The sequence below is a fragment of the Hordeum vulgare genome, chromosome 1H (genome assembly GCF_904849725.1).
Source record: "Hordeum vulgare subsp. vulgare chromosome 1H, MorexV3_pseudomolecules_assembly, whole genome shotgun sequence".
Taxonomy (NCBI): domain Eukaryota; kingdom Viridiplantae; phylum Streptophyta; class Magnoliopsida; order Poales; family Poaceae; genus Hordeum; species Hordeum vulgare.
The window spans coordinates 446,576,395-446,648,483 of NC_058518.1; the positions used below are offsets into that span (position 1 = coordinate 446,576,395).

The 72,089-nt window shown below is 43.3% G+C and overlaps 1 protein-coding gene and 1 long non-coding RNA gene across 3 annotated transcripts; one reads left to right on the forward strand and one right to left on the reverse strand.

The window, feature by feature from the left end:
• The first annotated feature begins 13,889 nt into the window (after window positions 1-13,889).
• On the forward strand, window positions 13,890-15,072 carry LOC123413530 (EID1-like F-box protein 3). The gene has a single exon (XM_045106469.1). The coding sequence runs from the start codon at window positions 13,992-13,994 to the stop codon at window positions 14,877-14,879; it is 888 nt and encodes a 295-aa protein (XP_044962404.1). The 5' UTR covers window positions 13,890-13,991; the 3' UTR covers window positions 14,880-15,072.
• A 7,259-nt stretch (window positions 15,073-22,331) lies between these two features.
• LOC123443957 lies at window positions 22,332-24,364 on the reverse strand. 2 transcript variants are annotated; one of them, XR_006630899.1, is made up of 4 exons: window positions 24,267-24,364; window positions 23,194-24,187; window positions 22,914-23,091; window positions 22,332-22,773 (listed from the first exon to the last, which is right to left on the reverse strand). It is a non-coding gene; the product is annotated as an uncharacterized LOC123443957 (long non-coding RNA). The 2 variants fall into 2 exon arrangements; XR_006630897.1 differs by having other exon boundaries at window positions 22,914-23,094.
• Between the last annotated feature and the right edge of the window lie 47,725 nt (window positions 24,365-72,089).

Here is a 72,089-nt window from a genome sequence, read left to right on the forward strand (position 1 = left end):
AGAGATTCAGTCTCTCTTTTACTCCAAGGTTTATCCTCTTCATGAAGTCCATGTGGATCATGGTAAAAATGCTTTATAGGATACTTATATTGTTGAGTTTATTCATGATCCCATTGAAAAATATTATGAGAAGGGAACATATGCTTATAGATATTTCAATAATATAAAGTTCCCTCTCTTTATGTTGAAGGTTTTGAAGCTGCACTTGTTTTGCCTTCCTATGCTTATTGCTTTCTGCTTCAATAAATTATTCTATTGCAATATTCCTATGCATAGGAAGAATGTTAGACTTAAATATGTTTGGTATTTGCTTCTTGATGCTCTCTTTTGTTCTACAACTCTTATTCTTTCGAGAGCATCATTAAAATCTTAAGCCGATCTTTATGGCTATAAAGAAAGAGCTCTAGGGAGACAACCCTTGTTATCTTTACTTTGAGTTTTTTACTTTCAGTTTTAGTGGTCTTGATGCTTGTTACTACTGTAGGAACATCACTCTATCTTTATTTTTAAGCTTTGTGCCAAGTTATAGCCTCCGATTGCAATAAAGTTCAAAAATTGTGACATGTTGTCCAGAAACAGATTTTGTCTGCCTGACGGACAAATTCGCCAAACATCACCAGATCATTGTTTTGATATGATTTTTTGACAGCATGCTCTATATAATTTCCTTTCTGGAATCTGTTCTGAGTTTTTTTTATTTTAGTTCCAGAAGTGCCCCGAATAAATTATTTACTACCTGTTGTTCTGTTTTTCACAGATTCTGCCATGTTTTGCGTTTTCATTGTTTTGCAAATCCTCTGCTTACTTTTTATTTGCAAAAAACTTTTGGCAATCATGAGAAACAGTAGCTTTTCATGAAAATCTTTATTTCCAGTAGGTAATAAATTATTTTATTAAGGGTACTAACCACTCTAACCAGCTTATGACGAGTTTCGTATGAAGGGAGTTTTCAAGTATGTGATGGGAGATGATGAAAGAAGATACGGGAGTGTCAAGCGCTCAAGCTTGGGGATGCCCCCACGCACCCCCAAAAATATTCAAGGAGACTCAAGCGTCTAAGCTTGGGGTTGCCCCCATGCATCCCTTTCTCTATCAACAATCATCAGTTCGTCCTTCTCCATGCTATATTTTTATCACTTCATATGTTATGCGATATGCTTGGAGCGTCCCGCTATTTACTTTTTAGTTTGTTTTAGTTTTGCTTCCTGTTCATAACAAGTCGGAACCTAGCCTACCTTGTTTGGGATAGAAACACGCTCCATTCCACTCTAGAACACAACATAGGTTTCCATGCTTATCTTTTTTGTGTGTTCTTTATCTTTCCATAGCTACTGTCATGCTTAGCTCTTAGTTTTCATGGTTATATTTTTAAGAACTTTTATTTAGGTTGCTTTTGGAACTCTCTTGAGTTATCATGCTTATCTTGTTTAGAGAGTTGGCTTGTTGCATTGAGTTGTGTGTCTTGCATGAGTAGGTAATTAAGATTGCTATTTAAGTACTGTAGTAACCTACAATAGTTTTGAGGTATTGATTTGAGTAATGTTTGGACTATTGGTGCCAAGAGCTTGAGCCTGTTAGTGATAGGTTTCGTATTTTGGGAAGTCCGTGTGTTTTTCAAAAATTAAAAACTGGTTGAGAACTCTAGCTACTAAATTGATCGCTAACCTTTAGAGGGGTTGGAATATATAGAGTACCCTCACGTTACCATGAGTCGAGGATGCGCAAGGATAACCAACCCCCCAAACACTCCTCATCGGGTACTTGTCTCTTTGTGAATTTCCTAACTAGATAGAGAGTTACCAATAAATAAGTGTATGATTTCTTTGGACTAATGTGAGTATTCAGTTGTTGGCACTTCCACCGTCCATATTTTGCAAGCCTCTTCGGGACCGTGCATTGCCCTTTTCTCACATTGAGAGTTGGTGCAAACTCCGCCGGTGCATCCAAACCCATGATATGATATGCTTTGTCATACATAAGCCTCATTATATGTTTCCTCAAAACAGCCACCATACCTACCTATTAAGGCATTTCCATAGCCTTTCCGAGATACATTGCCATGTAACATCCATAATCTCATGACTTCATTTCATACATAGTTTTGCTTGATCGTAGAGCCGCATAATAGTTGGGCCTTACCCCAATTATTGTTACATGACGCGCTAGTATCATTGCATATCCTGCTACACTGTCAGAGGCATACATTTGCATACATCATGATAGTTTTCACTCGTCTTCACGTTGAGTACTTCCTATAAAGTGTGATGATCTTCTCTTTATTCATGTAAAACATAGAGTGTTGCCCTTAAGTGAGGAAAAGATCCCAAAGAGGACAATCAAAAGATCCCAAAGTGGACAAATGAGAGATAAAAAGAAAGAGCCAAAGAGGCCATAAAAATAAAAATAAAAAAGATAAAAATAAAATAAAAGAAAGAAAGAGAGAAGGGGGCAACACTACTATTTCCTTTGAAGATCCACACTCATACTCCATTGCTATATTTGTACTACATAGAGATTATCATTCATGCATAACTATGTGGAGACCCTTACACTATAGAACTTGGTTTTCTTATTCCAATGATGAGCCTCCTCAAATGAGCTCTAGGTATTCATGGGCAAACAAGTTGGATTCACCCCCACTAGTTCCATTGGATAGCTTACCTTAGCTCATATGTGCTTCCGTTACATGGCAATCCCTACTCCTCACATCATATCTATCATTTGGCTTTCACTCGCCTATGGTTGTCCTCATTGATGTGAGCCTTTCACACCTTTTTGTCTTCCTTCCCCATCATTATTATATTTTCCATCCTAAGTGTCAACATATCTTGCTTACGCTCATCCATTGCATGAGTGCTCAAATTTGAAAGGGAGATGATCATTTTGACTTGTGCGTGACTTGTGGTCTGGGGATGAGTCAAAATAAGATTTGGAAGGAGACCAAGTGTGAAATTTAAGTAGATTGAGTTCTCAATTAAAAATAATTTTATGATCTCAACCCATCTCCTACTTCTTGCACGCAAACACCATTTGGAGACATTCGAGTCACGGACAGCGAGAGCTCTTGCACCTTTATGTTCTTACTTTGCTAAACTCAATACTAGATATAGACTCTTGCTTGTTATTGTCTTGAGTTGAATTGTATATCTCACTTGCTTGACTTTGAAGTTCTTATATGTGTGTTAGCATGTCACCACAGAAATTATCGTGTTATCATTTATCTACTCGAGGACGAACATAAATTAAGCTTGGGGATGTTGATACGTCCCAAACGTATCTATAATTTATGCTTGTTCCATGATCTTTTGGGTGACATTGTTATATGTTTTGCTACACTTTTATATTATTTACACATATTTTGACTAACCTACTAACTCAGTGCACCCAGTGCCAGTTTCTGTTTGCTCATGTATATTTTGCAGGGCTTTCCCCATTTTTCTGAAGCCCGAAAAATTCCAGAAAAAATATAAAAAAAATCAGCGAAAGAGAAGCTTCTGGATCACCGAAGACGGGCCAGAGGGGGCCAGGGGCCTCCCAGGTGACCTGCTCGCGCGGCCAGGCCCTAGGCCGCGCCAGGAGGCCGCCTGGGTGGGTCCCACCTCCTCCGGTGCCCTCCTTTAGCCTATATTTAGAGTCCCGAGAGGAAACCCTTCCACAACTTATGGAATCGCGAATTTCTCCATCGTTCCGCCACTGCAGCGCTTCCGAGATCGGGAGTGTTAGGAGACCTCTTCCCGGCACCCTGCCGGAGGGAGGATTGACCTAACGGGGCTTCTTCACCGTCATGGACGCTTCCCGGACATGTCGTGAGTAGTCCTCCTTGGACCATGATTCCATGACCAGTAGCTATGTGATGTCTTCTCTCCAATCTTGTGCTTCAATGGTTAGTCCTTGTGAGCTGCCCTACATGATCAAGGCATCTATGTAATTCTCTTGCTATTGCTATGCTCGGTTTGTTGGGATCCAATGGATTATGAGATTAGGTTCAGATTGTTACGATTTATATATTTGATTATCCTTTTATATTATGTTCCTTAGTGATTCATGCATGTTCTCCGTTGCTATTTATTGCTTTGGCCGAGTAGTAGATTGTAACTCCAAGAGGGAGCGTTATGCATGATTGTGGGTTCATGCCCCTCGATGTCTAGCTTGAGTGACAGAAACATGAGACTAGGGGATGTGCTTGTTGCCACCAGGAAGAAAACAACGGTGCTTGTGACCACTGTTGCAAGGATTGTTTACCTTACGCATAGTTCGTGAATGCATTTGTCCGTTGCTTTGAGTTTACACTTTGGGTGGGGCTCGCAACTTAATACCGGAGAGATGTTCTGGATAGATATCTCAAGGAGGATGATTAGTAAGTAGATGCTGATGAATAAACGGTCTACTTGTCTTGGCGTACTGCTCATTACTATTGAACCTCTAACTATCAAGTAGCATAATTAGCATTGCGGTGCGATCATAATTCTGTCAATTGTTCAAATGTGATTTTTTTACCCACGCATAGTTGTTTATCGTCTTTTGGGAGAGAGACATCACTAGTGAACATCATGTGACTCCGGTCCATATCACCATCATTGTTTACACCTCCATCATTTATCGCTTTCATTTACTTTTCCGTTGCAATCACTATTACTTTCCCGCTTGTGTTTTGATCCTTTGCAAACTACAAGGCCGGAGAGATTGACAACCTCTCTGTACTAGTTGGGAGCAAAGTTATTTGTTGTGTGTGCAGGTCCACGTCTTCTGCTAGCGTCAGGGTGGAAGACACCTACTTGTTGAGTCTAGTCTCCGTGTAAGGGAAATCTGCTGCTCACTACATCTCCACATTCCACTTGGGGTAACCAACGAGGAGAGAGAAGTATATCCAGCAACTCGTCATCAATAACCAACATGAGATCAAAACCATTCTCGGCATAATTTCATAATACTTTCCACTTGGCCAGTCATTGGTGCATACTCTCTATGTTCACCTTGTGCACTTCTCACCACGGCGTTGTACTAATCTTCTAAGTCAATGTTTACGTGAGGTTCAAGATCGGCGTTGGTCCACCTTGGTCTCAAACACAACCAAAATCTCCTTCGATTGTCATACCACCTTAGGTGTGTGTCTTTGAATCCCCTCATATCCGACAGTGCCATATCAGTCTCTACGGAACGGAGTCTCTCCATCCACATCTAGACATAACTAGAATGGTATTGTCCCCACTCGGATTATTCTGTCTTCTCAGACTACGTATAATAAAAAACAAAGCATAAAAGACAAACGAAGACCGTATAACATTGGTTAAAAGAGCTTCAGTTATGTAATTCACTCGTGGAGCTCGATTCCACTCATGCTTGCATTCACCGGTGGGGTGAGTTGCTGCCTACCAAATTGCAACGCCACTCAATGCGGTAGATGCCACTCGACAAAAAAAATGCATATCACGTGGCACCTGATCCGCCAAAGATGGTTGTCCCTCGTACACATATGGATCAACGGAAAACCCCTCTATGCCTGGTAAGGCCTCCAGCTAACCTGTAAAAGAGTTAGTTAGTTGATTAAATGTATTCCATGAAGGCTGATAGAAAATTAAATGATGGTTTTTTATACCTGACGATATGTGAGGTTGTCCATCTCATTGATGAAGCTCTTGTACAAGGACTTCTTCTTGCTCACAAACATTTTAACTTTGTCCCAAGAGAATGCAACGGTGGGGAGTCAAAAAATATCTTCTTCATCATCAAGGCCTACCCACGGTATCAATGAATCAGGGTCCCTTTCAGGACGCCCAACCGGCAGACGCTCCCACATCCAAATAGATAGGGACCAAATACATTTGCCCATGCATGGTTTCTGGTTAGTTTTCCTACAAGCATCGTCGAGCTACAAACCAACATTTAATTATTGGTTAGCTTAGCAAAGTTTATGATGTACTACCATGCTTAGTTAATGAGTATTGCACTTACATGACGGTACAAGTAGGCGAGCCCAGCAGATCCCCAGCTGTAGTGCTCGTCCTAGTCGGCGAAGAAGTCAAGATACATCCAAGGAGCAACGTCTTCAGAGCAATCTCCAAAAACAACCCATGTTAGGAGATGCCACACATATGCTCGCGCATACTACTCCACTGTATCCTCGTTGGCACCTTGCGGGCATCCCGACTTATGGGTCTCGAGCCAGGGTAATGGGACGCCATTTGTCCTTTTGTCAGTCCTTCCTGAGAGAAAGAGAGGTAGAGGAGTCACTGATGAGAGTGGTTATCCTATGACACGAGTTCTTCTTGTCCATTCGTTCGATGAGAGCCTGGTCGTCGATGGGAAGCCCTGTGATCATGGCGAAGTCCTCGAGCGTCACAGTCATCTCGCCATAGTTGTGTCTCTCCGGCCGCCAGCGATCAAGCAATGATGTGAGAGGTGCATGGTTCATTGTCGACGGAACACGTTTGAACTGAAGGACAAACAGTAGGAGCCCGACATTCTCGAAGGAGGGCTCATAGCGCACATCATATGCCATCTTGCTAGCCGACGTGTGACTCCTCATTCGCACGATTGTAAGTGTGTGTCAAAATTGAACAACTATGTTAGAACATTACTTTCTATAAGAAACAAAGACATGAAAATTATTATGGCTTCACTTGTTACCTGTCCACGCTCGATAGGACGGGCACGATGGTTCTTGTCGAAAGCCATGTCAAGTCATGTATACACGCGCCCATTGTCCTCATCATCGGCCATCCTAACATAATATAAATTAAAACATATTAATGAAAACTACATGAATACATATTATACCTGAAAGAAAACTATATCAATAAATATAATATCGAAATAGAAAACGATGGATTTCCATATATCCCAATAACAAAGATTTTGCACTCTACATCCATATGCATTCAACATCCACTTTTCATACACTTATCATTTGAGTACACATAAAACAATAGTGAAACATAGGCTATAGAAACTATTCATCCACAAAGATTAATAATAATCCCATCATATTCATAGAATACTCTCATGTATTCATCAAGACAACGAAAATACTCCATCATATCATACTAAACATCTTCAAACTTGAGAAAATTTGAAAAAATAGGAAGACCTAAGTTGCACCTGGTGCCAACCAATATGTGAAAAATAGAGTGATATTGCAAAAATAGTTGAAGGGATTGGATGAGCATACCGTTCTCTTCGTTTTGTCCTAAAAATCTCCTAAAATGGTGGACGGACAAAGAAGATCGAAGAGGGGGCTTGGGAGGAGGAGAGAGGCGCCCCCGACCTTTGTTCATGCGCGAGAGGTAGAAGGAAATGATTTTAAGTGGACGAGGCGCGCCTAAAATGCCACAGTCTGAGATAACTTTTACATACCCTACCGCCATACATTATGACGATAGGCTAGCACACCCTATCGTCATTCCTTAGGGCGGTAGGCTAGTATCCACATCAGCGAAATAGATAGCGTCGTCAGCGTTAATCGGCTCCCTAGCCTATATTAGTCTACCGTCGCAACGGGTGACGGTAGGAAAAGTGTCAGGATTTTATCCGATTGCTACGTGACATCGGCCCCGACACCACAAATGATAGACTAGGAACCCGTTTCGTGGACATCACATCGCACCAAAGCAAGAGCCATTCGGACGTTGTTTGTCCATAAAACTGTAAGGCCCTATTTGGAATGTCTATGAAATTTTACAAATGTAAATGATTACATTTGGATATTACTATTCCTCAGTAAAATACAACCGAATAAAATTCTGATTGTAATCCGTTGATGCCCCGATGTGTCTTGCCACTGTATCATCCAATGAGGATTGAAGAAATGCAGCAAGCATGGATGGGGAGGAGGCAGAGGAGACTAGGAGCATGGTGTGGATCTAACCGCTTGAAGCAGGAGGAGGGCATGAGTGGCCGCCGCTCGCCGCCGTCGCCTGCCATATCGCGGTCGCCGGGGATGGCGGAGGGAACGAGTGGCCGCCGCTCGCCTGCCATATCGTGGTCGTCGAGGACGGAGGAGAGAATGAGTGGCCGCGCTCGCCGCTGTCGCCTGCCATATCGCGGTCGCCGGGGATGACGAACGGAACGAGTGGCCGCCGCTCGCCACCGTCGCCTGCCATATCGCGGTCGCCGGGGACGGAGGAGAGAATGAGTGGCCGCCGCTCGCCGCCGTCGTCTGCCATATCGCGGTCGCGGGGGAACTCGCTGGTTTTGGAGCGCAAGGTGTCTCTCGTCCCTATACCCCTGCCGTGTCATGGACGCCGATGACGTCTCCATCGTTACGGCGACGCAGCAGTCAACCTGGTCTTGAGCAACGAGGTGAGGAAATACAACGCTCAGATATCTGTATTGTTTACTCCAAGAACCTACTCGAAGCCCAGCGGTTTTCGTTTACGGAGGGGATGTTTTACAAGGTGTAATGGGATGAAAAACGACATTCCAAGCGGAGCCTAGGTTAACGTACATTTCCATCCTATCTCCCGCAAGAGGACAAAACAAATGCGATCCCACCGTTGTGCGTGCAGCAGGATTGATGATTTGGTGGATCTTTCTACTACTAGTAGAGCACGTAGCGGCAAAGAAACGGAACGCACGCAGCGAGCGAGCTACCGAGCCAACTGCCCGACGCGTGTGCCGCTCGGCCAACCAAGGCGCGCCGCGTAGCCCCAGATATTTCCTTTTGTGGGCTTCCCAGCAGCTACACGCGTCGACACCGCCGCCAGCCCGGGCGAGGAGCCAACGGAGTGCCGGCAGCCGTGATGCCCGCCACGCGTCCGCGCCAAGCTAGGCCCTGCCAGCGCGTGTCGTCCCAGAGCACGGGCGACGCGTCCCGCCCGCCAGTGTGTCCGCCGTAGATATACGTCCGCTAAATAAACTAAAGTTTTTTTCACTGTTTTCATCCTAAAGGTGCAAGTTAATCACACAACGGACTCGTTTCGAAAAAATTTCACGTTTTGATCCTTTTAAAACGCCATAGTCCGTGGCGTTGCAGCCCTAAGTACAAACACGTGTCTATTGTGGCGTTCCTGGACATGCACGAAACGCCTGTCTATTGTGGCGTTTCTGGCCGCGTGCGAAACGCCAACCTCTGTGGCGTTGCAGGCCCGACATGAAACGTCAGGCACCATGGCGTTTCTTAGCTTTATAATTTGTCAGCCCGACCCCGTCGGCCACCAACCTCCTTTCTCCTCTCTCTGGTTCGTTTCTTTGGCGAAAAAGGAGAGTCTCGGCCTCCAGATCCTCCCCTTCGATCTCCCTCCTCCCTCAACCGTTTTGTTGGTTCTTTGGGGCAAATCGAAGAGGCCGGTAAGCTCCTCCAATCCCTCCAATTAGTTTTTGCAATGATTTTGTATTTGTGTAGATTTTTTTTTGCTAGGTGTAACATATGTTTTGAAGTAAAAACTATTTTTTGATGGTTAATAGGTGTAGTTTAGGGTGGTTCTAGCTCTAGTTTATGGTGGATGTAGGTATAACCTAGTTGTACTTCATATTATTGATATTAGATGAATTTTCCTAGGTTTAGTTCATATTAGTGGCATTCGGTGAATGTGTAGATTTAGTTCATATTAGTGGCACTAGGTGAATGCCTAGATTTAGTTCATACTAGTGGTAGTAGGTGATTGCGTAGCTTTTTTGGCACAATAGTTTAATCCCTAGATTTAGTTCACACTAGTTTAATGCCTAAAAGAATTTTGTTCATATTATGTAGGATGTTTCAGCCGGATAAATATCCGGGACTTGATGAGTTCTATGAGCAGAAGCATCGTGCGATGCTGGTTGAAAGAGGAGAGGTAATTATGATGGTCTTGATGATTATTTTTCTATATTCCATGATTTTCATATTGTGACGAATTATGCGTTTGTTGATTTAGGTTCCTCCAGTACTTCGTTTGAGGGGGCACAACCCGAATGAATCTCTGCTATACGACCCTCGGTACGAGCCTTATTTTAGAAGAATGGATCTTCTTTAGTTTGTGCTCAACTTCAAAGGCACACCACCATGGTTGAACGCCACGACCCTTACCACCCTTACGGACCGTTGGAGGTCGGAGACGCACTCTTTTCACCTTCCTCTTGATGAGATGACAATAACTCTGGAGGATATTGGTATGATCACCGGGCTTCCTATCGAGGGCAGGGCTCTTACATGGAAGGTTAGGTTCGATGGATGGCGACAACGGGTTGCAGCATTGGTTGGTGTTGAACCCGAGCCATGGACTAATGAAGCCCGGAAGGATCCTAGGCCATCCCGTGTGTTTTTCTCTTGGATACAGAGATATTTTCGCAAGTGCCCAAGGGATGCTAGTCCGCTTGTTGTGGAGAGGTTCACCAGGGCTTACCTCTGGAATCTTTTGACCCAAGTGGTGTTTCCTGATGGCACGGGGGACACAGCCTCGTGGATGTTTTTGGATCCCCTTTGTGACTGGGATGTCAAGTGAAGTTGGGGTTCGACGGCACTAGCCTTCTTGTACCGTCAGGTACGGTTTAATATCATGCATTTTTGTTTGATTCAATTGGTATATGATGCATTTTCATTATATTAAATGGGTATATGATGCATTTTCATCTTATTAAATTTGTAGTTGGATGGAGCATGTATGAGGAGCAAGCCAACGTCCACTCTTGGAGGTTTTGTTTGGGCCCTACAGGTTTGGATGTGGGAGCGTATGCCTGTTGGTCGTAACCTCAGCCTTCCTCCGGAAGAACCATGGATGTACCCGTTTGACGGAGATGAGGAGCGGTACCCCACTATCGCACACACATGGGCTAATGTCCAATGGACGAGTATCGCAGCTATGGGGCGGTATAAGGCATACATAAGCGAGCTAGACATGCTGACTTATGAACAGGTAAATGCTTTCGTAAATTTGTCTGGAAATTTTTCATGGATGGTCGAGTGACTTGTCGTTATGTAGGTGAATTGGAGGCCGTACACGGTACTTAGGCAGTTTCCTCTGAGCAACATGTGCCTTCGTGACCAGCATCTTTGGCGTGTATGGTGCCCCATGATATGCTTCTTTGCGGTGGAGTGGCATCTTCCTCATCGTGTTTCAAAGCAGTTCGGGGTACAACAACGCACCCCGCCGGATTACGTCGAGACAAGTGTGCAGCTACATAAGTGAGTATTTTGTATCACGTGTTTATCCTGTTGATCAATGTCTAACACATAAGTTGTCTTGGTTCTCCGCTGACACCAAAGCAAATGCCGTAGGCAACACCTGATCATTAGCATCATGTGCCATTGCTATCATTATTGTGCCCTTGTATTTGCCAGTCAGGAATGTTTCATCTATAGACAAAATCGGACGACAATGCTCAAAAGCTGCAATGCATGGGCCAAATGTCCAAAAGGCACGACGGAACACTCCTTCAATATCTTGGACATAGTGGTACATTCCGGGGTTTCTATAGGCCATCGCGCCCAGCAACCGAGGTAGCATGTTGTACGCCTCTTCCCATCCACCGTACAACATTCTAAAAGCGACTTGTTTGGCCTTCCATATCTTCCCGTACTTATATCCAAATCTCTCGAAAACCCAACTCATCAACAACTTCACTTTAATGGTTGGATCCTCAGCTATATGTTTCTGGTATTTATAACCGATGAATTCCGAGGTTAACTGACGGTGTGTCTCTAGTGCTTCATCTGTCGGCGGTGTGCATTGGTGAGTTGCAATGCAACTACTTATCTTCCACAAACTATCTTTCATGAGTCTTGAATTGACTTTCCATTTGCATTTTTCCACCTCACATTTCACGGTGTATCGCTTGTGGCAGTCCGAGTAAGCAACTCTGAAAGGCCTGTAGTGTTTGACGGCATACTCACACAACCACATCTTCAATTCTAGAATGTCCTCGAACATCAAACCTTTCTTTAGGTAAGACGTACAAATCGCGTTGGGTGTGCTACTTGGGAACATTCTAGCCTCAATTGTCTTGCTCATGCCACCGTCGACTAGAGCCATATCTGCAAGGCTAACATCACAAAACAAGGGAACTTTGTCATCCCTACCGGTGATTTTTGTATACCACTCCGCTTCTTTCTCAGTGAAGCCATCCTCATCCAACTCATTCACCGGGCCTTCATCATCCGACTCATCCACACAAGCACGCTGATAAACAATGTCAGGATCCATGTCATCATGCCTTACTTGAGCATCTACGTCACCAACAATGTTGTGTTGCCTCTCATACTCTTCGTCGGACTCATGACCATCATCTTTGATCGGTGCACTACCTCCAAACTCATATTGGGGATACTCATTGACTTGCACTTCTACTTTATGCTCAACAATAGGTGCCACACCAATATACGGGCTCAAATCATCTACTATGGGTTGGTTCAAGTCAACATGAAGAGGAGCATTGAGCACCGTACTAGCAAACACTTCGAGTGACTTGTCTATCGAGGATGCAACAGCCTCCTTGTATGCAACCCAATGCAAATTAGACTTGATAGGCATTGTCTTCATTCGACACTTGTGTGTCGACCCAACATCATATCTTCCTAATAATTCTACTTGGTCACTTGGATCAACCCACTTCAATCTTATCCGAGTTTCTGCCACAACCTCTTCATAAGTAGGACTATCAAGAAATGTCAACACTTTCTCATATTTGTCAACAATAGCAACATTCATGAATGCCTCTTTGTCAACATAATGAATATTTACAATCTTGTCCATCTAAAAAAGGGGACAAAATTACCAATTCTAAGTATAACAAAACATTACCCTAACCATTTGCATCCAAATTAGGCATTAACACAAACCCTAATCCTAAACCTTGTTCATCCAAATTAGGCATAACACAAAACCTAACACTAACCCTAACCCTTGTCCAACCAAACTAGGCATAACCCTAACCATAACACTAAATCTTCTCAATAATAAAAAACCAACCAATACAATGCAACATAAATAGAACACCTAGTGCAAAAAAAACTACACAAATACAAAATCATTGTAAAAAATAATTGAAGGGATTGGAGGAGCTTAGCGGCCTCTTCGATTTGCCCCAAAGAACCAACTAAAAGGTTGAGGGAGGAGGGAGATCGAAGGGGTGGATCTTGAGGACAAGGGAGAGCTTTTTCGTGCAAGGAAAAACAAGGGGAGAGGAGAAATGGTGGTTGGTGGACGAGGGGGTCGGGGTGACAGAATATAAAGGCAAGAAACGCCATAGCAACTCACGTTTCACCTCAGGTCTGCAACGCTACATTAGACAGACGTTTCAACGAAGGTCTGCAACGCCACAATAGAGTGGCGTTTCATAAGAGGGATGCAACTCCACGGCCTATGGCATTTCAAGAAAAAGGTCAAAACGTGAAATTCTTTCGAAACGAGTTCGTTGCGTGATTAACTTGCACCCCTAGGATTAAAACAGTGAAAAATCCTAAACTAAGCTCGCATGATGCTACATACATGATGATAGTACGTCTGGATATATGCATGCTAATACGATATTTTGGGGATGGCGAGCAGCACTGTGTGCCTGCACCCGCATGCGCAGCACCGGCGCGCTCTGTCCGGGCAGGATGGAAGTCTTTGGGTTGGATCGGATCGGCCATGACAGGCACTGCTCCCGTCCGTCCAAGAATGGCACTGTTTGACGGCACGCACGCAAGGGCAAGACGGGAGGGATTTAGCGTGCGCGGCTGATGGGGATATTTTGCTTGCGGGGAAGTGCGACAAAGATGGCTTTTCTGACCGCGACCGTCTCGCGAGCGGTCATCGCGGCCGAGCCGTACAATTGTCACGCGCGGCGCGGCGACACGAGGAGGCGGGGTGGCCGGCCGGGTCGTGGTCGCGCATGCACCAGGCCTCCAGGGAGCACGGACGGGACGGGCGTGCGTGCACGTATATAACTGCCTACCGCCCGGCGCCGCCCCGCTCCGCGCTCGGACACGCGAATTACAGTCACTCCCACACCACCAGGTCGCCGAGGTCGGTCATTGGGTTGGGTCCGGCGGCCTCCGTTGGCTCGCCGCGCGGCTTGGGCGATTTCCGGTTAGTATGAGCGAGGGAACGCGGAAGATGCGGCGGCTGCGCGTCGCCAGCGGCGGCGGCGGGGGGAGCAGCAAGGCGAACGCGAGCGGCGCCATCGCCGACGAGTGGAGCAGCGGGGGGCGCGGCATTGGGGCGCGGATCCGCGGGGTGAACGTGGGGATACTGGACGAGCAGGTGCTGGTTCTGGTGTTCCGGGCGCTCAACTGGGACCCGCAGGCGCTGTGCTCCGTGGCGCGGGTCAGCCGGCGTCTGCGGGCGGTCGCGGAGCGCGTGCTGTGGCGGGAGCTCTGCGCCTCGCGGGCGCCGCGGATGGTGTCCGCGCTCACCACGGGGCCGTCGGCCTCGTCGGGCTCGGGCCGCGTGGGCGGCGGGTGGCCGGCGCTGGCGAAGCTGCTCCTCTTCTGCTGCGGCGCGGCGGGCGCGGGCGTGCGGGGCCACTTCGCGCCCGTGTCGCGCTTCTCCAAGACGTCCGGGCGGAGCTTCCTGTCGCGGCGGTGCGGCGGGGACCTGCTGTACGTGTCGGACCCGTGCGAGCACGCGGCGGCCGCCGACGACGAGGACGTGGGCGCCTACCGCGGCGTGTTCCGCGGCTTCATGCGCTCCCGCACGCGCGCCTGCCTGGTGGGCGGCCGCGCCCCGCTAGACCCCTGCGTGCGCTGCCCCTACTGCGGCGCGCGCGTCTGGAGCGTCACGGCGGCCGGCCTGGCGCCGCGCAGCGCGTGCCGCCGCCTCGGGGCGCACGAGGGACGCCTCGAGTACTTCGTCTGCGTCAGCGGCCACCTCCACGGCAGCTGCTGGCTGGCGCGCCTCTCCTCCAGCGACGGCGAGGACTCGGAGTCCGACGACGGCCGGTTCACTGCCGCCGACAGCGACGACGGGCACATGGAGCTGTGACGCGAAGAGCTGGTCTTAGCCACATGAAAATGTAGTGCCGTTGAAGCATATTCCTTCCCGTTTGTTTTGTTGGCTTTATATAATCCCGTGTCTCCTGTGGTCTGTCTTGTTGCAAACTTGCAATCCATTGTGCACAGCTGTTTCTTTTAACGGTTCAGAAGCGACGTGCGTGCATTCGAAATTCAGAGTTTCAGATTAAATCAAAGTGCTGCATATCATCCGCTGCCGCACAGGAGGTGCCGCCGAGAAATATCATTATCGCCACGTGCACGCCGACGATTTTGGGGGTCACGAAAAATCATCCGCTGCTCGTTGGATCCCCGCCAAGCAGGTGGGTAAACGAAACTGAATGTCTGATGTCGTTGGATCATGCAGTGCAGATTTGCTTGTACAGCGTTCCTGGGCGGAAGTACATGAAACCATTGCCTGTGGTGGACTTCGGACGGAGTGCTCGCTAATGCTGTTAAGCACTTGCGGGTGATGGCAAGGTACAGTTTATATGATGGCCCATTGATCCCTCAACATGTGTGATGGCGCATTGCCTGTAATCAAGGTGGTGAATCAAACACTGATGCTCATTATCTTACAGATTCTCATGTAATCGCAATGTTGGAACGCCATACTTACTCGTGTCCTCCATTTGACAGTTAATGAATATCCACCACCCATCTTCCGTTGAGAAGGAAAGATAATATGCTGCGCTGCTTACCCCGGATTCGTATGTGCCATTCGGATTTGCTTACGAGTTTACAACACCAAGCTGCCATTCGGATTTGCTTACAAGTTCACAACACCAAGCTGCAGGTAATCGAGCAAGGGTTTTCTTATCCTCTCCAGATTTCTGACTGCGGTTCAGTAGGTTATCTCTGAATCCTGAAATGTCGTTGCTCCTCAGCAAGATATCTCTCAATTCAGTAACGTCGTTGGGTAGGCCAGCAGCAGCAAGCAGACTTAGCCGCTGGACCCATACCGTTTTACGGTGCACCTCGGCGTATAGACACACTTCCACCTTTCCAGTTTATTAGGCTCATCATATAATTTTGCAACTACTGCAGAGAGAGACCTCACCTAGACACCCATGTACGGACGTACCTGTAAAAGGTTTACACTGGAAACAGTATAGCATAGGTACCAGAGAGTCTTTATAGCCACTGAATTTATAATACTGAGTACTGTTAGAATAAACCTTGCAGTTCGAACTAGTGTGACCTGCAGTTCAGGTTCAGGCTAGTGCAGGTGTTAGGAGTTTCAGTTAGCAGTTTTACTTCGCCAGCAGTGTCTGTTAGATACGCCGCGAGAATAGCTCGTCAGGGCGTCGATTTAGTCCGAGTCCCGCGCTCTGACCTGCTCGTGGGATGGCACGAGCGTTGTGGGAAGAGTGGCGTCTAGTTCGGTGGCTTAGTGCCCCGTTTTTAGTTGATGTAATCAGGCATAAAAGGTGGATCAGAAATACCAGAAAACTGCGGCAGTCGAGCGCAGGCAAAAACCTCTCTCTTCGCCTACCTCTCCTCATCAATCCACAACTCGTTTAGTTTGTCGTTTGAATCCAACAATTGGCATTAGAGCCCTATTCCGATCCCCATCATGACTGGAACCGATGATTCCAGCAGCAAGTCGCCATTGACGCCGCGAGCAAGGATCTCCGACGGGACAGACGTCGCCGTGGCGGAGAGATCCATGGCGCGGGTGGTGCGCGACACGGGCGGAGCGGTCTGGCCGCTGCTGACCAAGACGAACTACACCGACTGGGCGGTACTGATGCAAGTGATGATAGAGGGTCGTCATCTGTGGGACGCCGTGCAGACAGGAACCGCCGAACGGAGCGATGATCGCCTCGCGCTGGAGGCGATCCTGCGTGGCGTGCCACCGGAGATGGCACCCACCCTCACGTCCAAGGCTACGGCTAAGGACGCATGGGACACTCTCAAGACCATGCGCCTCGGCGTGGCACGTGTCCGCGAGGCCAAGTTCGTGACGATCTCCAGACAGTACAACGACATCCGCTTCGCTGACGGCGAGACCATCGATGACTTCGCCATGCGCCTCACCAACATGGTGGTACAGATGGCGCAGCTCGGGGAGACCATGCCAGACAAGCGGGTGGTTCGCAAATTCCTCTCCGTGGTCCCAAAGAGGTATTCTCATATCGCTCTGTCAATCGAAACCCTAGTTGATCTGGATACGCTCTCTGTGGAAGAGCTCACCGGCAGGCTGAAAGCCGCAGAAGAGAGATATGATCTCGACCAGACAGAGTCTGGGGTGGGACGTCTTCTTCTCACGGAGGAGGAGTGGAACGCGCGGTCGAAAGGCCGCGGTGGCTCGTCGAGCGGTGCGCCCTGCGGCGGGCGTCGTGGCAGAGGCCGCGGGCGCGGCCGTGGCGGAGGCCGCGACAACGGGAACGACAAGCAGTCCGCCAACGACGACGACCGCGACAAGTGTCACTACTGCGGCGAAGCAGGCCACTGGATCAAGGACTGCCGCAAGAAGAAGAGGGAGGAGGAGGCGAACCTGACCCAGGCACAGGGCGCCGATGATGAAGATCCCACCTTCCTCATGGCGGAGGTGTGCACCGTCACCGACGACACCGGCATCGTCGACGACTACATCGAACTCGTCGAAGAACACGCTGAAGTCCACCTCGGACGGAAATCCTACCTTGCTTTTAGGCGGATCAAGGACTGCCGCAAGAAGAAGAGGGAGGAGGAGGCGAACCTGACCCAGGCACAGGGCGCCGATGATGAAGATCCCACCTTCCTCATGGCGGAGGTGTGCACCGTCACCGACGACACCGGCATCGTCGACGACTACATCGAACTCGTCGAAGAACACGCTGAAGTCCACCTCGGACGCACGGAAGAAGAGTACGACTCCAAGTGGTACCTGGACACAGGAGCCTCCAATCACATGTCGGGCAGCGCGGCGTGCTTCAACGAGCTCGATCGCAGCGTCTCCGGCACCGTCAAGTTCGGAGACGGGTCTGTGGTCGCGATCCATGGACGCGGCTCCGTCCTCTTCGCCGACTGCAATGGAGGGCACCGTGTGCTTACCGGCGTCTACTTCATCCCTCGCCTCCGGAGCAGCATCGTCGGCATCGGGCAGCTGGACGAGAGCGGCTGGAAGACGGTGATCGTCGACGTGGTCTTCACCCTCAGCGATCGCCGCGGACAGGTGTTTGCGTGCGCAGCTAGGGCGCGAAACCGCCTCTACCCATACGAGCTGCAACTGGCCAGGCCGGTGTGCCTAGCAGTACGTAGCAACACTGACGAGGCGTGGCGTTGGCACGCAAGGTACGGACATATGAACTTCACCTCGCTGCAATTGCTAAGCCGGCAGGGCATGGTGCGCGGTCTGCCAATGATCGAGCACGTCGACCAACTCTGCGATAGTTGCCTAGCCGGGAAGCAGCACCGGGCGCCGTTTCCTGACGAAGCACACTTTCGGGCGGAGCACAAGCTGGACCTGGTGCACGGCGATCTCTGTGGGCCGATAACTCCAGCGACTCCCTCTGGGCGCCGGTACTTCCTGCTCCTGGTAGATGATCTCTCCAGGTACATGTGGCTCACGCTGCTAACCAGCAAGGACGAGGCCCCAGATGCAATCCATCGCTTCCAGGAGCGTGTTGAAGTTGAGACCGGCCGCAAGCTCCGTGCTCTATGCACGGATCGCGGCGGTGAGTTCACGTCCATCGAGTTCGGCGAGTACTGCGCCGACTGTGGCGTGCAGCGACAGCTCACGACGCCCTACTCACCCCAGCACAACGGGGTGGTTGAGCGACGCAACCAGACGGTGGTCGCCATGGCGCGAAGCATGATGAAGGCGACGGGGATGCCCGGCAAGTTCTGGGGCGAGGCGGTCACCACGGCGATCTTCATACTCAATCGAGCACCGACGAAGAGCGTGCGTGGCATGACCCCGTACGAGGCCTGGCATGGTGCACGACCAGCGGTACACTTCCTTCGCACATTTGGGTGTGTGGCGCATGTCAAGAACGTCCACCGGCATCTGAAGAAGCTCGACAACAGATCAACGCCAATGGTCTTCATCGGGTATGAGGACGGCGGCAAGGCATACCGCGTGTTCGATCCAGTGGGCGGCAAGGTTCATGTGACCCGAGATGCCGTCTTCGACGAGGCAGCTCACTGGAACTGGGAGGCCGGGGATCACGCCGCCGATCACAACACCTTCACCGTCGACTACGAAGTGTACCGAGTCCCTGCGATGGCCGGCAAGATCGTCCCCAACGCACCACCAAGAGAAGCAAGTGGTGCAACATCTCCGGCGGGGACTAACCCCGGATCCCCGGCGGCAGCGACTCCAGGAGGGAGCGAGCTGGATCCCACGCCGGAAGGACCAGAACCTGCAACCCCTGCTGTCTCTTCCGCACCAACAGCTTCCTCCAGCAGCTCAGCGATCGAGTTCGTGTCTCCACCAACACCAAAGTCGGAGATGTATGACCATGGCGACAATCCCCGTGCACCTCACCATTTCAGACGTGTATCTGACATTCTCGGATCACGTCGTGATGCTACATGTGAGCAGGAGGAGAAGTTGCTGATGGGAAGTGCAGAGGAACCTTGCACATTCTCAGAAGCAGAACAAGAACCTTGCTGGAGGAAGGCGATGCTCGAAGAAATCACATCGATTGAAGACAACCACACCTCGGAGCTGGTGGATCTTCCCCCTGGTGAGCTCCCCATAGGCCTGAAGTGGGTATTCAAAGCAAAACGCGACCAGAGTGGGGTGGTGACCAAGCACAAGGCGAGGCTGGTGGCGAAGGGATTCGTTCAGCAGCAAGGAATCGACTTCGACGACACCTTCGCCCCTGTCGCCAGGATGGACTCCGTTCGGCTCATGCTGCACAGGAGGGATGGCGCGTCCATCACATGGATGTGAAGTTAGCCTTCCTCAACGGCGAGCTGGCGGAGGAGGTCTACGTCAAGCAACCACCAGGCTTCGTTGTCGCTTCGAAGGAGCACAAGGTCCTACGTCTGAAGAAAGCGCTCTACGGTCTTCGTCAAGCTCCGCGCGCCTGGAACATCAAGCTAGACACCACTCTCTCCTCCCTGGGGTTTGCAAGGAGCAATTCGGAGCATGTCGTGTACGTTCGCCAAGTTCTACTGGTGGGTGTGTACGTTGACGATCTGCTCATCACAGGACCAGACGACAAGGCGATCCAGTAGTTCAAGGAGGAAATGAAGACCTCATTTAGCATGAGCGATCTTGGCTTGCTCACATATTACCTCGGCATTGAGGTGCACCAGAGCGCGCACGACATCACACTCGGCCAGGTGCGTATGCGCGCAAGATCTTGGAGAAGGCCGGCTTGCTGGAGTGCAATCCCTGCCACGCACCCATGGAGGCCAGGCTGAAGTTGAGCAAGGAAAGTCAAGCACCTCCAACGGACGCCAACGACTACAAGAGCATCGTCGGTAGCCTCAGGTATCTAGTCCATACTCGACCGGACATTTCGTTTGCTGTCGGGTATGTGAGCAGGTTCATGGAAGCGCCTACGACAGAGCATCTCACTGCGGTCAGGCATATCCCACGCTACGTCGCCGGCACGATCGACTACGGCTGCAGCTACCGGAGGAGCAGCGACTCCGTCCTGACAGGGTACAACGACAGCGACCTGGGAGGCGATCCAGACACACGCAAGAGCACCACAGGACTCCTCTGGTATCTCGGCGACAATATAATTTCCTGGCAGTCGCAGAAACAGAAGGTGGTGGCGCTCTCGTTGTGTGAGGCTGAATACATGGCCGCAACGGCGACGACATGCTTCGGGGTGTGGCTGACCCGTCTTCTGAAGGAACTGACGGGGAGAGAAGCAGATCCACCCATACTAAAGATGGACAACAAGTCAGCAATCGCTCTCGCCAAGAATCGCGTGCATCACGATCACAGTAAGCATATAGACTTGCGGTTTCACTTCATCAGGGATTGCGTGGAGGAGAAGAAGATTGCGGTTGAGTTCATTGGCACACAACTTCAGCTCGCGGACATCCTGACGAAGCCATTGGGCAAGATCAAGTTCCAGGAGCTGAGGAGCAAGATTGGAATCGTGAAAATAAGGTAGGAACAACAAGGCTTAGGAGGAGAATGTTAGAATAGACCTTGCGGTTCGAACTAGTGTGACCTGCAGTTCAGGTTCAGGCTAGTGCAGGTGTTAGGAGTTTCAGTTAGCAGTTTTACTTCGCCAGCAGTGTCTGTTAGATACGCCGCGAGAATAGCTCGTCAGGGCGTCGATTTAGTCCGAGTCCCGCGCTCTGACCTGCTCGTGGGATGGCACGAGCGTTGTGGGAAGAGTGGCGTCTAGTTCGGTGGCTTAGTGCCCCGTTTTTAGTTGATGTAATCAGGCATAAAAGCTGGATCAGAAAATACCAGACAACTGCGGCAGTCGAGCGCAGGCAAAAACCTCTCTCTTTGCCTACCTCTGCTCATCAATCCATAGCTCGCTTAGTTTGTCATTTGAATCCAACAATTACTAAAACTAAAGAGAGGGACAGGTGTTTACTTATACAGATAAAAGATTTCGTAGGCTGTAGACTGCCTCTACGAGGAGTACTGATAGTCTGATACTGAAGTGATATCGACCTAGTTAGTAGAACTAGTAAAAAATGCCCGCGCGTTGCATCGAGAAAAAAATTCATTACACCCGCAAGCATAGCCTATTACACGAGTAATTGTTTGATTATGACCCACATCAACTATTCCCAACTTGAAGGATTATGCTTTTGACCAGACCATATTTGCAGAATGGCTAAAAACATGTTTGCATTGTCTTTCTAGGGATTTTTTTTGCATTGTTTGGTTTACGGCTTTGCTAGTTTTATTCCCACCTCCATTGTTGCAGGTGCTCTCCACGCACGATGGTGTATTTATTGTCCGTTGTTAATGCAAAGGCATATGTACTCTAAGATACATAAGGACCGGTGCATTGCAATTGGGCAAACATCTCACTTTCTCCTAATTATTCACAATAGAGGTTCATGCTGCCCGGGGTTCCGAATTAAGCCATCTTATGTTTCTCGTTATAGATGTATACCGAACGATGGACATGTTCAGGTGTTGTAAGAATTGTGTGAGTCATCTAATTTTCAAATTACAACATTATGTTCCTCCAACTCACCTAATCATAGTTTATACAAAGATAACTCCAAGCCTTATAGGAAGATTAATAAATATGCAAATTAGAATAAAAATGAGGCATTCTAGTGACAAACCTGATTATTTTCTTTATTGGTAGGATTTCTCTTAAACCTTATAACTTATTTAAAATTACTTCATTATAAATTAGGTACTATGCCTACTACATAAAAAATTAACATAGAGGCTGCAGCAAAAATCCAAAATCAAGTAGGACCTGAGAGACACTAAGCTTAATTGTTTCTGGCAATAAAGCTAGAACCACTTGTCCTGAAAGAGATCTAAATAGGCAAAATAACAAAGTTGTGGTGTACGCATGATTTTATCATATCAAACAAGTCAGGTGGTAAGCTGAGTTGTTAACCTAAATTCCGAGAATTTTACATTATTGAATGTTGTTGTATAGACAAATCATGACTTAAATAAAGCTACTCGGCGTGAAACAAACCTTCGTCAAGCCTTGGAGAGAGATATATCATCCCTACGCCGCGACCATTGCTCTTCAAGATAAGCTGCCTGAGATCAGACACATCTAGAAAATAATAGGGCAACAACACAAAGCAAGTCTCCTCTAAACTCATACTTTTAATATACAACACCCATGATGGAGTCTCTGAATCGCAATAATGGAGCGCTAGAAATTGAGTTAGAGCTAACTTGAACAGCGGCGGCAACTCATGGATTCCTTCAAAACAGCAGGAAATGAAAGACCTTAGACCTGACGAGGTGTGAGTCCTGATGATGTAGCCTGAAAATAGTGAGGTCTTACTTAATCTTTATGGAAGAAAGTGGAAGAAGCTAATTATGGTTAATCTAGTGATTGTTGATTTTTTTCTTGATTATATGCATCAAATTCCTAGTTGTTTTCGAAGGAAACAAAAGTAACACCTTATATGATAAGAAATAGTAAGAGATTTGAGCTCCTCTTCTGCTAGCACCCTCAGTTCTTAGACCTGATACTTTCTACAGTTTACAACCATGCAAGGTGGCTTGAGACACTTGAGACATGTTTCACATATTCTAGGATTCATTTTTGAATGAACTTCTGTAGAATGGTAGTGCCATACTTCTGCACATAAATTCACAAGTTAGCTAGCAGTAGGATCAGTGATAAGCTAAATTAGATCGAACTTGCACTATTGAACAGTTCAAAACTGAAGAGTAATACATTTTCTGATGCTTCTACTTTTCCCTGTTCAACCATTTGTAGTTCAATGTGCAGAGGCCTCTGCGTTCATGGCAAAAGGAACTTCATGGCGGTGTCCAAGAGGCACGTGGATCACTCAATGGCGATGTGCGGCGGCAACCAAGATATATGCAACAACAACCAAGGTTTTAAACAACATCTTCAATGTACTTTGCAAACAGTGGATCCTTTTCCCTCTCAGAATACTTCTTAGTCCACCCTCTTGTTGAACATCACATAAACGAGATCATTCAACTTCTTCCGACCTAATCTGGTTCTCTTCTTTAAGTGTAACTACAACATAAATATAGTTGTACATGCCCCTGATTGTGATGAATACAACTGTTACGATGATTGACGACATCATACAGGAAGGACAATATGTGTTCACACAAGATCAAAATATTATGTATTGTTTGAGATGTTGTCAAATGAGTAATTTTGTTTGAAATGTTTTTTAGCTAGTCTATAATCCAAAGTCGAGCTCCTTGTCTACTGTAACTGTAAGTATTACTAACATGGCAGTAGGGAAATCTTGCTTCCTTTGTATAAACAAAAGCAAAGCTTATAGGCTTGAGTGTAGTCTGCTGCTGGACTAAAGGCCGTAGAGCTGGGGAGCGGACTGGCCAGACTGTATGAGCTGGACTGTCGGAGGCGGAGCATGGTGGCCAGCAAGGGGATGGGGGCATCAAGCAAGGCTGACCTTGACCGTCGTCGTCCTACTACGGTATTGCCGGAGGAAGGGCGCCACCGTGTCAGCCCTCACCAGTCGGTCGTTGACCAGGGAAGGGAGTCCAACAGAGGTGGCCGCCCTGCTTCCTCAACGACTGAGAGAGGGTGGAGGCAGTGGGTGGAGGGTAGGGGATTTGCGCCATACAGCCATTCGGTGAGCCTTGCTCTGCCCCTCTCTCCATCCGACGTCTGCCTCCCCGTATCTTTCCGCTCCAGAGCAGCAGATCTGCGCCCGTGTCGAGATCTAGCACAGACGAAGAATCGACAATCAGCGTGCCTCCCTCTTCCTTTCTCCTTCTGTCTCATGCTCTCTCTCAACTTACTCTTTGCTCTCTCAGGAAGCAAGCTGGCCACCCTGGACTTGAAGCCGCCACCGCCGGCCGCCCCGCCCCCCAGCTGCCGGCAGCGGGCACGTATGGTCTCTGGATAACATAGAAGACGCTGACCACGGGGAGGGGTGATATTATAAGAACGAAACGTTTTCCAACTAAACAATGGACTGTGGGTTGATTACCATAAAACAGAGGGATTTTACTGTAAAAACGGTTGCGACGGGTTTTTCGATAAAAGGAATAGTCGCTTTAAAAAAAAGATGGACATCGCTACATAGCGGCGGCTTCCTTTGATGCATGCACACTAATATACGAACATGACGCGAGCAAAGATTCCTTTAATGTTCAATTTTAAAAAAGGTTTATCTCTTAAACTATAAATCTAATTGACATTTCGCTTTCACCGTTGGCTTTCTTGCAACGAGATCTTCGAAACTAGATCTCAGGTTAACATGTTTCGACAACTTTTTTTTTTGCCGACAGTTGCCGGATTATTATTATTTAGTTGTCAGATTATGGTTCACTTAGTAGCCACATTTAATTAACTTAGTTGTCAGAAAAAGCTACATTCCAGTTGTCAGTTCGTAATTATATCCGAGTTCCCATCTTTATTTCATACAACTTGCCAAAAAATTACACATTAATTGTCATTTAAATTGTGCCGACTTGGCCTTTTTGTTCTATATAGCTTGTCAAAAGAATTAGACACGAGCCCGCAACACGGGAAAGCAGCCATGCACACGCTTTTACTTAGTTTTTTCCATAAAAAAATGTTATGGGTTGTGTTTGCCAATTTAAATATGTCAACTTGTTATGTTTACATACAACTTTGCCGAAAAACTATTTTGTGTGGTTGTTAGTTTAACTATGCCGAGTTGTCATATTTATAAACGATGATCAAAAAAGATTTCTTGTGGTCATCGATTTTAAATATGTTGAGTTGTCATATTTTTGCCCGTAATCGTCTAAAAAAATTGTCTGTGCTTCTGATTTTGATTATGTCGAGATGTCATATTTATATGCAATTTCCAAAAATTTGGCGATTAAGTTATTTTTTATCAGACAAATAAGTACTTGTTAATATGACAAGTGCAATAAATGTGGTAAGTACAAAAAAAAATTATCGAAACATGTCAACGTGGGATCTAGTTTTGAAGGTTTCATCGAAACAAAGTCAACGACGAAAACGGATCATCGATCGACTTAACGGTTTAAGAGATATTTTTTTTAAAATTCTAGTTATTTAGAATGAATTTGATGACATCACGCATGCATGCATGACCCGCCGCACGGGAGGCTGGGCTTCTAAATAGAATTTTCCAAAAAAGATAGCAGGATAGTTGAAAAACCGCATGTGCATCAAACATCACTGGTCTAAGCAGACAGGGAGCTCCACACATCCGGTGATTATCCATCAACAGCAGTGTGTAAGCAAGCAAAAAAGTTGCTCACAGATGGAGTATATAACAAACCTACATGGCTACATGCTAGCCCTACTACGATGCCATAGGCACGGGACAAGAGTTTGACTCGTTTCAGGAAAGCACGCAGCAGGCCTCGGGCTTGGCAGAAAGGATGGCAAGTTGTGTTGGTCGTTTGCACTTTGAGTTGCTCATGTGTTTCTCCTTCCGAGGAGAAGGAGCCCAAAGGGCTTCGATTTCACTAGGAAACTGAGACAGAGAACCCGGCGGCCTTGTGCAGTACTACGCGTCGTAAACAGGGCAAACCCTCTCTTTGCTGCCAACCAAAACATAGTATGCATACGACTGTTTGGACATACTGTAAGAGCAAACCAATCCGTGATTGGATGATTAAAAAAATTGTGGTATTCCCTGCACATCAGAATTCAAGTCCCACACTTGACGTTGGTGGCGATGTGCTTTCAGTGGAAGAAGACGTTCCAGTCGACAACGAAGATGTCAGTGACGACTTCGTCAATCTCAAAATGATGTGCCGGCTTAGTCTCTCGAAGATACTCATAAGGGTAGGATATGCGTGCGTGCGTTCATAGGGGTGAGTATATGCTTATATATGTGAGCAATTTCGATTGTCTCTGCTAAAAAAAACATACGGTAAGAAAGTTCAGCTTAGCGCGCCACTCGCTGGTCCAGCAGGGGATAATTTCAGACAACACATATTTTATTTTATTTTGAAACACGGTCCCTTAGGCCTGCTCCAATTGAAAATGATTGAAGATAGTTGTTCAGTTAATAATCGGAAAACCAGGCTAAAATCGTTACAATGGGTCCGCCAAACCAAGGCATACAGAGCGACTTCGCAACCTACACAAGAACACACACGCCGCCAAGGGGAAGAGCTCCGTCGAGGTTGCAATCCGGCGTCATCGTCATCATGTCCGCGAGGGTGACTCCGACTTCACCATCGACGACCACCGATGTAGCCTCTCTCGCAGACGAGCATATATGCGTGTGTCGGACAACGTCAAACAGTCCACCACATGCGTCTGCGACCACGCAACTTCGACTCTGTCGACGAGCATTGTAGGATAAAAAAGGGATGGACCTGCGTCGAGACAGCGCCAGAACCGGCCACCAGTCTCATGTCATCGTTACCGCAAGGCTCCTCAAACAACTCCGACTTCACAAGACAAGAGAGGCACGGTGACCCCTCGAACACGCCGGATGAGACCGACTACCAGAACACAACAACAATTCCTACTCCGTTTGAAGGGGTCATCGTTGCGACACAAGAAGCCGCGAAGATCATCCACATTGTCGGACGGCTCCCAGCCGACCGCAATGTCGCTGGCGTCTAGCCCCTATAGAGTGCAAACGAGATCCAAAGCTCTTCAAGACGACGCCCCAAGGAGAAAGCGACGATGCCGACACCGTCGTCCGACCCAACCGGGCCTAAGGTTCACCCGAAGAACTAGATCTGAGGGTGTGTAGGAAGGAAACTCCTCAACGGTGCCTCCAAGGAGGTGAGACGATACCCACAAACGTCGACACCGTCGGCCGGCAAGCTCTTGGCTGGCGAGCTTTCGCCCAGAGCACCTCCCAACACCTCAACCCCACGCACAACACCTCCACTAGCCCTGCACGTCTCCCACGAAGCCATCACGCCATGACGAGACAACACATATTAAAACATCTCTAATCGATCCCTAATAATTCAGTAGCGTCAAAAAACTGTCATCATTTGGATTTATAGGCATCTAAAAGAATATTGGGCTTAAATTACACTACCCTTTAAGCTTTGGTAATGTTGAGGCCCAAGTTTGTGAACTTGGAGATAGAGCGGAACATGAATGGGCAACAGTACATGAGTACAAGGTGGAAGAGGACATAACATAGGAGGGGAACTTTTGGAACCTGAAGGTATATTTATCTTATATGCAAATAAAAAAATAAAAAAATCAACAAAATATCAAAAAATTGTAAAAATATTTTTAAAATAAACTTGACCTTTCGTTGTACTTGTGAGAAAAATTCTACAAACAGAAAATTATACTTTGACTTCTTTTCAGAAATGACAAATTCTCGATCGAAATTGTGTGAATAGTGATCTATAATAGCTAATGAATTTTGTCTTTTTTGCCTAGATGGAAGTGCTATTATGAGCTCAAGCTCAAATGCTCTTGGATGAACAGCAAAATCCGAAAAAATAGTAAAATATTTTAAAAAATTCTAAAATTTTATGGCAAGAAACATTGATGTTTTTTATACATGCATGCAAAAATTCATAACGGAATCACATTCCTGAAGGTGCAGAGAAAGAAAAACAAAATTGATGCTTCAAAATGCTTTCGAAAACACTATTTTTGAAGCATTGATTTTGTTTTTTTGCCCACCCCTCCACAAATATGATTTCATCATGAAATTTTGCACGCATGTATAAAAAATGTCGATGTTTCATTCCCCAAAATTTTAGATTTTTTAGATTTTTTACTATATTTGCCGATTTTACTGTTCATCCAGGAGTATATGAGCTCTCCAGCTCATATACTCCATGTCCATGAATTTTATCTTTTTTGCGTAGATGTCAATGTTGACTTTCTTCATGAAAATTTATATATTGATGCAAAAAATATATTCAAATTTAATGTAAAAAAACTTTGGAACTATTTTGTCTTTGAAATTAATTATTATAATTTTTTTATATAGGATGCATGTACAATTAGGAACCAAAGTGTATTTTCCACATTGTGCTATGCACGGACGAATATATCACTTGACGCGGCGGTGGGCATTGATCAAAGCAAACAAACGCTTTGTACACCGATTGAGGAGTAACGTTGCAGTCCGCTGAAGGTGGAGTCGAACCGAACAAGCTGTTCATTCCCGCACCATTAGGCCATGATCCAAGATCAATGAAGCCGGTGGTCAGCTTGTGTTGATTAAGTCGGAAAAAATGTCCCCAAGTGATATGCCACTTAATGAGCATGACTCCTACATCCAATCACTATGCAAGAAAAGGAAGCATAGGAGTCGTGAGAAGTCCTTCACTTTACACCATTGTTGAAAAATTCTCCAGAAAAAATTAGAAGTAGGCGAGTCATCTATCTCTCCTACTCTCTCGCAACCGAGAGACAAAAGGGCAGATAGCGCCTCCCCTTCATCTGTCGCTTTGGTGGCAAGTGCCGATGACGGGAATCCTTGTTTGAGGGTTCCGATCTAAAGATAAGATAGGTTTAGGTCTTTGTGGAGGCGGCGTTCGGCGAATGATATTGCTTTGTCGTCGTGATAGTCTTCTAGGCTTCGATCCATCTTGAGTTCGTCTCTCGACATGAATTCTATGGATCTTAGGCATAGGTTCATGTCGTCCCCTTAGAGCGGCGAGGTTAGGGCATTTTGCCACGCGTACACGATAGCGAGATTTGGTGTGAAAATTGCACCGAAGCAGTAATAAAAGGAAGGGAAACCTTTGAACACCCTCGTTATACTAGGCTTTGGATACTGTAACCTCAACATTAGAAATGAGATCTACTAATCATTGAAGGAACATCGCTTGGAGCATCATCCCACATAGCGTTGACTTGCAATACCTACCCACAATGGACCTTGATCGACACACCAATTTCCAAGATATGAAAAGAGCCGACATATGTCAATACCTACTCTGAGTGGCCCTTTGTCGGTGTAATATCAGACGTCGTCGAGGTAAGGAGAGATCGATGAGACCTTATTCTGATGCGCCATCACCACTACCAACTCGTCGTTGTTGCCATGGAACCAACGAGGGCCTCTTTGGTATGGTCTGAGTGGGGTACCATGTGTTCGTCGTTCAGTGGTTTTGATGATTTTCTTCTAGATTTTATAATTAACCGGGCAATCTGATTTTAATACGATTTTTCTTAAACAATTAAGCTACTCTTTTCTTCTTAATAAATGCAAGAATCCTGCCATTTCTAAAAAATACCCTAAAGGAAGCAATGACCTAGAACTAAAAAAATAAAAAGCGGAAAATACCTACTCTCTGACCGAGATCGCCAAATAAGAGAGCGAGAGAGGAGAGGAGAGGATCGAGGCGATGCAATTTCAGTGTTTTGACCCTTTGTGAAAGTTGAGACACATCTGACCCTCGTTTGATTTATTTTTTGAGGTCTGAGCCACTAGTAGAAAAGAGGGCTTTGGTCCAGGGCCTGAAATCCCACTAGTCCGGGTTCACTCAAGAATCGGGACCGATGCCTCGTGAGGCCAGGGCGCCGTCCGGGCCTCGTGGGCCATTGGTCCCGGTTCGTCTCACCCCTTTGGTCCCGGTTCCAGACACGAACCGGGACCAATAGGCCTCGCTCCTGGTGGCAACCGTTCGTATCCTGGTGCGAGCCCCTTTAGTCCCGGTTGGAGGCTCAACCCGGGACTAAGAGGTGGTGGCAACCGTTCGTATCGCCCCTTCAATCCCGGTTGGTGGATCAACCTGGGACTAAGGGGTGGTGGAAACCGTTCGTATCCTGGTGCGAGCCCCTTTAATCCCGGTTGGTGGCTCAACCCGGGACTGAAGGTCCAAACGGTTGGCCTCCCGCGTCGTTTCTAGTGATGAAAATCAAGAACAGAGGCAGAGACTGCGCCATCCTCTGTTTCATCTCCTCTCTTCTTCCCCTCTCCTCTCTTCTCCCCCTCTCTTCTTCCTCTCTAAGAACCGAGGCAGAGTCCAAGCTTCTTCCCTTCTCTTCTTCCACCATGCCAACCACTCGCTACGGAGAGGTGCTCGCACATGGCACGACCGAACTCAATGTCGTTTACACGAACGACAGCGCCATGGTGACGCGTTTTCTTTCCTATTTCGAGGAACGGCTTCAAGAGGCGAAGGAGAATGATAATTTCATGGGGATTGATCTGGAGTACACGACCAATCAACAAGGTGTTGCCGTCATCCAACTATGTTTCAAGAAAAAATGCCATGGCCTTCCAATGGGCGAGGTAAGTTTTGAGGCTTTCTTTGATCCAAGGTTATAAAAATGCACATAGTGATCTATGTTCCATTGGATAGCAATATGTAGTTTCTATGTTCCATTGGATAGCAATTGCATATAGTGATCTAGGTTAATTGAGGATTCCTTGAGCAATTCATAGGATATGAAAATTGCATAGAAAGAGTGCCCCAAAGTTTCTACCGGAGAGTCAAAACGTGTGCCAACCCCTATGCATAGGTTCCCAATGTCACCAACCCGCAAGTTGATCACCAAAACATACATCGAGTACTCACATGAATCAAACGTGTGCCAACCCATATGCATAGGTTCCCAATTGTCACAAACCCACAAGTTGATCACAGCAGATAGACACGTGCAAGACATACATCAAGTGTTCTCAAAGAGTCAATCCGATAAGATAACTCCAAAGGAGAAACTCAATTCATTACAAGAAGGGGAGGGGGAAGAACATCATAAGATCCAAGTATAGTAGCAAAGCCCATGGTACATCGAGATCAAGACATCTCAAGAACACGAGAGAGAGAGATCAAACACATAGCTACTGGTACATACCCTCAGCCCCGAGGGTGAACTACTCCCTCCTTGTCATGGAGATCGCCGAGATAATGAAGATGGCCACCGGAGATGGATTCCCCCTCCAGCAGGGTGCTGGAACGGGCTCAGATTGGTTTTTGGTGGCTACAGAGGCTTGCGGCGGCAGAACTCCCGATCTAGGTTTCTTTCTAGGGGTTTCTGAATTTATAGGAACTTATGGCGGTGGAATTGCGTCAGTTGGGCCCACGAGGAGGTCACAAGCCTGCGCGCCACCACCGAGGGGGGGGGTGGTGGTGGTGTCGTGAGGGCTTGTGACTCCCTCGTGGCCCATCTGCCCTTCTCCCAAAGCTTCGGGGGTCTCTTTTGGTCCAAACAAAATCATCGTAAAGTTTCATTCCATTTGGACTCCGTCTGAAAATGGGCCAAAAACACGAAAAAAACAGAAACTGGCACTTGGCACTGAGTTAATAGGTTAGTCCCAAAAAAGATATAAAATAGCATATTCATGCATATAAAACATCCAAAGTTGACAAGATAATAGCATGGAACCATCAAAAATTATAGATACGTTGGAGACGTATCAAGCATCCCCAAGCTTAACTCCTGCTCGTCCTCGTGTAGGGAAGTGATAAAGAATGAATTTTTGATGTTGCATGCTACCTAGCATAGTTGTTCTTTGTAATTTCTCTCACGTGACATGAATGTTCAGATCCGTTAGATTCAAAACAATAGTTTGTGATTGACGTGGAAACAATAATAATTGAAGCAAACTAGCAAGGTAATCATGAACTTTCAAAATAACAAGGTCAAAAGAAAGTTATCCCTACAAAAGCATATAGTCTGGCTATGCTCTATCATCATCGCACAACGAATTTAAATCATGCACAACCCCGGTATTGGCCAAGTAATTGTTTCACACCTTTACTTTCTCAAACCTTTTCAACTCTCACGCAATACATGAGCGTGAGCCATGGTTTTAGCACTATAAGTGGTGTGGAGTGTGGTGGAGGTTGCAAGACAAAAAAGGAGAAGATGATCACATTAACTAGGCATATCAATAAGCTGTGGAGATGCTCATCAATAGATATCAATGTGAATGAGTAGGGATTGCCATACAAATGATGCACTAGAGCTAGGAGTATGTGAAAGCTCTTAAAGAAAACTAGTGGTTGTGCATCCAACTTGCTTTCTCACGAAGACCTAAGGCAATTTTGAGGAAGCCCATCATAGGAATATACAAGCCAAGTTATATAATGAAAATTCCCCACTAGCTATATGGTGGTGACAAAACGAGAGACTCTCAATCATGAAGATCATGGTGCTTAATATGCACAAGTGTGGAAAGGTGGTAGAATTGTCCCTTCTCTCTTTTTCTCTCATTTTTTTGGTGGGCTCTTTGGCCTCTCTTTTTTTGGTGGGCATCTTTGGCCTCTTTTATTTCCTCACATGGGACAATTCCCCATCAATTATAATCATCACACTTTCAACTCAAAACTTAGAGCAACGATGACTCTATATGGAATGCCTTCGGTAGTGTACCGTGACAATGATCTAGCATGGCATAGACATTAATGGAAACATCATGCTAGTTATCTTACGATCATGCAATGGCAATGTAGACGTGGTGGCACATGTCATGGTGGTAGTTGCATGGCAATATATCTCCTAATGACTTTGAAAAAGCCATAGTAGGTAGGTATGGTGGCTGTTTTGAGGGAGGCTAATGGTGGGTTTTGTGCACCGGCGAAAGTTGCACGGCACTAAGAAGATAGTGATGGTGGAAGGTGAAAGTGCATCTAAACCATGGACTCAACATTAGTCATGAAGAACTCATATACTTGTTGCAAAAGTTTTATTAGTAATCGAAACAAAGCATTCAAGGCATACTCCTAGGGGAAGGGTTGGTAGGTATAAACCATCACGCGATCTCGACCGCCACACAAAGGATGACAATCAAAAGACTAATCATGCTTAGATTTCATCACATAGCGGTTCACCATACGTGCATGCTACGGGAATCACTAACTTCAACACAAGTATTTCTAGATCCACAACACCTTACTAGCATAACTTCAATATTACCACAACCATATCTCAAAACTAATTGAGAGGAATCAAACTTCTCTAACTATTCAATGCACATGAAGGTGGAAGTTTTCGTATCCCTTTGGAGAACTACCCCTTTTGAGACTACTTTCAAAGCATAGATCAACTACCAAGCCACACACCGCTGTGCTCTAAAAGATATAAGTGAAGCACATAGAGCAAAAGTATCTAGCTCAAAAGATATAAGTGAAGCACATGTGAGCTGAATTGTCTACCAAAGGATATAAGTGAAGCTCGACAAAATCACGGTGAGTGCATGTCTCTCTCTCTAGGTGTGGAGCAAGGAAGATTGTTACACAACAAAAATAAAAGACTCCTATGATACAAGACGCTCCAAGCAAAACACATAACATGTGGTGAATAAAAATATAGCCCCAAGTAACGTTACCGATGGATTGAAGAAGAAAGAGGGGATGCCTTCCCGGGGCATCCCCAAGCTTAGGATTTTACGACATCCTTGAATCAACTTGGGGTGCCTTGGGCATCCCCAAGCTTGAGCTCTTGCCACTCTTTATCTCTTTGTCCATAAGAACTTCACCCAAAACTTGAAAACTTCACAACACGAAACTTAAACAGAAACTCGTGATAACATTAGTATGAGAAAGCAAACCACCACTTCCTTAGGTACTGTAGCAAACTTAAATTCTACTTATGCTGATGTTGGGTTACTGTATTTTCAATATTCCATGGCTAATACCCTCCGATACTATCCATAGTTTCATCAAAATAAGCAACCAACTCAACAAAAAAAGAATCTGTTAACAGCAGACCAGTCTGTAGCAATCTGTATACTTCGTATACTTCTGGTACTTCAAAAAATCTGAAAAATTATGACAGTCTGAAGAAATTGCATAGAAATCAGCAGCAAAATGAATCAACTCAAAATATCTTACAGAATAAAAATGAAAATTCTTTTTGTGAGCAGAAAGTTTCTGTCTTTTCCAGCATGATCAAACAATCATCACCAAGACTAATCATAACGGTTTTGCTTGGCACAAACACAAAAAGAAACACAAAAAACACAATCGTAACAGAATTATGAAAGTGTGGAAAACACAAAACAGAAAGAAAAAGGAAAGAAAAACTTATTCATTGGGTTGCCTCCCAACAAGCGTTATCGTTTAACGCCCTTAGCTAGGCATTGATTTCAATGATGCTCACATAAAAGGTAAGGATTGAAAAACAACGAGAGCATCATGGAGCAAATGGCTAGCACATTTAAGTCTAACCCACTTCCTATGCATAGGGATTTTGTGATCAAACAATTTATTGGAGCAAGAATCAACTAGCATAGGAAGGCAAAACAAGTGTAGCTTCAAAAATTTCAACATATGGAGAGGAAGCTTGATACTATTGCAATAAGTAGAAGCATATGATCCTCTCTCATAGTAATTTTCAGTAGCATCATGAATGAATTCAACAATATAACCAGCACCTAAGGCTTTCTTTTCATGATCTACAAGCATAGAAATTTTACTACTCTCCACATAAGGAAATCTATTCTCAAGAATAGTAGTGGGAGTATCGTAAAAGACTTGAGCACTACAAATTGTGTCCACAATGAAAAGGCAAGGTTTAGCAAAGGGGTTTTCGAAAGTATGACAAGCTTTATCATCCCTCTTCTTCAAAGCATAAGTATCCTCACAATAATCATCATAGATAGGGGGCATGCTTTCATCAAAATAATTTTGATCATTGAAAGTGGAAGAACTAAAAAGATGATCTTCATCAAATATAGCATCCCCAAGCTTGTGGCTTTGCATATCATTAGCATCATGGGTATTCAATGAATTCATGCTAAGAACATTGCAATCATGCTCATCATTCACATATTCTATGCCAAGCATTCTATGTAATTCTTCTTTCAGCACTTGAGCACAATTTTCCTTCCCATCATGCTCACGAAAGACATTGAAAAGATGGAGCATATGTAAACGTGAAAATGGTTATTAAAAAATCCGGTGTAACGGTTCGGTTCTTACTTTGGGTTTGATTGGTTTATGTTTTATTGGGCTGAGATTTTTTAGTTTGGTTTTGGTTTGGGTATGTGGAGAAACCAGTTTGGGTATAGTTGGTTATGGGTTTAAACGGTTTGGTTATTAGCGGTTATAAACTATGGGTCCAAACCGGTTTCTAGGCATTGGTTATATGCAATAATCAACTACGACCGAGAACGAGTATCTTTGATCCGCATGCATGCTATAATGCACTATGTAATTATGTATTATGGGGAAACAACAGATGAAAATTGGAAGTGTTTTCTTGTGCTTTCGCTAAGCAATTTGGTTTTAATACACTTGTTAGTGAGCTTATCAGCCATGGGTATGTTCTTTTTGCCTCTTACTGTGTGTTGACTGTATCTCAAGGATTACTTTGTTTCTAAACTATTGTAGATGCACTTATGCCTTTTCTATCTTATTTGTTTATTAATATGTCAATTTGTGCAATCATATGTACATTAAAGCAAACCCATGGTTATGTATTGGGTTTAAACCCATGGTTATGTTTTGGGTTTAGATTGGTTCGGGTGGAAAAAATAGTGGGTTTGGTTTTGGTTGGGCTAAAAATGACACTAAATGGATATGGTTTAAGTATGGTTTTGAGAGATAAATGAATGGGTATGGTTAAGTATGGTTCAAGTATAAAACCATTCTCAGGATTAAGCATATGAGGCATCCTCAATTCCATTTTTTTTTGTAATTTTCTAGCAAAAGAACAAGAAACAAAAAGATTTGATTGCAAGATCTAAAGATATACCTTCAAGCGCTAACCTCCCCGGCAACGGCGCCAGAAAAGAGCTTGATGTCTACTATGCAACCTTCTCCTTGTAGACGTTGTTGGGCCTCCAAGTGCAGAGGGTTGTAGGACAGTAGCAATTTTCCCTCAAGTGGGTGACCTAAGGTTTATCAATCCGCGGGAGGCGTAGGATGAAGATGGTCTCTCTCAAGCAACCCTGCAACCAAATAACAAAGAGTCTCTTGTGTCCCCAACACACCTAATACAATGGTAAGTTGTATAGGTGCACTAGTTCGGCGAAGAGATGGTGATACAAGTGCAATATGGATGGTAGATATATGTTTTTGTAATCTGAAATTACAAAAACAGCAAGGTAACTAGTAACAAAAGTGAGCACGAACGGTATTGCAATGCATGGAAACAAGGCCTAGGGTTCATACTTTCACTAGTGAAGTTCTCTCAACAATGATAACATAATTGGATCATATAACTAGCCCTCAACATGCAACAAAGAGTCACTCCAAAGTCACTAATAGCGGGGAACAAACAAAGAGATTATTGTCGGGTACGAAACCACCACAAAGTTATTTTTCTGGTCGATCTATTCAAGAGTTCGTAGTAAAATAACCCGAAGATATTCTTTCCGTCCGATCCATCATAGAGTTCGTACTAGAATAACACCTTAAGATACATATCAACCAAGACCCTAATGTCACCTAGATACTCCATTGTCACCTCAAGTTTCCGTGGGCATGATTATACGATATGCATCACATAATCTCAGAATTATCTATTCAACCAACACATAGAACTTCAAAGAGTGCCCCAAAGTTTCTACCGGAGAGTCAAAACGTGTGCCAACCTCTATGCATAGGTTCCCAATGTCACGAACCCGCAAGTTGATCACCAAAACATACATCGAGTACTCACATGAATCAAACGTGTGCCAACCCATATGCATAGGTTCCCAATTGTCACAAACCCGCAAGTTGATCACAACAGATAGACACGTGCAAGACATACATCAAGTGTTCTCAAAGACTCAATCCGATAAGATAACTCCAAAGGGGAAACTCAATTCATTACAAGAAGGAGAGGGGGAAGAACATCATAACATCCAACTATAGTAGCAAAGCCCATGGTACATCGAGATCAAGACATCTCAAGAACACGAGAGAGAGAGATCAAACACATAACTACTGGTACATACCCTCAGCCCCGAGGGAGAACTACTCCCTCCTCGTCATGGAGATCGCCGGGATGATGAAGATGGCCACCGGAGATGGATTCCCCCTCCAGCAAGGTGCTGGAACAGGCTCAGATTGGTTTTTGGTGGCTACAGAGGCTTGCGGCGGCAGAACTCCCGATCTAGGTTTATTTCTGGGGGTTTCTGAATTTATAGGAATTTATGGCGGTGGAATTGCGTCAGTTGGGCCCACGAGGAGGTCACAAGCCTGCGCACCACCACCACGGGGGTGGCGGCGTGAGGGCTTGTGACTCCCTCGTGGCCCTTCTGGCCTTCTCCCAAAGCTTGACATGACAAAAATACGGATCGAACAAGACAAGAACTGCTCTATAAACCCGGTTCTGAATCAATTTTGTGTAGTGTGAACTAATACAGAGATATCTGCCCCATGCAGAGTCCATTTTTCCTCAACGAGTACTCGAAATACTCATGACAACCGAACAATTCATAGGAACCGTTTGTAGGAACAATTTTGAAAACTTTTCTTAAGGTGTTCGTTCACAAACTGCATTGGAACTTTCTTAATGAATGCTAGACGAACGCGTTGAGAGAACATACACCAAGTCCGAGCTTGTGCCCTAGTACATCTTCAGACTATGGTCTCTCGCGTATCCCTAGACCTAATTGATGTCATATTGCGATTTTTAGGGGGAAATGAGAGGGAAGATCGGATCCAACAAGACAAGAACTGCTCTATAAACTTGGTTCTGGATCAGTTTTGAGCAGTATAAACTAATATAGAGATATATGATGCATACGAGTTAGTTCTCCCTCATCAATTACCCGAAACGCTCATGAAGAACAGAAAATTCACATGAAACTTTCATAGGAAACTTATGGAACATGTTTCCTAAGGAGTTCATTCACAAACTTCACACGAACTTTCTTAATGAACACTCGAGGAGCACACTCAGAGAACATACACCATGTCCCAGCTTGAACCCTAGTACATCATAGGAAATACGGTCTCTCACTTATTTGTAGACCTAATTGCATCTCATATGGATATTTGATGGAAAAATAACAGAAAAATACGGATCGAACAAGACAAGAACTGCTCAATAAACTCGGTTCTGAATCAATTTTAAGTAGTGTGAACTAATACAGAGATATCTGCCCCATATAGAGTCCATTTTTCCTCAACGAGTACTCGAAATACTCATGACAGCCAAATAATTCAAAGGAACCATTTGTAGGAACAGTTTTGAAAACTTTCCTTAAGGTGTTCGTTCACAAACTGCATTGGAACTTTCTTAATGAATGCTAGACGAACGCGTTCAGAGAACATACACCAAGTCCCAGCTTGTGCCCCAGTACATCTTCAGACTATGGTCTCTCGCGTATCCCGAGACCTAATTGATGTCATATTGCGATTTTTAGGGAAAACTGAGAGGGAAAACCGGATCCAACAAGACAAGAACTTCTCTATAAACTTGGTTCTTGATCAGTTTTGAGCAGTATAAACTAATATAGAGATATCTGATGCATACGAGTTAGTTCTCCCTCAACAATTACCCGAAACGCTCATGAAGAACACACAATTCACATGAAACTTTCATAGGAAACTTATGGAACATGTTTCTTAAGGAGTTCGTTCACAAACTTCACATGAACTATCTTAATGAACACTCGAGGAGCACACTCAGAGAACATACACCATGTCCCAGCTTGAACCCTAGTGCATCATAGGAAATACGGTCCCTCACATATCTGTAGACCTAATTGCATCTCATATGGATATTTGATGGAAAAAGAACAGAAAAATACGGATCGAACAAGACAAGAACTGCTCTATAAACTCGGTTCTGAATCAATTTTGAGTAGTGTGAACTAATACAGAGAAATCTGCCCCATACAGAGTCCATTTTTCCTGAACGAGTACTCGAAATACTCATGAAAACCAAACAATTCAAAGGAACCGTTTGTAGGAACAGTTTTGAAAACTTTTCTTAAGGTGTTCGTTCACAAACTGCATTGGAACTTTCTTAATGAATGCTAGACGAACGCGTTGAGAGAACATACACCAAGTCCCACCTTGTGCCCGAGTACATCTTCAGACTATGGTCTCTCGCGTATCCCTAGAACTAATTGATGTCATATTGCGATTTTTAGGGAAAAATGAGAGGGAAAATCGAATCCAACAAGACAACAACTTCTCTATAAACTTGGTTCTGCATCAGTTTTGAGCAGTATAAACTAAAATAGAGATATCTGATGCATACGAGTCAGTTCTCCCTCAACATTTACCCAAAACGCTCATGAAGAACACACAATTCACATGAAACTTTGATAGGAAACTTATGGAACATGTTTCCTAAGGAGTTCGTTCACAAACTTCACACGAACTTTCTCAATGAACACTCGAGGAGCACACTTAGAGAACATACACCATGTCCCAGCTTGAACCCTAGTGCATCATAGGAAATATGGTCTCTCACTTATCCGTAGACCTAATTGCATCTCATATGGATATTCCATGGAAAAAAGAATAGAAAAATACGTGTCGAACAAGACAAGAACTGCTCTATAAACTCGGTTGTGAATCAATTTTGAGTGTGAACTAATACAGAGATATCTGGCCCATACACAGTCCATTTTTCCTCAACGATTACTCGAAATACTCGTGACAACCAAAGAATTCAAGGGAACCGTTTGTAGGAACAATTTTGAAAACTTTTCTTAAGGCGTTCGTTCACAAACTGCAATGGAACTTTCTTAATGAATGCTAGACGAACTCGTTCAGAGAACATACATGAAGTCCCGGCTTATTCTCGAGTACATCTTCAGACTATTATCTCTCGCGTATCCCTAGACCTAATTGATGTCGTATTGCAATTTTTAGGGGAAAATGAGAGGGAAATCGGATCCAACAAGGAAAGTACTGCTTTATAAACTTGGTTCTGGATCAGTTTTGAGCAGTATAAACTAATATAGAGATATCTGATGCATACGAGTCAGTTCTCCCTCAACAATTACCTGAAACGCTTATGAATAACACATAATTCACATGAAACTTTAATAGTAAACTTATGGAACATGTTTCTTAAGGAGTTCGTTCACAAACTTCACAGGAACTTTCTTAATGAACACTCGAGGAGCACACTCAGAAAACATACACCATGTCCTAGCTTGAACCCTAGTGCATCATAGGAAATACAGTCTCTCACTTATCCGTATACCTAATTGCATCAATAGAATATTCGATGGAAAAAGAACAGAAAAATACGGATCAAACAAGACAAGAACTGCTCTATAAATTCGGTTCTGAATCAATTTTGAGTAGTGTGAACTAATACAGAGATATCTGCCCCACACAGAGTCCATTTTTCCTAAACGAGTACTCAAAATACTCATGAAAACCAAACAATTCAAAGGAACCATTTGTAGGAACAATTTTGAAAACTTTTCTTAAGGTGTTCGTTCACAAACTGCATTGGAACTTTCTTAATGAATGCTAGACGAACACGTTGAGAGAACATACACCAAGTCCCAACTTGAGCCCGAGTACATCTTCAGACTATGGTCTCTCGCGTATCCCTAGACCTAATTGATGTCATATTGCGATTTTTAGGGGAAAATGAGAGGGAAATCGGATGCAACAAGACAAGAACTGCTCTATAAACTTGGTTCTGGATCAGTTTTCAGCAGTATAAACTAATATAGAGATATCTGATGCATACGAGTCAGTTCTCCCTCAACAATTACTAGAAACGGTCATGAAGAACACACAATTCACATGAAACTTCCATAGGAAACTTATGGAACATGTTTCTTAAGGAGTCCGTTCACAAATTTCACAGGAACTTTCTCAATGAACACTCGAGGAGCACACTCACAGAAGATACACCATGTCCCAGCTTGAACCCTAGTGCATCGTAGGAAATACAATCTCTCACTTATCCATAGACCTAATTGCATCTCATATGGATATTTGATGGAAAAAGAACATAAAAATACGGATCGAACAAGACAAGAACTGCTCTATAAACTCGGTTCTGAATTAATTTTGAGTAGTGTGAACTAATACAGAGATATCTGCCCCATATAGAGTCCATTTTTCCTCAACGAGTACTCGAAATACTCATGACAACCAAACAATTCAAAGGAACCGTTTGTAGGAACAATTTTGAAAACTTTCTTAAGGTGTTCGTTCTCAAACTGCATTGGATCTTTCTTAATGAATGCTAGACGAACGCGTTCAGAGAACAAACACCCAGTCCCACCTTGTGCCCCAGTACATCTTCAGACTATGTTCTCTCGCATATCCCTATACCTAATTGATGTCATATTGCTATTTTTAGGGAAAAATGAGACGGAAAATCGGATCGAACAAGACAAGAACTGCTCTATAAACTTGGTTCTGGATCAGTTTTGAGCAGGATAAACTAATATAGAGATATCTAATGCATACGAGTCAGTTTTTCCTCAACAATTACCCAAAACGCTCATGAAGAACACACAATTCATATGAAACATTCATAGGAAACTTATGGAACATGTTTCTTAAGGATTTCGTTCACAAACTTCACAGGAACTTTCTTAATGAACACTCGAGGAGCACACTCAAAGAACATACACCATGTCCCAGCTTGAACCCTAGTGCATCATAGGAAATAAGGTCTATCACTTATTCGTAGACCTAATTGCATCTCATATGGATATTTTTTGGAAAAAGAATTGAAAAATACGGATCGAACAAGACAAGAACTGCTCTGTAAACTCGGTTCTGAATCAATTTTGAGTAGTGTGAACTAATACACAGATATCTGCCCCATACATAGTCCATTTTTCCTCAACGAGTACTCGAAATACTCATGACAACCAAACAATTCAAAGGAACAGTTTGTAGGAACAATTTTGAAAACTTTTCTTAAGGTGTTCGTTCACAAACTACATTGGAACTTTCTTAATGAATGCTAGACGAACACGTTCACAGACATACACCAAGGCCTAGCTTGTGCCCCGGTACATCTTAAGACTATGGTCTCTCGCGGATCCCTAGACCTAATTGATGTCATATTGCGATTCTTAGGGGAAAATGAGAGGGAAAATCGGATCTAACAAGACAAGAACTACTCTATAAACTTGGTTCTGGATCCGTTTTGAGCAGTATAAACTAATATAGAGATATCTGATGCATGCGAGTCAGTTCTCGCTCAACAATTACCCGAAACGCTCATGAAGAACACACAATTCACATGAAACTTTTATAGGAAACTTATGGAACATGTTTCTTAAGGAGTTCGTTCACAAACTTGACATGAACTTTCTTAATGAACACTCGAGGAGCACACTCAGAGAACATACACCATGTCCCAGCTTGAACCCTAGTGCATCAAAGGAAATACGGCCTCTCACTTATCCGTAGACCTAATTGCATCTCATATGGATATTTGATGGAAAAAGAACAGAAAAATACGGATCGAACAAGACAAGAACTTCTCTATAAACCGGGTTCTGAATCAATTTTGAGTAGTGTGAACTAATACAGAGATATCTGCCCCATACAAAGTCCATTTTTCCTCAACGAGTACTCGAAATACTCATAACAACCAAACAATTCAAAGGAACCATTTGTAGGAACAATTTTGGAAACTTTTCTTAAGGTGTTCGTTCACAAACTGCATTGGAACTTTCTTAATGAATGGTAGACGAACGCGTTCAGAGAACATACACCAAGTCCCAGCTTGTGCCCCAGTACATCTTCAGACTATGGTCTCTCGCGTATCACTAGACCTAATTGATGTCATATTGCAATTTTTCGGGAAAAATGAGAGGGAAAATCGGATGCAACAAGACAAGAACTGCTCTATAAACTTGGTTCTCGATCAGTTTTGAGAAGAATTAACTAATATAGAGATATCTGATGCATCCGAGTCAGTTCTCCCTCAACAATTACCCGAAACGCTCATGAAGAACACACAATACACATGAAACTTTCATTAGAAACTTATGGAACATGTTTCCTAAGGAGTTCATTCACGAACTTCACACGAACTTTCTTAATGAACACTCGAGGAGCACATTCAGAGAACATACACCATGTACCATCTTGAACCCTAGTGCATCATAGGAAATACGGTCTCTAACTTATCCGTAGACCTAATTGCATCTCATATGGATATTTGATGGAAAAAGAACAGAAAAATACGGATCGAACAAGACAAGAACTGTTCTATAAACCCGGTTCTGAATCAATTTTGAGTAGTGTGAACTAATACATAGATATCTGCCCCGTACAAAGTCCATTTGTCCTCAACGAGTAATGGAAATACTCATAACAACCAAACAATTCAAAGGAACCGTTTGTAGGAACAATTTTGGAAACTTATCTTAAGGTGTTCGTTCATAATCTGCATTGGAACTTTCTTAATGAATGCTAGACGAACGCGTTCAGAGAACATACACCAAGTCCCAGGTTGTGCCACAGTACATCTTCAGACTATGGTCTCTCGCGTATCCCTAGACCTAATTGATGTCATATTGCAATTTTTAGGGAAGAATGAGAGGGAAAATCGGATCCAACAAGACAAGAACTGCTCTATGAACTTGGTTCTGGATCCGTTTTGAGCAGTATAAACTAATATAGAGATATCTGATGCATGCGAGTCAGTTCTCCCTCAACAATTACCCGAAACGCTTATGAATAACACACAATTCACATGAAAATTTCAAAGGAAACTTATGGAAGATGTTTCTTAAGGAGTTCGTTCACAAACTTCACATGAACTTTCTTAATGATCACTCGAGGAGCACACTCAGAGAACATACACCATGTCCCAGCTTGAACCCTAGTGCATCATAGGAAATACGGTCTCTCACTTATCCGTAGACCTAATTGCATCTCATATGGATATTTGATGGAAAAAGAACAGAAAAATACGGATCGAACAAGACAACAACTGCTCTATAAACCCGGTTCTGAATCAATTTTGAGTAGTGTGAACTAATACAGAGAGATCTGCCCCATACTGAGCCATTTTTCCTCAACGAGTACTCGAAATACTCATGACAACCAAAGAATTCAAAGGACCCATTTGTAGGAACAGTTTTGAAAACTTTTCTTAAGGTGTTCGTTCACAAACTGCATTGGAACTTTCTTAATGAATGTAGACGAACGCGTTCATAGCACATACACCAAGTCTCAGCTTGTGCCCCAGTACGTCTTCACACTATGGTCTCTCGCATATCACTAGACCTAATTGATGTCATATTACGATTTTTTGGGGAAAATGAGAGGGAAAATCGGATAAAACAAGACAAGAACTGCTCTATAAACTTGGTTCTCGATCAGTTTTGAGAAGAATAAACTAATATAGAGATATCTGATGCATACGAGTCAGTTCTCCCTCAACAATTACCCGAAATGCTCATGAAGAACACACAATACACATGAAACTTTCATTAGAAACTTATGGAACATGTTTCCTAAGGAGTTCGTTCACGAACTTCACACGAACTTTCATAATGAACACTCGAGGAGCACACTCAGAGAACATACACCATGTCCCATCTTGAACCCTAGTGCATCATAGGAAATAGGGTCTCTAACTTATCCGTAGACCTAATTGCATCTCATATGGATATTTGATGGAAAAACAACAGAAAAATACAGATCGAACAAGACAAGAACTGCTCTATAAACCCGGTTATGAATCAATTCTGAGTAGTGTGAGCTAATACAGAGATATATGCCCCATACAGAGTCCATTTTTCCTCAACGAGTACTCGAAATACTCATGACAACAAAACAATTCAAAGGAACCATTTGAAGGAACAATTTTGAAAACTTTTCTTAAGGTGTTCGTTCACAAACTACATTGGAACTTTCTTAATGAATGCTAGACGAACGCGTTCATAGACATTCACCAAGTCCCAGCTTGTGCCCCAGTACATCTTCAGACTTTGGTCTCTCGCATATCCCTAGACCTAATTGATGTCATATTGCGATTTTTAGGGAAAAATGAGAGGAAAAATCGGATCCAACAAGACAAGAACTGTTCTATAAACTTGGTTCTGGACCAGTTTTGAGCAGTATAAACTAATATAGAGATATCTGATGCATACGAGTCACTTCTCCCTCAACAATTACCCGAAACGCTCATGAAGAACACACAATTCACATGAAACTTTCATAGGAAACTTATGGAACATGTTTCTTAAGGAGTTCGTTCACAAACTTCACAGGAACTCTCTTAATGAACACTCGAGGAGCACACTCAGAGAACATACACCATGTCCCATCTTGAACCCTAGTGCATCATAGGAAATACGGTCTCTCACTTATCCGTAGACCTAATTGCATATCATATGGATATTTGATGGTAAAAGAACAGAAAAATACGGATCGAACAAGACAAGAAGTGCTCTATAAACTCGGTTCTGAATCAACTTTGAGTAGTGTGAACTAATACACAGATATCCACCCCATACAGAGTCCATTTGTCCTCAACGAGTAATCGAAATACTCATGACAACCAAATAATTCAAAGGAACCGTTTGTAGGAACAATTTTGAAAACTTATCTTAAGGTGTTCGTTCACAAACTGCATTGGAACTTTCTTAATGAATGCTAGACGAAGCGTTCAGAGAACATACACCAAGTCCCAGCTTGTGCCCTAGTACATCTTCAGACTTTGGTCTCTCGCGTATCCCTAGACCTAATTGATGTCATATTGCGATTTTTAGGGAAAAATGAGAGGGAAATCGGATCCAACAAGACAAGAACTTCTCTATAAACTTGGTTCTGGATCAGTTTTGAGCAGTATAAACTAATATAGAGATATCTGATGCATACGAGTCAGTTCTCCCTCAACAATTACCCGAAACGCTCATCAAGAACACACAATTCACATGAAAATTTCATAGGAAACTTATGGAACATGTTTTTAAGGACTTCGTTCACAAACTTCACAAGAACTTTCTTAATGAACACTCGAGGAGCATACTCAGAGAACATACACCATTTCCCAGCTTGAACCCTAGTGCATTGTAGGAAATACGGTCTCTCACTTATCCGTAGACCTAATTGCATCTCATATGGATATTTGATGGAAAAAAGAACAGAAAAATACGGATCGAACAAGACAAGAACTGCTCTATGAACCCGGTTTTAATCAATTTTGAGTAGTGTGAACTATTTCAGAGAAATCTGCCCCATACTGAGTCCATTTTTCCTCAACGAGTACTCGAAATACTCATGACAACCAAACAATTGAAAGGAACCATTTGTAGGAACAGTTTTGAAAACTTTTCTTAAGGTGTTCGTTCGCAAACTACATTGGAACTTTCTTAATGAATGCTAGACAAATGCGTTCACAGAACATACACCAAGTCCCAGCTTGTGCCCCATTACATATTCAGACTATGGTCTCTCGCGTATCCCTAGACCTAATTGATGTCGTATTGATATTTTTAGGGAAAAATGAGAGGGAAAATCGGATCCAACAAGACGAGAACTGCTATATAAACTTGGTTCTGGATCAGTTTTGAGCAGTATAAACTAATATAGAGATATCTGATGCATACGAGTCAGTTCTCCCTCAACAATTACCCGTAACGCTCATGAAGAACACACAATTCACATGAAACTTTTATAGGAAACTTATGGAACATGTTTCTTAAGGAGTTGGTTCACAAACTTCACAAGAACTTTCTTAATGAACACTCGAGGAGTACACTCAGAGAACATACACCATGTCCCATCTTGAACCCTAGTGCATCATAGGAAATACGGTCTCTCACTTATCCGTGGAACTAATTGCATCTCATATGGATATTTGATGGAAAAAGAACAGAAAAATACGGATCGACCAAGACAAGAACTGCTCTATAAACTCGGTTCAGAATCAATTTTGAGTAGTGTGAACTAATACAGAGATGTCTGCCCCATACAGAGTCAATTTTTCCTCAACGAGTACTCGAAATACTCATGACAACCAAACAATTCAAAGGAACCGTTTGTAGGAACAATTTTGAAAACTTTTCTTAAGGTGTTCGTTCACAAACTGCATTGGAACTTTCTTAATGAATTCTAGACGAACGCGTTCAGAGAACATACACCAAGTCCCAGCTTGTGCCTTAGTACATCTTCAGACTATGGTCTCTCGCATATCCCTAGACCTAATTGATGTCCTATTGCGATTTTTAGGGAAAAATGAGAGGGAAAATCGGATCCAACAAGACAAGAACTGCTCTATAAACTTGGTTCTGGATCAATTTTGAGCAGTATAAACTAATATAGAGATAGCTGATGCATATGAGTCAGTTCTCCCTCAACGATTACCCGAAACGCTCATGAAGAACACACAATTCACATGAAACTTTTATAGGAAACTTATGGAACATGTTTCCTATGGTGTTCGTTCACAAACTTCACACGAACTTTCTTAATGCACACTTGAGGAGCACACTCAGAGAACATACACCATGTCCCAGCTTGAACCCTAGTGCATCATAGGAAATACGGTCTCTCAATTATCCGTAGAACTAATTGCATCTCATATGGATATTTGATTGAAAAAGAACAGAAAAACACGGATCGAACAAGACAAGAACTACTCTATAAACCCGGTTCAGAATCAATTTTGAGTAGTGTGAACTAATACAGAGATATCTGCCCCATACAGAGTCCATTTTTCCTCAACGAGTACTCGAAATACCCATGACAACCAAACAATTCAAAGGAACCGTTTGCAGGAACAATTTTGAAAACTTTTCCTAAGGTGTTCGTTCACAAACTACATTGGAACATTCTTAATTTATGCTAGACGAACGCGTTCAGAGAACATACACCAAGTCCGAGCTTGTGCCCCAGTACATCTTCACACTATGGTCTCTCGCGTATCCCTAGACCTAATTGATGTCATATTGCGATTTTTAGGGGAAAATGAGAGGGAAAATCGGATCCAACAAGACAAGAACTGCTCTATAAACTTGGTTCTGGATCAGTTTTGAGCAGTATAAACTAATATAGAGATATTTGATGCATACGAGTCAGTTCTCCCTCAACAATTAGCAGAAACGCTCATGAAGAAGACACAATTCACATGAAACTTTCATAGGAAACTTATGGAACATGTTTCCTAAGGAGTTCGTTCACAAACTTCGCAGGAACTTTCTTAATGAACACTCGAGGAGCACACTCAGAGAACATACACCATGTCCCAGCTTGAACCCTAGTGCATCATAGGAAATACGGTCTCTCACTTATCAGTAGACCTAATTGCATCTCATATGGATATTTGATGGAAAAAGAACAGCAAAATACGGATCGAACAAGACCAAAACTGCTCTATAAACTCGGTTCTGAATCAATTTTGAGAAGTGTGAACTAATACAGAGATATCTGCCCCATAATGAGTCCATTTTTCCTCAACGAGTACTCGAAATACTCATGACAACCAAACAATTCAAAGGAACCGTTTGTAGGAACAGTTTTGAAAACTTTTCTTAAGGTGTTCGTTCACAAACTGCATTGGAACTTTCTTAATGAATGCTAGACGAACACGTTCAGAGAACATACACCAAGTCCAAGCTTGTTGTTGGGGAACGTCGCATGGGAAACAGAAATTTTCCTACACGCACGAAGACCTATCATGGTGATGTCCATCTACGAGAGGGGATTTCCGATCTACGTACCCTTGTAGATCACACAGCAGAAGCGTTAGTGAACGCGGTTGATGTAGTGGAACGTCCTCACATCCCTCGATCCGCCCCGCGAACCGTCCCGCGATCCGTCCCACGATCTAGTGCCGAACGGACGGCACATCCGTGTTCAGCACACGTACAGCTCGACGATGATCTCAGCCTTCTTGATCCAGCAAGAGAGACGGAGAGGTAGATGAGTTCTCCGGCAGTGTGACGGTGCTCCGGAGGTTGGTGGTGATCTAATCTCAGCAGGGCTCCGCCCGAGTTCCGAAGAAACGCGATCTAGAGGTAAAACCGTGGAGGTATGTGGTCGGGCTGCCTTGGAAAAGTTGTCTCAAATCTGCCCTAATAGCTCCATATATATAGGAGGAGGGAGGGGAGGCTTGCCTTGAGGCTCAAGGAGCCCCAAGGGCTGCGCACCAAGGGGAGGAGGAGTCCTCCTCCAATCCTAGTCCAACTAGGATTGGAAGGTGGAGTCCTTCTCTCCCTTCCCACCTCTTTTTTTTTTCTTTTCTCTTTGATTTTCTATCTATGGCGCATAGGGCCTTCTTGGGCTGTCCCACCAACCCACCAAGGGCTGGTGTGCCACCCCCAAGGCCTATGGGCTTCCCCGGGGTGGGCTGCCCCCCGGTGAACATCCGGAACCCATTCGTCATTCCCGGTAACTCCGAAAACCTTCCGGTAATCAAATGAGGTCATCCTATATATCAATCTTTGTTTCCGGACCATTCCTTAAACCCTCGTGACGTCCGTGATCTCATCCGGGACTCCGAACAACATTTGGTAACCAACCATATAACTCAAATACGCATAAAACAACGTCGAACCTTAAGTGTGCGGACCCTGCGGGTTCGAGAACTATGTAGACATGACCCGAGTGACTCCTCGGTCAATATCCAATAGCGGGACTTGGATGCCCATATTGGATCCCACATATTCTACGAAGATCTTATCTTTTGAACCTCAGTGCCAAGGATTCATATAATCCCGTATGTCATTCCCTTTGTCCTTCGGTATGTTACTTGCCTGAGATTCGATCGTCAGTATCCGCATACCTATTTCAATCTCGTTTACCGGCAAGTCTCTTTACTCGTTCCGTAATACAAGATCCCGCAACTTACACTAAGTTACATTGCTTGAAAGGCTTGTGTGTGATGTTGTATTACCGAGTGGGCCCCAAGATACCTCTCCGTCACACGAAGTGACAAATCCCAGTCTCGATCCATACTAACTCAACGAACACCTTCGGAGATACCTGTAGAGCATCTTTATAGTCACCCAGTTACGTTGCGACGTTTGATACACACAAAGCATTCCTCCGGTGTCAGTGAGTTATATGATCTCATGGTCATAGGAACAAATACTTGACACGCAGAAAACAGTAGCAACAAAATGACACGATCAACATGCTATGTCTATTAGTTTGGGTCTAGTCCATCACGTGATTCTCCTAATGACATGATCCAGTTATCAAGCAACAACACCTTGTACATAGTCAGAAGACCCTGACTATCTTTGATCAACTGGCTAGCCAACTAGAGGCTTGCTAGGGACAGTGTTTTGTCTATGTATCCACACATGTATATAAGTCTTCATTCAATACAATTATAGCATGGATAATAAACGATTATCTTGATATAGGAATTATAATAATAACTATATTTATTATTGCCTCTAGGGCATAATTCCAACAGTCTCCCACTTGCACTAGTGTCAATAATCTAGCCCTCACATCACCATGCGAATTACATTGTAATAAATCTAACAGCCATACAGTTCTGGTGTTGATCATGCTTTGCCCGTGGAAGAGGTTTAGTTAGCGGGTCTCCTACATTCAGATCCGTGTGCACTTTGCATATATTTACGTCCTCCTCTTCGACGTAGTCGCGGATGAGGTTGAAGCATCGTTTGATGTGTCTGGTCTTCTTGTGAAACCGTGGTTCCTTTGCTAAGGCAATGGCACCCGTGTTGTCACAGAACAAGGTTATTGGATTCAGTGTGCTTGGCACCACTCCAAGATCCGTCATGAACTGCTTCATCCAGACACCCTCCTTAGCCGCCTCCGAGGCAGCCATGTACTCCGCTTCACATGTAGAATCAACTACGACGCTTTGCTTGGAACTACACCAGCTTACCGCACCCCCATTAAGAATAAATACGTATCCGGTCTGAGACTTAGAGTCGTCCGGATCTGTGTCAAAGCTTGCATCGACGTAACCCTTTACGGCGAGCTCTTCGTCACCTCCATACACGAGAAACATCTCCTTAGTCCTTTTCATGTACTTCAGGATATTCTTGACCGCCGTCCAGTGATCCACTCCTGGATTACTCTGGAACCTACCTGCCATACTTATGGCCAGGCTAATGTCCGGTCTAGTGCACAACATTGCATACATGATAGATCCTATGGCTGAAGCATAGGGGACGGTGCTCATATGCTCTCTATCTTTATCAGTTTCTGGGCACTGAGTCTTACTCAATCTCGTACCTTGTAAAACTGGAAAGAACCCTTTCTTGGACTGTTCCATTTTGAACCTCTTCAAAACTTTATCAAGCTATGTGCTTTGTGAAAGTCCTATCAGGCGTTTCGATCTATCCCTGTAGATCTTAATGCCTAGAATGTAAGCAGCTTCTCCTAGGTCCTTCATAGAGAAACTTTTATTCAAGTAACCCTTTATGCTCTCCAAAAACTCTACGTTGTTTCCAATCAGCAATATGTCATCCACATATAATATTAGAAACGCCACAGAGCTCCCACTCACTTTCTTGTAAATACAAGATTCTCCAACCACTTGTATAAACCCAAATGCTTTGATCACCTCATCAAAGCGTTTATTCCAACTCCGAGATGCTTGCACCAGTCCATAAATGGATCACTGGAGCTTGCATACCTTGTTAGCATTTTTAGGATCGACAAAACCTTCGGGTTGCATCATATACAACTCTTCCTTAAGGAAACCGTTAAGGAACGCCGTTTTGACATCCATCTGCCAGATTTCATAATCGAAAAATGCAGCTATTGCTAACATTATTCTGACGGACTTAAGCATCGCTACGGGTGAGAATGTCTCATCGTAGTCAACTCCTTGAACTTGTGAAAAACCCTTTGCCACAAGTCGAGCTTTATAAATGGTCACATTACCGTCAGCGTCCATCTTCTTCTTAAAGATCCATTTGTTCTGAATAGCCTTGCGGCCCTCAGGTAGTACTTCCGAAGTCCACACTTTGTTTTCATACATGGATCCTATCTCGGACTTCATGGCCTCCAACCATTTGTTGGAATCTGGGCCCACCATTGCTTCTTCATAATTTGCAGGTTCATTGTTGTCTAACAACATAATTGACAAAACGGGATTACCGTACCACTCTGGAGCAGCACGTGGTCTCGTCGACCTGCGTGGTTCGATAGGAACTTGAACCGGAGTTTCATGATCATCATCATTAACTTCCTCCTCAACCGGCGTCGCAACGACAGGGGTTTCCCCTTGCCCTGCGCCATCATCCAGAGGGATGAGAGGTTCGACATCCTCATCAAGTTCTATCTTCCTCCCACTCAATTCTCTCGAGAGAAACTCCTTCTCGAGAAAAGCTCTATTTTTAGCAACAAACACTTTGCCCTTGGATTTGAGATAGAAGGTGTACCCAACTCTCCCTTTTGGGTAACCTATGAAGATGCACTTTTCCGCTTTGGGTTCCAGCTTTTCAGGCTGAAGCTTTTTGACATAAGCATCACATCCCCAAACTTTAAGAAACGACAACTTTGGCCTTTTGCCATACCACAGTTCGTATGGTGTCGTCTCAACGGATTTTGATGGTGCCCTATTTAAAGTAAATGCAGCTGTGTCTAATGCATAACCCCAAAGCGATAGGCAAATCGATAAGAGACATCATAGATCGCACCATCTCTAATAAAGTACGATTACGACGTTCTGACACACCATTACGCTGTGGTGTTCCAGGCGGTGTCAACTGTGAAACAATTCCACATTGTCTTAAGTGAGCACCAAACTCAAAACTCAGATATTCACCCCCACAATCAGACCGTAGGAACTTGATCTTCTTGTTACGATGATTTTCAACTTCACTCTAAAATTGCTTGAACTTTTCAAATGTTTCAGACTTGTGCTTCATTAAGTAGACATAACCATATCTACTCAAATCGTCAGTGAAGGTAATAAAATAATGATATCAGCCGCGTGCCTCCACGCTCATCGGACCACACACATCGATATGTATGATTTACAACAAGTCACTTGCACGCTCCATTGTTCCGGAGAACGGAGTTTTAGTCATCTTGCCCATGAGGCATGGTTCGCACGTGTCAAGTGAATCAAAGTCAAGTGACTCAAAAAGTCCATCGGTATGGAGTTTCTTCATGCGCTTTACACCAATATGACCTAAACAAGAGTGCCACAAAAACATGGCGCTATCATTGTTAACTCTAACTCTTTTGGTCTCAATGTTATGTATATGTGTATTATCACTATCAAGATTCAATATGAACAATCCTCTCACATTGGGTGCATGACCATAAAAGATGTTACTCATAGAAATAGAACAACCATTATACTCTGACTTAAAAGAGTAACCGTCTCGCAATAAAAAAGATCCAGATATAATGTTCATGCTCAACGCAGGCACTAAATAACAATTATTCAAGTTCATAACTAATCTTGATGGTAACTGAAGTGAAACTGTGCCGACAGCGATAGCATCAACCTTGGAACCATTTCCTACGCGCATCGTCACCTCATCTTTCGCCAGCCTTCACCTATTCCGCAGTTCCAGTTTCGAGTTGCAAATATGAGCAACGGAACCGGTATCGAATACCCAGGCACTACTACGAGAGACGGTTAAGTACACATCAATAACATGTATATCAAATATACCTGATTTTTCTTTGGCCGCCTTCTTACCAGCCAGAACTTGGGGCAGTTGCGCTTCCAGTGACCCATACCCTTGCAATAGTAGCACTCTGTTTCAGGCTTAGGTCCAGCTTTGGGTTTCTTCGTCGGATTGGCAACAGGCTTGCCGCTCTTCTTTGAATTACCCTTCTTCCCTTTGTCGTTTCTCTTGATACTAGTGGTCTTATTCACCATCAACACTTGACGCTCTTTACGGAGTTCAGACTCTGCGACTTTCAGCATCGCAAACAACTCGCCGGGTGACTTGTTCATCCCTTGCATGTTGTAGTTCAACACAAAGCCCTTATAGCTTGGTGGCAGTGATTGAAGAATTCTGTCAGTGATAGCCTCTTGCGGGAGTTCAATCCCCAGCTCAGCTAGACGGTTTGAGTACCCAGACATTTTGAGCACATGTTCACTGACAGACGAATTCTCCTCCATCTTGCAAGCATAGAATTTATCAGAGGTCTCATACCTCTCGATCCGGGCGTTCTTCTGAAAGATAAACTTCAACTCCTGGAACATCTCATATGCTCCATGACACTCAAAGCGACGTTGAAGTCCCGGCTCTAAGCCATACAGGACTGCACATTGAACTACTGAGTAGTCCTCCTTACGTGTTAACCAAGCGTTCTTAACATCTTGGTCAGCCGTAGCAGGTGGTTCATCTCCTAGTGCAGCATTAAGGACATAATCCTTCTTCCCAGCTTGTAGGATCAACTTAAGATTACGAGCCCATTCTACAAAGTTGCTTCCATCATCTTTCAACTTAGCTTTCTCTAGGAACGTATTAAAATTCAGGGTGACTGTTGCGTGAGTCATGATCTACAACACAAATATATTCAAAGTGGACTTAGACTATGTTCAAGATAATTAGAGTTTAACTTAATCAAATTACTTGCTAAACTCCCACTCAAAAAGTACATCTCTCTAGTCATTTGAGTGGTTCATGACCCACTTACACTAGCTCAAGTCCGATCATCACGTGAGTTGAGTATAGTTTCAGTGGTAAGCGTCCCTATGCTAATCATATCAACTATATGATTCATGATCGACCTTTCGGTCTCATGTGTTCCGAGGCCATGTCTGCACATGCTAGGCTCGTCAAGTTTAACCCGAGTGTTCCGCGTGTGCAACTATTTTGCACCCGTTGTATGTGAACGTTGAGTCTATCACACCCGATCATCACGTGGTGTCTCGAAACGACGAACTGTAGCAACGGTGCACAGTCGGGGAGAACACAATTTCATCTTGAAATTTTAGTGAGAGATCACCTCATAATGCTACCGTCGTTCTAAGCAAAATAAGGTGCATAAAAGGATTAACATCACATGAATTCATAAGTGACATGATATGGCGATCATCACGTGTTCCTTGATCTCCATCACCAAAGCACCGGCACGATTTTCTTGTCACCGGCGCCAGACCATGATCTCCATCAACGTGTTGCCATCGGGGTTGTCATGCTACTCATGCTACTACTACTAAAGCTACATCCTAGCAAAATAGTAAACGCATCTGTAAGCACAAACGTTAGTTTAAAGACAACCCTATGGCTCCTGCCGGTTGCCGTACCATCGACGTGCAAGTCGATATTATCTATTACAACATGATCATCTCATACATCCAATATATCACATCACATCGTTGGCCATATCACATCACAAGCATACCCTGCAAAAACAAGTTAGACGTCCTCTAATTTGTTGTTGCATGTTTTACGTGGTGACCATGGGTATCTAGTAGGATCGCATCTTACTTACGCAAACACCACAACGGAGATATATGAATTGCTATTTAACCTTATCCAAGGACCTCCTCGGTCAAATCCGATTCAACTAAAGTTGGAGAAACCGACACTTGCCAGTCATCTTTGAGCAACAGAGTTGCTCGTAGCGATGAAACCAGTCTCTCGTAAGCATACGAGTAATGTCGGTCCAAGCCGCTTCAATCCAACAATACCGCGGAATCAAGAAAAGACTAAGGAGGGCAGCAAGACGCACATCACCGCCCACAAAAACTTTTGTGTTCTACTCGAGATTACATCTATGCATGAACCTAGCTCATGATGCCACTGTTGGGGAACGTCGCATGGGAAACAAAAAATTTCCTACGCGCACGAAGACCTATCATGGTGATGTCCATCTACGAGAGGGGATTTCCGATCTACGTACCCTTGTAGATCGCACAGCAGAAGCATTAGTGAATGTGGTTGATGTAGTGGAACGTCCTCACGTCCCTCGATCCGCCCCGCGAACCATCCCACGAACCGTCTCGCGATCCGTCCCACGATCTAGTGCCGAACGGACGAGACCTCCGTGTTTAGCACACGTACAGCTCGACGATGATCTCGGCCTTCTTGATCTAGCAAGAGAGACGGAGAGGTAGATGAGTTCTCCGGCAGCGTGACGGTGCTCCGAAGGTTGGTGGTGATCTAATCTCAGCAGGGCTCCGCCCAAGCTCCGTAGAAACGCGATCTAGAGGTAAAACCGTGGAGGTATGTGGTCGGGGTGCCTTGGAAAAGTTGTCTCAAATCAGCCCTAATAGCTCCATATATATAGGAGGAGGGAGGGGAGGCTTGCCTTGAGGCTCAAGGAGCCCCAAGGGCTGCGCAACAAGGGGAGGAGGAGTCCTCCTCCAATCCTAGTCCAACTAGGATTGGAAGGTGGAGTCCTTCTCTCCCTTCCCACCTCTTTTTTTTCTTTTCTCTTTGATTTTCTATCTATGGCGCATAGGTCCTTCTTGGGCTGTCCCACCATCCCACCAAGGGCTGGTGCGCCACCCCCAAGGCCTATGGGCTTCCCCGGGGTGGGCTGCCCCCCCGGTGAACATCCGGAACCCATTCGTCATTCCCAGTACATTCCCGGTAACTTCGAAAACCTTCCGGTAATCAAATGAGGTCATCCTATATATCAATCTTCGTTTCCGGACCATTCCGGAAACCCTGGTGATGTCTGTGATCTCATCCGGGACTCCGAACAACATTCGGTAACCAACCATATAACTCAAATACGCATAAAACAACGTCGAACCTTAAGTGTGCAGACCCTGCGGGTTCGAGAACTATGCAGACATGACCCGAGTGACTCCTCGGTCAATATCCAATAGCGGGACCTGGATGCCTATATTGGATCCCACATATTCTACGAAGATCTTATCGTTTGAACCTCAGTGCCAAGGATTCATACAATCCCGCATGTCATTCCCTTTGTCCTTCGGTATGTTACTTGCCCGAGATTCGATCGTCAGTATCCGCATACCTATTTCAATCTCGTTTACCGGCAAGTCTCTTTACTCGTTCCGTAATACAAGATCCCGCAACTTACACTAAGTTACATTGCTTGCAAGGCTTGTGTGTGATGTTGTATTACCGAGTGGGCCCCAAGATACCTCTCCGTCACACGGAGTGACAAATCCCAGTCTCGATCCATACTAACTCAATGAACACCTTCGGAGATACTTGTAGAGCATCTTTATAGTCACCCAATTACGTTGCGACGTTTGATACACACAAAGCATTCCTCCGGTGTCAGTGAGTTATATGATCTCATGGTCATAGGAACAAATACTTGACACGCAGAAAACAGTAGCAACAAAATGACACGATCAACATGCTATGTCTATTAGTTTGGGTCTAGTCCATCACGTGATTCTCCTAATGACGTGATCCAGTTATCAAGCAACAACACCTTGTACATAGTCAGAAGACCCTGACTATCTTTGATCAACTGGCTAGCCAACTAGAGGCTTGCTAGGGACAGTGTTTTGTCTATGTATCCACACATGTATATAAGTCTTCATTCAATACAATTATAGCATGGATAATAAACGATTATCTTGATACAGGAATTATAATAATAACTATATTTATTATTGCCTCTAGGGCATAATTCCAACACTTGTGGCCTAGTACATCTTCAGACTATGGACTCTCGCGTATCCCTAGACCTAATTGATGTCATATTGCGATTTTAAGGGAAAAAAGAGAGGGAAAATCGTATCAAACAAGACAAGAACTGCTCTTTAAACTTGGTTCTGGATCAGTTTTGAGCAGTATAAACTAATATAGAGATATCTGATGCATACGAGTCAATTCTCCCTCAACAATTACCCGAAAAGCTCATGAAGAACACACAATTCACATGAAACTTTCATAGGAAACTTATGGAACATGTTTCCTAAGGAGTTCGTTCACAAACTTCACATGAACTTTCTTAATGAACACTCGAGGAGCACACTAAGAGAATATACACAATGTCCCAGCTTGAACCCTAGTGCATCATAGGAAACACGGTCTCTCACTTATCTATAGACCTAATTGCATCTCATGTGGATATTTGATGGAAAAAGAACAGAAAAATACGGATCGAACAAGACAAGAACTGCTCTATAAACTCGGTTCTGAATCAATTTTGAGTAGTGTGAACTAATACAGAGATATCTGCCCCATACTCAGTCCATTTTTCCTCAACGAGTACTTGAAATACTCATGACAACCAAACAATTCAAAAGAACCGTTTGTAGGAACAATTTTGAAAACTTTTCTTAAGGTGTTTGTTCACAAACTGCATTGGAACTTTCTTAATGAATGCTAGACGAACGCGTTCACAGAACATACACCAAGTCCCAGCTTGTGCCCCAGAACATCTTTAGGCTATGGTCTCTCGCGTATCCCTAGACCTAATTGATGTCATATTGCGTTTTTTAGGGGAAAATGAGAGGGAAAATCGGATCCAACAAGACAAGAACTGCTTTATAAACTTGGTTCGGGATCGGTTTTGAGCAGTATAAACTAATATAGAGATATTTGATGCATACGAGTCAGTTCTCCCTCAACAATTACCCGAAACGCTCATGAAGAACACACAATTCACATGAAACTTTCATAGGAAACTTATGGAACATGTTTCTTAAGGAGTTCGTTCACAAACTTCACAGGAAATTTCTAAATGAACACTCGAGGAGGACACTCAGAGAACATACACCATGTACCAGCTTGAACCCTAGTGCATCATAGGAAATACGGTCTCTCACTTATCCTTATTCCTAATTGCATCTCATAAGGATATTTTACGGAAAAAGAATAGAAAAATACGGATCGAACAAGACAAGAACTAGTCTATAAACTAGGTTCTGAATCAATTTTGAGTAGTCTGAACTAATACAGAGATATCTGCCCCATACAGAGTCCATTTTTCCTCAACGAGTACTCGAAATACTCATAACAACCAAACAATTCAAAAGAACCGTTTGTAGGAACAATTTTGAAAACTATTCTTAAGGTGTTCGTTCACAAACTTCATTGGAACTTTCTTAATGAATGCTAGACAAACGCGTTCAGAGAACATACACCAAGTCCCAGCTTGTGCCCCTATACATCTTCAGACTATGGTCTGTCGTGTATCCCTAGACCTAATTGATGTCATATTGTGATTTTAAGGGAAAATAAGAGGGAAAATCGGATCCAACAAGACAAGAACTGCTCTATAAACTTGGTTCTCGATCAGTTTTGAGCAGTATAAACTAATATAGAGATATCTGATGCATACGAGTCAGTTCTCCCTCAACAATTACCCGAAACGCACATGAAGAACACACAATTCACTTGAACCTTTCATAGGAAACTTACGGAACATGTTTCCTAAGGAGTTCGTTCACAAACTTCACAGGAACTTTCTTAATGAACACTCGAGGAGCACACTCAGAGAACATACACCATGTCCCAGCTTGAACCCTAGTGCACCATAGGAAATACGGTCTCTCACTTATCTGTAGACCTAATTGCATCTCATATGGATATTTGATGGAAAAAGAACAAAAAAATACGGATCGAACAAGACAAGAACTGCTCTATAAACTCGGTTCTGAATCAATTTTGAGTAGTGTGAACTAATACGTAGATATCTACCCCATACAGAGTCCATTTTTCCTCAATGAGTACTCGAAATACTCATGACAATCAAATAATTCAAATGAAACATTTGTCGGAACAATTTGGAGAACTTTTCTTAAGGTGTTCGTTCAGAAACTTCATTGGAACTTTCTTAATGGATGCTAGACGAACGCGTTCAAAGAACATACACCATGTCCCAGCTTGTGCCCCAGTACATCTTCAGACTATGGTGTCTCGCGTATCCCTAGACCTAATTGATGTCATATTGCGATTTTTAGGGGAAAATGAGAGGGAAAATCGGATCCAACAAGACAAGAAGTGCTGTATAAACTTGGTTCTGGATCAGTTTTGAGTAGTATAAACTAATATAGAGATATGTGATGCATACGAGTCAGTTCTCCCTCAACAATTACCAGAAACGCTCATGAAGAACACACAATTCACATGAAACTTTCATAGGAAACTTATGGAACATGTTTCTTAAGGAGTTCGTTCACAAACTTCACAGGAACTTTCTTAATGAACACTCGAGGAGCACACTGAGAGAACATACACCATGTCCCAGCTTGAACCCTAGTGCATCATAGGAAATACGGTCTCTCACTTATTCATAGACCTAATTGCATCTCGTATGCATATTTGATGGAAAAAGATCAGAAAAATACGGATCGAACAAGACAAGAACTGCTCTATAAACTCGGTTGTGAATCAATTTGAGTACTGTGAACTTATACAGAGATATCTGCCCCATATAGAGTCCATTTTTCCTCAACGAGTCCTCGAAATACTCATGACAACCGAACAATTCAAAGGAACCGTTTGTAGGAACAATTTTGAAAACTTTTCTTAAGGTGTTCGTTCACAAATTGCATTGCAACTTTCTTAATAAATGCTAGACGAACGCGTTTAGAGCACATACACAAGGTCCCAGCTTGTGCCCCAGTACATCTTCAGACTATGGTCTCTCGCGTATCCCTAGACCTAATTGATGTCATATTGCGATTTTTAGGGAAAAATGAGAGGGAAAACCGGATCCAACAAGACAAGACCTGCTCTATAAACTTGGTTCTGGATAAGTTTTGAGAAGTATAAACTAATATAGAGATATCTGATGCATACGAGTCAGTTCTCCCTCAACAATTACGAGAAATGATCATGAAGAACTCACAATTCACATGAAACTTTCATAGGAAACTTATGGAACATGTTTCTTAAGGAGTTCGTTCACAAACTTCACAAGAACTTTCTTAATGATCACTCGAGGAGCACACTCAGAGAACATACACCATGTCCCAGCTTGAACCCTAGTGCATCATAGGAAATACGGTCTCTCAGTTATCCGTAGACCTAATTACATCTCATATGGATATTTGATGAAAAAGAACAGAAAAATACGGATCGAACAAGACAAGAACTGCTCTATAAACTCGGTTCTGAATCAATTTTGAGTAGTGTGAACTAATACAGAGATATCTGCCCCATACAGAGTCCATTTTCCTCAACGAGTACTCGAAATACTCATGACGACCAAAAAATTCAAAGGAACCATTTGTAGGAACAATTTTGAAAACTTTTCTTAAGGTGTTCGTTCACAAACTGGATTGGAACTTTCTTAATGAATGCTAGACGAACGCGTTCAGAGCACATACACCAAGTACCAGCTTGTGCCCCAGTACATCTTCAGATTATGGTCTCTCGCATATCCCTAGACCTAATTGATGTCATATTGTGATTTTTAGGGCAAAATGAGAGGGAAAATCGGATCCAACAAGACAAGAACTACTCTATAAACTTGGTTCTAGATCAGTTTTGAGCAGTATAAACTAATATAGAGATATCTGATGCATACGAGTCAGTTCTCCCTCAACAATTACCTGAAACGCTCATTAAGGACACACAATTAACATGAAACTTTCATAGGAAACTTATGTAACACGTTTCCTATGGAGTTCGTTCACAAACGTCACAGGAACTTTCTTAATGCACACTCGAGGAGCACACTCAGAGAACATACACCATGTTCCAGCTTGAACGCTAGTGCATCATAGGAAATACGGCCTCTCACTTATCTGTAGACCTAATTGCATCTCATATGGATATTTGATGGAAAAAGAATAGAAAAATACGGATCGAACAAGACAAGAACTGCTCTATAAACTCGGTTCTGAATCAATTTTGAGTAGTGTGAACTAATACAAAGATATCTGCCCCATACAGAGTCCATTTTTCCTCAGCGAGTACTCGAAATACTCATGACAATGAAACAATTCAAAGGAACCGTTTGTAGGAACAATTTTGAAAACTTTTCTTAAGGTGTTCGTTCACAAACTGCTTTGGAACTTTCTTAATGAATGCTAGACGAACGCATTCAGAGAACATACACCAAGTCCCAGCTTGTGCCCCAGTACATCTTCAGACTATGGTGTCTCGCGTATCCCTAGACCTAATTGATGTCATATTGCGATTTATAGGGAAAAATGAGAGGGAAAATTGGATCCAACAAGACAAGAACTGCTCTATAAACTTGGTTCTGGATCAGTTTTGAGCAGTATAAACTAATATAGAGATATCTGATGCATACGAGTCATTTCTCTCTCACCAGAAATGCTCATGAAGAACACACAATTCACATGAAACTTTCGTAGGAAAATTATGGAACATGTTTCTTAAGGAGTTTGTTCACAAACTTCATAGGAACTTTCTTACTGAACACTCGAGGAGCACACTCAGAGAACATACACCATGTCCCAGCTTGAACCCTAGTGCATCATAGGAAATACGCTCTCTCACTTATTCGTAGACCTAATTGCATCTCATATGGATATTTGATGGAAAAAGAACAGAAAAATACGGATGGAACAAGACAAGAACTGCTCTATAAACTCGGTTCTGAATCAATTTTGAGTAGTGTGAACTAATACAGAGATATCTGCCCCATACAGAGTCCATATTTCTCAACGAGTACTCGAAATACCCATGACAACCAAACAATTCAAAGGAACCGTTTGTACGAACAATTTTGAAAACTTTTCTTAAGTTGTTCGTTCACAAACTGCATTGGAACTTTCTTAATGAATGCTAGACGAACGCGTTTAGAGCACATACACGAAGTCCCAGCTTGTGCCCCAGTACATCTTTAGACTATGGTCTCTCGCGTATCCCTAGACCTAATTGATGTCATATTGCAATTATTAGGGACAAATGAGAGGGAAAATCGGATCCAACAAGACAAGAACTGCTCTACAAACTTGGTTCTGGATCAGTTTTGAGCAGTACAAACTAATATAGAGATATCTGATGCATACGAGTCAGTTCTCCCTCCACAATTACCAGAAACGCTCATGAAGAACACACAATTCACATGAAACTATCATAGGAAACTTATGGAACATGTTTCTTAAGGAGTTCGTTCACAAACTTCACATGAACTTTCTTAATGAACACTCGAGGAGCACACTCAGAGAACATACACCATGTCCCAGCTTGAACCCTAGAGCATCATAGGAAATACGGTCTCTCACTTATCCATAGACCTAATTGCATGTCATATGGATATTTGATGGAAAAAGAACAGAAAAATACGAATCGAACAAGAAAAGAACTGCTCTATAAACTCGGTTGTGAATCAATTTTGAGTAGTGTGAACTAAAACAGAGATATCCGCACCATACAGAGTCCATTTTTCTCAACGAGTACTCTAAATACTCATGACAACCAAACAATTCAAAGTAACCATTTGTAGGAACAATTTTGAAAACTTTTCTTAAGGTGTTCGTTTACAAACTGCATAGGAACTTTCTGAATGAATGCTAGACGAACGCGTTCACAGAACATACACCAAGCGCTAGCTTGTGCCCCAGTACATCTTCAGACTATGGTCTCTCGCATATCTATAGACCTAATTGATGTCATATTGCGATTTTTAGGGGAAAATGAGAGGGGAAATCGGATCCAACAAGTTAAGAACTGCTCTATAAACTTGGTTCTGGATCAGTTTTGAGCAGTATAAACAAATATAGAGATACTGATGCATACGACTCAGTTGTCCCTCAACAATTACCCGAAACGCTCATGAAGAACACAAAATTCACATGAAACTTTCATAGGAAACTTTCTTAATGAACACTCGAGGAGTATGTTTCCTAAGGAATTCGTTCACAAACTTCACACGAACTTTCTTAATGAACACTCGAGGAGCACACTCAGAGAACATACACCATGTCCCATCTTGAACCCTAGTGCATCATAGGAAATACGGTCTCTCACTCTCAGAAGACCTTATTGCATCTCATATGGATATTTGATGGAAAATGAACAGAAAAATACGGATCGAACAAGACAAAAACTGCTCTATAAACTCGGTTCTGAATCAATTTTGAGTAGTGTGAACTAATACAGAGATATCTGCGCCATACAGAGTCCATTTTTCCTCAACGAGTACTCGAAATACTCATGACAACCAAACAATTCAAAGGAACCATTTGTAGGAACAATTTTGAAAACTTTTCTTAAGGTGTTCCTTCACAAACTGCATTGGAACTTTCTGAATGAATGCTAGAGGAACGCGTTCAGAGAACATACACCAAGGCCCTGCTTACGCCCCAGTGCATCTTCAGACTATGGTCTCTCGCGTATCCCTAGACCTAATTGATGTCATATTGCGATTTTTAGGGGGAAATGAGAGGGAAAATCGGATCCAACAAGACAAGAACTGCTCTATAAACTTGGTTCTGGATCAGTTTTGAGCAGTATAAACTAATATAGAGATATCTGATGCATACGAGTCAGTTCTCCCTCAACAATTACCTGAAGCGCTCATGAAGAACACACAATTCACATAAAACTTTCATAGCAAACTTATGGAACATGTTTCTTAAGGAGTTCCTTCACAAACTTCAGAGGAACTTTCTTAATGAACACTCGAGGAGCACACTCAGAGAACATACACCATGTCCCAGCTTTAACCCTAGTGCATCATAGGAAATACGGTCTCTCACTAATCCGTAGACCTAATTGCATCTCAAATGGATGTTTTATGGAAAAAGAACAAAAAGATATGGATCGAACAAGACAAGAACTGCTCTATAAACTCGGTTCTGAATCAATTTTGAGTAGTGTGAACTAATACAAAGATATCTGCCCCATACATAGTCCATTTTTCCTCAACGAGTACTCGAAATACTCATGACAACCAAACAATTCAAAGGAACCGTTTGTAGGAACAATTTTGAAAACTTTTCTTAAGGTACTCGTTCACAAACTCCATTGGAACATTCTTAATGAATGCTAGATGATCGTTCAGAGAACATACACTAGGTCCCAGCTTGTTCCTAGTACATCTTCAGGCTATGTTCTCTCGCGTATCCCTAGACCTAATTGATGTCATATTGTGACTTTTAGGGGAAAATGAGAGGGAAAATTGGATCCAACAAGACAAGAACTGCTCTATAAACTTGGTTCTGGTTCAGTTTTGAGCAGTATAAACTAATATAGAGATATCTGATGCATATGAGTTAGTTCTCCCTCAACAATTACCCTAAATGCTCATGAAGAACACACAATTCACATGAAACTTTCATAGGAAACTTATGGAACATGTTTCCGAAGGATTTCGTTCAGAAACTTCACATGAACTTTCTTATTGAACACTCGAGGAGCACACTCAGAGAACATACACCATGTCCCAGCTTGAACCCTAGTGCATCAGAGGAAATACAGTCTCTCACTTATCCGTAGACCTAGTTACATCTCATATGGATACTTGATGGAAAATGAACAGAAAAATATGGATCGAACAAGACAAGAACTGCTCTATAAACTCGGTTCTGAATCAATTTTGAGTAGTGTGAACTAATACAGAGATATGTGGCCCATACAGAGTCCATTTTTCCTCAACGAGTACTCGAAATACTCATGACAACCAAACAATTCAAAGGAACCATTTGCAGGAACAATTTTGAAAACTTTTCTTAAGGTGTTCGTTCTCAAACTTCACTAGAACTTTCTTAATGAATGCTAGACGAATGCGTTTAGAGAACATACACCAATTCCGAGCTTGTGCCCTAGTACATCTTCAGACTATGGTCTCTCGCTTATCCCTAGACCTAATTGATGTCATATAGCGATTTTTAGGGAAAATGAGAGGGAAAATCGGATCCAACAAGACAAGAACTGCTCTATAAACTTGGTTCTGGATCAGTTTTGAGCAGTATAAACTAAAATAGAGATATCTAATGCATACGAGTCAGTTCTCCCTCAACAATTACCCGAAACGCTCATGAAGAACACACAATTCACGTGAAACTTTCATAGGAAACTTATGGAACACGTTTCTTAAGGAGTTCGTTCACAAACTTCAGAGGAACTTTCTTAATGAACACTCGAGGAGCACACTCAGAGAACATACACCATGTCTCAGCTTGAACCCTAATGCATCATAGGAAATACGGTCTCTCACTTATCCGTAGACCTAATTGCATCTCATATGGATATTTGATGGAAAAAGAACAGAAAAATACGGATCGAACAAGACAAGAACTGTTGTATAAACTCGGTTCTGAATCAATTTTGAGTAGTGTGAACTAATACAGAGATATCTGCCCCATAGAGAGTGCATTTTTCCTCAACGAGTACTCGAAATACTCATGACAACCAGACAATTCAAAGGAATAGTTTGTAGGAACAATTTTGAAAACTTTTCTTAAGGTATTCGTTCACAAAATGCATTGAAACTTTCTTAATGAATGCTAGACGAATGCGTTCAGAGAACATACACCAAGTCCCAGCTTGTGCCCCAGTACATCTTCAGACTATGGTCTCTCGCGTATCCCTAGACCTAATTGATGTCATATTGCAATTTTTAGGAGAAAATGAGAGGGAAAATTGGATCCAACAAGACAAGAACTGCTCTATGAACTTGGTTCTGGATCAGTTTTGAGCAGTATAAACTAATATAGAGATATCTGATGCATACGAGTCAGTTCTCCCTCAACAATTACCCAAAGCGCTCATGAATAATACACAATTCACATGAAACTTTCAGAGGAAACTTATGGAACATGTTTCTTAAGGAGTTTGTTCACAAACTTCACAGGAACTTTCCTAATGAACACTCGAGGAGCACACTCAGAGAACATACACAATGTCCCAGCTTGAACCCTAGTGCATCATAGGAAATACGGTGTCTCACTTATCCGTAGACCTAATTTCATCTCAAATGGATATTTCATGGAAAAAGAACAAAAAATACGGATCGAACAAGACAAGAACTGCTCTATAAACTCGGTTCTGAATCAATTTTGACTAGTGTGAACTAATACAGAGATATCTGCCCAATACATAGTCTTTTTCCTCAACGTGTACTCGAAATACTCATGACATCCAAACAATTCAAAGGAACCATTTGTAGGAACAGTTTCGAAAACTTTTCTTAAGGTATTCGTTCACAAACTCCATTGGAACTTTCTTAATGAATGCTAGACGAACGCGTTCAGAGAACATACAACAAGTCCCAGCTTGTGCCCAGTACATCTTCACACTATGTTCTCTCGCGTATCCCTAGACCTAATTGATGTCATATTGTGATTTTTAGGGAAAAAAGAGAGGGAAAATCGGATCCAACAAGACAAGAACTGCTCTATAAACTTGGTTCTGGATCAGTTTTGAGCAGTATAAACTAATATAGAGATATCTGATGCATACGAGTCAGTTCTCCCTCAACAATTACCCAAAACGCTCATGAAGAACACACAATTCACATGAAACTTTCATAGGAATTTACGGAACATGTTTCTTAAGGACTTCGTTCACAAACTTCAAAGGAACTTTCTTAATGAACACTCGAGGAGCACACTCACAGAACATACACCATGTCCCAGCTTGAATCCTAGTGCATCATAGGAAATACAGTCTCTCACTTATCCGTATACCTAATTGCATCTCATATGGATATTTGATGGAAAAAGAACAGAAAAATACGGATCGAAGAAGACAAGAACTGCTCTATAAACTCGGTTCTGAATCAATTTTGAGTAGTGTGAACTAATACAGAGATATCTGCCCCATACAGAGTCCATTTTTCCTCAATGAGTACTCAAAATACTCATGACAACCAAACAATTCAAAGGAACCGTTTGTAGGAACAATTTTGAAAACTTTTCTTAAGGTGTTCGTTCACAAACTGCATTGGAACTTTCTTAATGAATGCTAGGCGAACGCGTTGAGAGAACATACACAAAGTCCCAGCTTGAGCCCCAGTACATCTTCAGACTATGGTCTCTCGCGTATCCCTAGACCTAATTGATGGCATATTGCGATTTTTAGGGAAAAATGAGAGGGAAATCGGATCCAACAAGACAAGAACTGCTCTATAAACTTGGTTTTGGATCACTTTGAGCAGTATAAACTAGTATAGAGATATCTGATGCATACGAGTCAGTTCTCCCTCAACAATTACCCGAAACGCCCATGAAGAACACACAATTCACATGAAACTTTCATAGGAAATTTATGGAACATATTTCTTAAGGAGTTCGTTCACAAACTTCACATGAACTTTCTTAATGAACACTCGAGGAGCACACTCAGAGAACATACACCATGTCCCAGCTTGAACCCTAGTGCATCATAGGAAATACGGTCTCTCACTTATCCATAGACCTAATTGCATCTCATATGGATATTTTATGGAAAAAGAACAAAAAAATACGGATCGAACAAGACAAGAACTGCTCTATAAACTCGGTTCTGAATCAATTTTGAGTAGTGTGAACTAATACAGAGATATCTGCCCCATACAGAGATCATTTTTCCTCAACGAGTACTCAAAATACTCATGACAACCAAACAATTCAAAGGAACCGTTTGTAGGAACAATTTTGAAAACTTTTCTTAAGGTGTTCGTTCACAAACTGCATTGGGACTTTCCTAATGAATGCTAGACGAACGCGTTCAGAGAACATACACCAAGTCCCAGCTTGTGCCCTAGTACACCTTCAGACTATGTTCTCTCGCGTATCCCTAGACCTAATTGATGTCATATTGCGATTTTTAGGGGAAAATGAGAGGGAAAATCGGATCCAACAAGACAAGAACTGCTCTATAAACTTGGTTCTCGATCAGTTTTGAGCAGTATAAACCTATATAGAGATATCTGATGCGTACGAGTCAGTTCTTCCTCAACAATTACCTGAAACGCTCATGAAGAGCACACAATTCACATGAAACTTTCATAGGAAACTTATGGAACATGTTTCTTAAGGAGTTCATTCACAAACTTCACTCGAACTTTCTTAATGAACACTCGAGGAGCACACTGAGAGAACACACACCATGTCCCAGCTTGAACCCTAGTGCATCATAGGAAATACAGTCTCTCACTTATCAATACCCCTAATTGCATCTCATATGGATATTTGATGGAAAAAGAACAGAAAAATACGGATCGAACAAGACAAGAACTGCTCTGTAAACTCGGTTCTGAATTAATTTTGAGTAGCGTGAACTAATACAGAGATATCTGCCCCATACAGAGTCCATTTTTCCTCAACGAGTACTCAAAATACTCATGACAACCAAACAATTAAAAGGAACCATTTGTAGGAACAATTTTGAAAACTTTTCTTAAGGTGTTCGTTCAGAAACTGCATTGGAACTTTCTTAATGAATGCTAGACGAACGTGTTGACGGAACATACACCAAGTCCCACCTTGTGCCCCAGTACATCTTCAGACTATTGTCTCTCACGTATCCCTAGACCGAATTGAAGTCATATTGCGATTTTTAGGGGGAAATGGGAGGGACAATTGGATCCAACAAGACAAGAACTACTCTATAAACTTGTTCCAGGATCAGTTTTGAGGAGTATAAACTAATGTAGAGATATCTGATGCATACGAGTTAGTTCTCCCGCAACAATTACTCGAAACGCTCATGAACAACACACAATTCACATGAAACTTTCATAGGAAACTTATGGAACATGTTTCTTAAGGAGTTCGTTCACAAACTTCACATGAACTTTCTTAATTAACACTCGAGGAGCACACTCAGAGAACATACACCATGTCCCATCTTGAACCCTAGTGCATCATAGGAAATACGGTCTCTCACTTATCCGTAGACCTAATTGCATCTCATATGGATATTTGATGTAAAAAGAACAGAAAAATACGGATCGAACAAGACAAAAAATGCTCTATAAACTCAGTTCTGAATCAATTTCGAGTAGTGTGAACTAATACAGAGATATCTGCCCATACAGAGTCCATTTTACCTCAACGAGTACTCGAAATACTCATGACAACCAAACAATTAAAAGGAATCGTTTGTAGGAATAATTTTGAAAACTTTTCTTAAGGTGTTCGTTCACAAACTGAATTGGAACTTTCTTAATGAATGCTAGACGAACGCGTTGACAATACATACAGCAAGTCCCAGCTTGTGCCTTAGTACATCTTAAGTCTATGGGTCTCTCGCGTATCCCTAGACATAATTGATGTCATATTGCGATTTTTAGATGAAAATGAGAGGGAAAATCGGTTCCAACAAGACAAGAACTGCTCTATAAACTTGGTTCTGGATCAGTTTTGAGCAGTATAAACTAATATAGAGATATCTGATGCATACGAATCAGTTCTCCCTCTACAATTACCCGAAACGCTCATGAAGAACACACAATTCACATGAAACTTTCATAGGAATCTTATGGAACATGTTTCTTAAGGAGTTCGTTCACAAACTTCACAGGAACTTTCTTAATGAACACTCGAGGAGCACACTCAAAGAACATACACCATGTCCCAGCTTGAACCCTAGTGCATCATAGGAAATACGGTCCCTGACTTATCCGTAGACCTAATTGCATCTCATATGGATATTTGATGGAAAAAGAACAGAAAAATACGGATCGAACAAGACAAGAACTGCTATATACACTCGGTTCTGAATCAATTTTGATTAGTGTGAACTAATACAGAGATATCTACCCCATACAGAGTCCAGTTTTCCTCAACGAGTTTTCGAAATACTCATTACAGCCAAACAATTCAAAGGAACCATTTGTAGGAACAATTTTGAAAACTTTTCTTAAGGTGTTCGTTCACAAACTTCATTGGAACTTTCTTAATGAATGCTAGATGAACGCGTTGACAGAATATACACCAAGTCACAGCTTGTGCCCCAGTACATCTTCAGACTATGGTCTCTCGCGTATCTCTAGACCTAATTGATGTCATATTGCAATTTTTAGGGAAAGATGAGAGGGAAAATCGGATCGAACAAGACAAGAACTGCTGTATAAACTTGGTTCTAGATCAGTTTTGAGCTGTATAAACTAATATAGAGATATTTGATGCATACAAATCAGTTATCCCTCAACAATTACCAGAAACGCTCATGAAGAGCACAAAATTCACATGAAACTTTCATAGGAAACTTATGGAACATGTTTCTTAAGGAGTTCGTTCACAAACTTCACAAGAACTTTCTTAATGAACACTCGAGGAGCACACTTAGAGAACATACACCATGTCCGAGCTTGAACCCTAGTGCATCATAGGAAATACGGTCTCTCACTTATCCGTAGACCTAATTGCATCTCATATGGATATTTGATGGAAAAAGGACAGAAAAATACGGATAGAACAACACAGGAACTGCTATATAAACTCGGTTCTGAATCAATTTTGATTAGTGGGAACTAATATAGAGATATCTGCCCCATACAGAGTCCATTTTTCCTCAACGAGTACTCGGAATACTCATGACAACCAAACAATTCAAAGGAACCGTTTGTAGGAACAATTTTGAAAACTTTTCTTAAGGTGTTCGTTCACAAACTGCATTGGAACTTTCTTAATGAATGCTAGATGAACGCGTTGACAGAACATACACCAAGTCTCAGATTGTGCCCCAGTACATCTTCAGACTATGGTCTCTCACGTATCTCTATACCTAATATATGTCATATTGCGATTTTTAGGAGAAAATGAGAGGGAAAATTGGATCCAACAAGACAAGAACTGCTTTATGAACTTGGTTCTGGATCAGTTTTGAGCAGTATAAACTAATATAGAGTTATCTGATACATACGAGTCAGTTCTCCCTCAACAATTACCTGAAGCGCTCATGAATAATACACAATTCACATGAAACTTTCATAGGAAGCTTATGGAACATGTTTCTTAAGGAGTTTGTTCACAAACTTCACAGGAACTTTCCTAATGAACACTCGACGAGCACACTCAGAGAACATACACAATGTCCCAGCTTGAACCCTAGTGCATCATAGGAAATACGGTGTCTCACTTATCCGTAGACCTAATTTCATCTCAAATGGATATTTCATGGAAAA

Coding starts and splice junctions, on each gene's coding strand:
- LOC123413530 (XM_045106469.1), top strand. CDS start 13,992: ATGAGCGAGGGAACGCGGAAGATGCGGCGGCTGCGCGTCGCCAGCGGC.